Here is a 72,089-nt window from a genome sequence, read left to right as displayed (position 1 = left end):
ACATAGTTCTGGCGAAACCATCCCACATTTCTTTCTTTTTGACTCCCGTGCCCGCCTCTTCCTCTCGGAGTAGCCCTTGCACCTTACGTCCTCAGCTGTTTGTTGCTCATAATCCAACCAGAGAAGGGCAGCAAGAATGGTCAGACATTTGTTTTATCCGGAGCAGACTATAGCAGAGACGCTGAAGGAACCGAACTGGCAGACTGTTGAAGAGAGCCGTAAACTATACCAAGAAAGCCTGCTTGCGAAGTTTCAAGTACCAGTCTCAAATAGTGACTAGCTGTATACTACAACCCCCTACGTATCGCTAACGTAGGGATATTGAGAACAAGATTATTCGTAATTAATATTACAGCAGGCACAGATATATTCAAACAATTAATCTTCCCGCACACCATCCGTGAATTGAACGAGAAGAAACCGTAACAGCTGGAACGTACTCCCTGCCATGCACTTCACCGTGGTTTCGAGAGTGTAGACAACGATTATTGTCTACTCAAAGCGAGTTGTCATTTATGGCAGTGCACGAAGCTTGCAGTAGTTCGTGAAACGAAGATTTTTGTGAGGTAAGTGATTCACGAAAGGTATAGGTTATTGTTAGTCAGGGCCATTCTTTTGTAGGGATTATTGCAAGTGAGATTGCGTTGCGCTAAAAGTATTGTGTGTCAGTTTAAGCACAGTCATTTATAATTTTTCTAAGGGGACGTTTCATATGTCGACACTTAGCCGAAGATACCTCACTGGAATCTTCCGATTTTTTTTTTCTTTTAGTTTGTGTAATTAGTGTAGCTATTGCTTATTGCTAGAGCGTAATTGTAGAGAGAATTTCCTTTATAGTTTTTCATTGTTGTACAGTAAAACAGTTGTGCATGCATTTAGATTTTCACTAAGTATTTCGCAGCTGCCCTTGCAATTAACGAGATATTTTCAATGCTATGTTATGTGTTTTTTTTTATTTCCGTCTTCAAATTGTGCTTTTCTGTGTTATCGTGTGAAATATTGTGACAATAATGGCGTGTGAAAAACTTAATACTAGGCTCCAAAGTAAACTGAGAAATGACAGTGAAGACGAAAGCTGTGTGTTAGCGCCACCGTGTAATGAATTAACTAATGTTCAAAGCAGTAATTTGGTAATTGTGCACAGGGAAATGGAGCGGGTGGCAAATAATGGTGTAGACAGTGAAACAATTAGTGAACAGGGAAGCATTATCGGTCGATCGGTCGGCAACAGCTCTCCTCAGGAATCCGAAATGACAGGACACAATCTTGCAAATACTGTAGATTCAGGTTTTGCACTACCAAATAGCACTGGGGAACATGTTTCAGACACCAGTGCATTGTTATTACAGTTAATGCAACAAATGGGACAAAGGCTACAAAAGTTATACACAATGGAAGAACACAAGAGACACAGCAACAGTTACACACAATGGAACAAAATCGAGAACAGCCACAGCAACAGCTTCAAAGGCTAGACGCCTTGCTTGAACAAACACGTGAAGGTTTAACTGCTGAGTTATGTAACATCTAATCGAAATGTCAGAGAGTTTGTAACGACGTGAAAACAAATTTGTGAACATTTCCAACCTATTTTTTCGCGTAATGAAAATGCATAACAGAATCACGAAGCAGCCATAAAGAAACTGCAAACCATTGTTCATGAAAATCACGACACCTTGCAAGCTAAAATTGACTCAGTTGCATCTACAGATTCGGCTACGCAACTTGCAAAAACTTAAAGGACACAGTAGATACGATTTCAACACAAATGGACACTCTGAAACTTGGTTCAGAAAAACACGCTGAGGAAATAAGTTCACTATCGGAGAAAGTAGCCAAACTTTCGCATCAGTTCACTAACTTGTCAACAAAGGTAGATGATGATTGAATGACAAGACCCGTAGGCTTCACTGACACAGAAGAGTATGAACAAATTAGGAAATGCAATGAAAATCAAATCAATGCACAGTACAAAAGAGAAATCCTGGAAGTACAAGATCAGTTGATACAGGTAACACAAGAATTACGTATTTCAGAGGACACTCGCGCTCCAATGAGGGAAGAGGGACATAGAAATACGGAACATCCACAAAATAACAACACAGGGCACTTCGGAAATTATGAAAGAAATTGGCAAGGCGCACTGAATTTTGAGATGGAACCGCCGAAACTAAATAACAATGACCGATATGCGACTCGCCGACACGATGATTTTGACTATAAGCTGTTAATTACTACACCTAAATTCAAAACATTTAAGACTTCTGGCAACGACATTCATCCACAAGCATGGCTTCATCAATTGTCTCATTGTTTTCCTCCCAACTGATCATTGGAGCACAGGTTAGGATGTGTGTGTGGCTACTTAGAGAATGAATCAGCTCTAAGAATGCGATCAGTCATTCACAATTGTCACAGTGAAGGAGAATTATGTCATGCTTTCCTCTCAGCATATTGGTCTCAAGCTACACAAGACCGAGTAAAACATAGCATCATAATGATGAAACATCTCGCCCTAACCGCCGTCTGCTTCACGTCTGCTGTGCAGCGAGCTACCTTAATTTAAGTATTAACTGTATTTTTCTTACTTGTCACTTCTTCCGTGTGTTTTTGCTTTTAGGAAGCTTTAATTGTCGAGCGCTATTAATAGTGTTCCATAGATTTCGTGTTTGTTTTGAATACAGTCAGAGAGAGTCCCTGTAGTCAGCCATAGTGCTAGTAGTGCTAGTGTTTGTTTTGAATACAGTCCAGAGACAGGTAGTGCTATTTTCATTGTTTTCAACAAGAAGTGGTTAGGAATCACAGTTTAGTCAATAATCAGCCGCCTTTAGTGAATTAGCAGTCTAGTTAAAAGTTGATTAAGTCTCTTCAGTAAATTGATTCCTTAGGATGGATAGGATGTGTGACTGCTGTGTACGGACGCAGGAGGAGCTGGCCACTCTTCGCGAAGAGCTGAGCCTGTTGATGGCTGCGGTCAGCCGTCTTCAGGCTGCTGCCTCTGAGTGTAGCGGCAGTGGGGAGTCTGGTGCGTCGCAAGGTACACCCCATGTGTTACATGCTTCACGCACTGTCCCTGCTGTCGAGTCATCTTCGCGGGTACCGGGCGCGGTTGGGCCACCCTCTCCCCAAGGGGAGTGGCGGGTTCAGCGGCGTTCACGGCGCACGAGGCGGAGGGAAATGTGGAGGCTGGCCGTGTGGCATCGCCCGCTCTGCCTGTGTGTGGACATGTGGCTGCTCCTTCAGCAAGGTCCGAGCAGGCACACGGGGGGAGGGGTTTATTAGTTATTGGGAGCTCCAACGTTAGGCGGGTGATGGAGCCCCTCAGGGAGATGGCGGAAAGGTCGGGGAAGAAGGCCAGTGTTCACTCTGTCTGCTTGCCGGGGGGTCTCATCCGAGATGTGGAGGAGGCCCTACCGGCGGCGATAGAGAGCACTGGGTGCACCCGACTGCAAATTGTTGCTCATGTCGGCACCAATGACTCCTGCCGTCTGGGTTCAGAGGTCATCCTCAGTTAGTACAGGCGGTTGGCGGAGTTGGTGAAGGCGGAAAGCCTCGCTCGCGGGGTGGAATCAGAGCTAACTATTTGTAGTATCGTTCCCAGAACCGATCGCGGTCCTCTGGTTTGGATCCGAGTGGAAGGCTTAAACCAGAGGCTCAGACGATTCTGCGGAGAGCTGGGGTGCAAATTTCTCGACCTCCGCTATCGGGTGGAGAAATGTAGGGTCCCCCTGAATAGGTCAGGCGTGCACTACACGCCGGAAGCGGCTACGAGGGTAGCGGAGTACGTGTGGAGTGCACATGGGGTTTTTTTAGGTTAGAGAATTCCCTCCCTAGGCCCGACAAGACGCCTCCTGAGACGCGGCAAGGCAGGAGTAGGCAAAATGCAACAGGGAATAATATTAATGTGCTAATAGTAGACTGCAGGAGCGTCTAAAGAAAGGTCCCAGAACTGGTCTCATTAAGAAACGGTCACAACGCCCATAAATTCTAGGGACAGAAAGTTGGCTGAAACCACATGTAAACAGTAATGAAATCCTAAACTCAGATTTGAATGTATATCGCAGAGACAGGCTGGACAGTGAAGGGGGAGGCGTGTTTATAGCGATAAGAAGTGCAATAGTATCGAAGGAAATTGACGGAGATTCTAATTGTGAAATGATTTGGGTGAAGGTCACGGTTAAAGCAGGCTCAGACATGGTAATTGGATGTCTCTATAGGCCCCCGGGCTCAGCAGCTGTTGTGGCTCAGCACCTGAAGAATAATTTGGAAAATATTTCGAGTAGATTTCCCCACCATGTTATAGTACTGGGTGGAGATTTTAATTTGCCGGATATAGACTGGGAGACTCAAACGTTCATAACGGGTGGCAGGGACAAAGAATCTAGTGAAATATTTTTAAGTGCTTTATCTGAAAACTACCTTGAGCAGTTAAACAGAGAACCGACTCGTGGCGATAATATATTAGACCTTCTGGTGACAAACAGACCCGAACTATTTGAATTAGTTAATGCAGAACAGGGAATCAGCGATCATAAAGCGGTTACTGCATCGATGATTTCAGCCGTAAATAGAAATATTAAAAAAAATGGTACTGAAACAGAGGATGACAGACTAAAGGCCGAAATACTAAATGTTTTCTTCCAAAGCTGTTTCACAGAGGAAGACTGCACTGTGCTTCCTTCTCTAGATTGTCGCACAGTTGACAAAATGGTAGATATCGAAATAGACGACAGAGGGATAGAGAAACAATTGAAATCGCTCAAAAGAGGAAAGGCCGCTGGTCCTGATGGGATACCAGTTCGATTTTACACAGAGTACGCGAAGGAACTTGTCCCCTTCTTGCAGCGGTGTACCGTAGGTCTCTAGAAGAGCGAAGCGTTCCAAAGTATTGGAAAAGGTCACAGGTCATCCCCGTTTTCAAGAAGGGACGTCGAACAGATGTGCAGAACTATAGACCTATATCTCTAACGTCGATCAGTTGTAGAATTTTGGAACACGTGTTATGTTCGAGTATAATGTCTTTTCTGGAGACTAGAAATCTACTCTGTAGGAATCAGCATGGGTTTCGAAAAAGACGGTCGTGTGAAACCCAGCTCGCGGTATTCGTCCATGAGACTCAGAGGGCCTTAGACACGGGTTCACAGGTAGATGCCATGTTTCTTGACTTCCGCAAGGCGTTTGACACAGTTCCCCACAGTCGTTTAATGAAGAAAGTAAGAGCATACGGACTATCAGATCAGTTGTGTGCTTGGATTGAGGAGTTCCTAGGTAACAGAACGCAGCATGTCATTCTCAATGGAGAGAAGTCTTCCGAAGTAAGAGTGATTTCAGGTGTGCCGCAGGGGAGTGTCATAGGACCGTTGCTATTCACAATATACATAAATGACCTGGTGGATGACATCGGAAGTTCACTGAGGCTTTTTGCAGATGATGCTGTGGTGTATCGAGAGGTTGCAACAATGAAAAATTGTACTGAAATGCAGGAGGATCTGCAGCGAATTGACGCATGGTGCAGGGAACGGCAATTGAATCTCAATATAGACAAGTGGAATGTGTTGCGAATACATAGGAAGATAGATCCCTTATCATTTAGCTACAAAATAGCAGGTCAGCAACTGGAAGCAGTTACTTCCATAAATTACCTGGGAGTACGCATTAGGAGTGATTTAAAATTGAATGATCATATAAAGTTGATCGTCGGTAAAGCAGATGCCAGACTGAGGTTCATTGGAAGAATCCTAAGGAAATGCAATCCGACTACAAAGGAAGTAGGTTACAGTACGATTGTTCGCCCACTGCTTGAATACTGCTCAGCAGCGTGGGATCCGCACCAGATAGGGTTGATAGAAGAGATAGAGAAGATCCAACGGAGAGCAGCGCGCTTCGTTACAGGATCATTTAGTAATCGCGAAAGCGCTACGGAGATGATAGATGAACTCCAGTGGAAGGCTCTGCAGGAGAGACGCTCAGTAGCTCGGTACGGGCTTTTGTTAAAGTTTCGAGAACATACCTTCACCGAAGAGTCAAGCAGTATATTGCTCCCTCGTACGTATATCTCGCGAAGAGACCATGAGGATAAAATCAGAGAGATTAGAGCCCACACAGAAGCATAGCGACAATCCTCCTTTCCACGTACAATACGAGACTGGAATAGAAGGGAGAACCGATAGAGGTACTCAGGGTACCCTCCGCCACACACCGTCAGGCGGCTTGCGGAGTATGGATGTAGGTGTAGAACAATCTGAATTTTCCAGTGTTGTCAAATATTTCGAAGACATGTTACATAAGAATCAGTATCTTCCAAACCCATACAGCCCCTCAGACCTCATCCGCATTTGCTTAATCAAATTGCCTGAACATTTACGACATATTTTGGCAGGACGTTGCAAAGACGACATTGAAGCTTTTCAGGGACTGTTACAAGAACTGGAAATTGACACTGACAATCGCGGAGCGCGAAAACAGGAGCACAATAATTACAGGTCACATCCGTCACAATTCCGCGATGGCAGAAATAATAAATTTACACGACAAGGCTATTCTTATAACGTAAATCGTGACCAAAACAGACAGCGCCCGTTTGACAACCGTTGGCAGAGTAGTAATAATTACAGGGAAAGATCACCTCTCCGCGGTAATGACTATCACAGAGACAATAAGAGAAACAGACAATATGGGAACCAAAATAATTATTATCAAGGCAGACAGAATAACTTCAGACGCAACGGTCCAGCGCGCAGTTACGATTCCGGGAGAAATTCACCACATGACCGACAAAAAAACTATGTAAACTACCGTCAAAACGACAGACCTGAATTTCATCAGAACTGGCGGGATTCAAATAGGGCAGGGCCCTCTCGACAAGGTGAATTTGTCGAAGTTAGATCTCCAAATCCCAATGACGACGCGCGCCAACCAAGAGACAACAGGCAATGACACACACCGCTGGCAGCGACCAAACGTACTTGTGAAGCTGACGACGTAGCTAGTAATTACGTAAAAGTGGAAGACATTAGGGACATCTTATTCCAGGAACACGACGTAAAACAGGACATTGCATATCCTGTAATTTACATTACAGTAAATGACGTAAAATTTACGGCAATACGTGACTGGCAGTCCAATTTCAGTAATCAGTGAAACAGCCTTTAGAAAATGCCACAAATGTAAAGTTTGCCTCACACTTACGTTGCATAAGATTAAATTACAAGGTGCAATCGTTGGAAAAAGTGAAGTACGCCAACAAACCAACATAGAACTCTTGTCAAAGCCACAGCTTCTCTATGAACTTCCTTATCGTTCCATTATTGTCAACAGAAATTATATTGCGAGTAGATTTTTTTGAATGAATACAAAGCAATAGTAAACTTTCACGAAGCTGAAATTAGTTTAGAGAAAGAAGGTAAATCAATAGCTTTGAAATTTGAAGATCGGCTCTCAAAACATAACGAAGAAATCAATCGGCTTTCCGAACTGTTGTCTAACAGGAGGTAATTTTCGACGGAACTTGTCACTAACAATCTCCCTGCAAGTACTGACAGGGATGATATAGATAGCGTATTTGATGCTAATGAGATATTCAGAATAAAATTCAAACAAGTGAGAATTGTAATGACACTGATAGGCAGGATCTTTGAGATTTTACAAGCACATTCTACAGTTTCTACTCACAAAACAGGAACAATCAAGGGATTTCAATACCAATTTCGTGCTCGTGAGCATACTAAATTTTGTGTCAGACCATATGTAACTTCGTCACATTATAGGGACCGTGTTAGAACAGAAAAACAGTCTATACTTGACGAGGGCATTTTTGAGACTGCAGTAAGCTCATAACAATCCATTACATGTTGTTGAGAAGAAAAATGGATCTATCAGGCTTGTCTTAGATTCGAGACAAATCAATACTATCATTATTCCTGAAACAGACAGGCCGCAAACGTTGGAAGAACTTCAAAATTTTAATGGTGTAAAAGTGTTGTCTTCTATTGATCTCCTAGCCAGCTTTTATCACATCGAACTTCATCCAGAATGTATAAAATACACAGCTTTCCTTTGTTTCGGCGTTTGTTATCAGTTTCGGAAACTTCCTTTTGGTTTGAACATTTCTTCGGCAGCATTCATCCGCGGGCTAAATTCTATATTACCTGAGTTCTTAAAACGTCACATCACCTTATATGTGGACGATATTCTAGTAGCAGAAGCTTCATGGGAACAGCATAATCGCATCCTCAACAGTTTGTTGCAGAATCTCGAATTACAGTTAACTTGGTAAAGTCTGAATACGGTAGGTCAAAGGTGAGGTTTTTGGCACATTTCTTCTGAAGGCTTTCAGCTGGATCCTGAAAAGTTGGAATCAAAGCCATTCCGGTTCCATCCACAAAAAAACAAGTCCGCAGTTTTCTAGGTCTCGTAAATTTTTTACCGTCGTTTTCTGAATATGCAAATTCTAGTTACACCAAACCTTTGTTTTCTCACTGGAAAAAATACTATTTGGAACTGGGACGAACAGGCACAGCTGGAATTCTGTTCTTTTAAAGAAGCGCTACTTGACGCGCCAATACTAGCTCATCCAAATCTGTCATAAGATTTCTGCCTTAGCACGGATTCTTCTAAAGATGGTCTTGGTGCCCATTTATTTCAAGAAGCCATAGAAAATGACACTACTGATCAGAAAACCATTGCTTTTGCAAGCCGAGTACTAACAAAATCTGAAAAAATTATTCCGTTACTGAATTAGAATATTTAGCTATCATTTGGACATTTAACAAATTCCGTTTCTTTCTTTGTGGTAAGCACGTAAAAGTATACAGTGAGCATCGTGCATTCCACTTCACTATAGTCTACATTCCCGGCAAGAAGAACATTGTTGCGGATGCACTGTCACGCGCACCGGCTGGGCTTAAAAGTAACACAGAAGGCAACCTCAAGAAAAATTTCAGTTTTCTTTACATTCAGAAAGTCACCTTTGAAAACATCACGTCTTTATAGGACATTGCTCATGAACAAGATAAAGATCCGATTTGGAAATACATCAAAAGTAAATGGCATGAAAAGAGACAGATTCGACATTATCTGGTTAGAAACAACACTGTTCAAACGCTGTACTGTTGATGACAAGCTATGGGTACTTTGCATTCCAGACGATTTCGTTAATAAGCTCATTTGGTACATTCATTTCAGCTATGCACATTTTGGTCCACGAAAATGTTCTATTCTTCGAACGACTTGTTATTTTAACAATATGGAAAAGAGAATTCGAAGAGTCTTGTCTATTTGTAAACTTTGTCAAAAGGCGAAACCATCTACTGTCTCACATCGTGCTCCGTTGTTTCCTATCATTCCTTCTAAATTAAAAGAATTTGCTGCTGTTGATCTCTTGGGACCGCTTGTCAGAACATCTAATGGATTTTCGTACGTTCTAGTCGCTGCTGAACTTACTTCAAAATTTGTTTCTTTCACTCCGTTACGTAAAGCCACTGGACGGTCTGTATCCATCGCCTTTGTTAAATATTTCTTACGCGAAGTTGGACAAGTTAGTAAAGTCATTTCAGATAACGGACCGCAATTCAGATCTGGTGTTTGGTCACGCATGTTTCGTAATCATAAAATCAAACCTGTTTTTATTTCATTGTACTCACCACATTGTAACCCGCCTGAACGTATTATGAAAGAAATCAATAAGCTTTGCAGACTGTCACAAAAAGCATCAGCATTGCGACAGATACTTACATTCATTTCAAAACGTGCTGAATGAAATGCCTCATGACTCCACTGCTTTACCACCTATTCTTGTACTAAAGAATGAAGAACCCCGAACAGAATCAAAGAGCTTGTACCTTTTCCGAATACACGTAAACTTCGACACAGACAATTGATTTGGCTATTAAAAATATAAAGGAGAAAACTACACAGTAAAGCAAATGCAAAGAATATATATATTGGTCAGAAGGTTCTCATTAAAGGTCATTCATTGTCACGTAAGAAGAAACACTTAAGTCACAAATTCTTTGATTTACAATGGACCTTACAGAATACCACGTGATAATTGCGTTGAAGTTGAAACTCTGCGTACTAGGAAGAGTAAAGGATTGCAAAAAATGGTTCAAATGGCTCTGAGCACTATGCGACTTAACATCTGTGGTCATCAGTCGCCTAGAACTAATTAAACCTAACTAACCTAAGGACCTCACACACATCCATGCCCGAGGCAGGATTCGGACCTGCGACCGTAGCAGTCGCACGGTTCCGGACTGAGCGCCTAGAACCGCGAGACCACCGCGGCCAGCGTAAAGGATTGCACCACATTTCGCATGTAAAATCGTTTATCGAGAGAATCTGTTTTTAACATAGTCTTTGCCATAAAATTTTTCACTTGACGTTACTAGTACTCCTTCTCACACTTAGAATCTTAACCTGCAACTATGTTTTGAAGTTAACTATCCGGTCTAGAACCTAGGGAACTTAGTAATTAAAACACATTGTTATAGTGAACAGAGGACAGTGTTATTGTGTGTGTACATTCTTGCTTGTTAGCTGCACGATTACATAACGACTGTAAGGTTTACATCCTTAGAATATATACTGCTAATGAGATTTTAATGCAACATTTTGGTTTTCTTGGAAAGACATTCTTTATTTGAAGTACTGTGTGATATTAAAGATGACTTAGTATTTGGTTTGACAGCTACACGATTATATCACGACGCTACTAATGTGACAATTTATATTGTTGCTTTTGCGGTGTATCTTTTATATCTGCACAGTTTTTCTGAACTCTTCTGGAAAGAGAAACATGTTTTAGTAGTAACTTCTGTGGTATAGCTACGATGGGAGAGCCTTTTCCGTAGCACAACAATACGTTACAGTATAGTACTTTCTTGATCACGGTAAGGTACGTAGTAACTGCGACATCTATACGCATAGCAGCATGAGGAGGTAAGTACATTGACTTCTGCAGAACTTAGCTTTTTGAGGACGATAACTACGACACTTCCACAGAATTATCTTACAGCAAGACGCACATTTAGCGCTAAAGGACACGTATTTGAGTGATTTATTTTGTGCTTAAAATAGATATCTTTAAAGATGTTTGAAATATAAAGATGTTTGAAATATAAAGATGTTTGAAATATAAAGATACAAAGGTTTTCCGTAATACATTTCATTCCATTGCTGTAGTCGGTAAAACCTGAGGGTATAATTACATTAATCCTCGGGGGTACACGCTTACTTTGTGTACCGTGTGTTTGGCAAGCATAAGGAGTCCTACCTAATATGGTATTTGCTTATACAACTTTACTCTTCGGTACCATATTTCTATAACACAGAATTACACAGCTATCTGAATAACATTTTTTACTACTGTCACTGACATGTTTACGTAATTACACAGTTGGTTAACTTCACACTCATGAAATGTTATTTTGTCTGTACTTTGTGAACTGTTCATATTTTTCATATTTTTTGGAACCATTGTTATACTATGAGAGCTTTGAATGATTTATTTGGTATGGGATCATGATTTTTGAAGTACGTTTGAGGTAGATGACTACTGAAATGAGCAGAGAATTTTTTTTTAGGTTTTGAAATTATTGCAGAAAGCTACAATGTGAGATTTGGCTGAGGTTTTATGATATTACGACGACGATGTGTATTATGCTGTTGAGGTATGTTTATGATCAATAAGCTGATGCTATATAAGGAATTTGATTATTCTATGTATTTATTATGATTAAATATTGCAGAAGTGTCGACGAATATGTATATGTTTAATTTGGTAAGGAATAATGAGTAGTGGTTATGGACTCTAATTTGAGAAAAGCATGCTGGAAACCAGGAATTTTACTTTAAGTTATGAAACGTGTGTAAATGCGTGAATATATCAATGTAGGCGAAAATCTTTTGGACACAAGATTTTGTTTCTACACATTTGTAACACAAATTCTCGACTGAAATTTGATATCAGAATGTCACTGTAGCGGAAACTTTTGTTGTAAATTTCGGTAAGAAAGGTAAGTTAGATATTTTATGCCTACAGATCCAGTAAATATTAATTTTATGATCTGCCAAAAAAAAAAAAAGAGGGAGCACAAAGACATTTCCCTTAACAGGAATTGCATACATAATTTTTGTCATTGACTGAGTAACTTGTTTCGTAGTTTAAGTCAAGATGATGCATTACACTAGTGTTAAGATGACAGTATCAGACATTTCCTATATTTACTGTAATATTTTTTCTGCTTCAGCTTTGTCATGTTTAGGTGTAAGTTACAGCATTTGTTGCTGCTGTTTGCCAGGCATAGTGTTACTGAATTTGACTTTGTATTACTCTGTTAAGCCAGTTTTACTAATTTATTTTTCTTGTTGCTGCACATTGGCTCATTAGTTTTAATGATGCATTTGCTCTGCTGATGTAGAATTACTGCTGCTTGCTTTGCCAATTTGCATTTTTTGTCATTGCTGCTGCATTGCCTCATACCTTAGTTTATGCATCTGAGCTCAATAGATTTAAGTTACCGTAAGATGAGGTAGGCTATATAAGAGAAATAGTTGTGATGAATTGGATGAAATGCATTGAGAAGCTATAAGAAAATGGTTTGGCCAAAAAAGTAGTGTACAGTGGAGAAAAACTATTTTTGAAAGAGGATATTAATAGAATACAGAAATCATGCTTGGATAGGATTTTTTGGTGGAAACAAATGTTGAAATAAGAGGAAAGATCTAAGGAATGAAGTTTTGGGTTGGACTGCAGTACCAAATGTTACACTGAAAACAAACCCTGTCCTTTTGTTTTATTCCGCTATGTGTTTGTGCACTCTTGTGTATTTTTTCCTGTCTGTGTTTAGCTGATAAGTTATGCCGTAGAATTTTTTAAATAATATTCTATTTTCTTTGTAAAGGCGTTTAGACATTCTGTTCTGTTTTAATGCTCGTGTGAAATTAATGTTTCGAAAACTATTCTCATTGTTTTATATATTTACTTACGTCATAATTCCTGTAACAGTGATTTATATGTCTTTCTATGCTTTTGTAAAGCCTGTATTACTACAAGTATTATCTGTATTATGTTTTATGGTGTTTTCTGTATCTTTAATTGTATTCTCATGTTATAAAATTGTAATGGACACCAGTTCATCAAATTAACTTGTAAGCATTCATTTCACTGCACAGATTTCTGTTGGTCGTAGTATATGCACAATATGTGAAAAGTTGGGACTGTTAGTGTTTACATGTGTGTTAATAATTCAACAAGGGACTGGTTAACAGCATTGCTGGTTCTAAGGACAATTCCAAAAACTTTGTGAGTGCACAAGTGGTGGTTTATGGACATGATATATTGTAAGCAAGACTCTTCAATGGTGATTGTGCACCTGCACAGTCGCAACAATGGCTGCTGGCCGTCTCTACAAGGACTACAGTGGGTCTGCATCTTTGATGACCCATCAATACTATTATTTCTACAAGGACTGCAGTGGGTCTGCACCTCTGGTGGCCCATAAATACCATAATCTCTACCATGACTTCAGTGGGTCTGCTCTGTGATAACCTACCTACCAATATTAAACTTCGACTGACTCTACTGTGGGTTTGCTCTGTTGTGACCCATTACCTCTCTGCATTTTAAGAGTCAGCATTGTCTTTCTGTAGGAAGGACAACACTACTTCAAGACTGCATGGAAATCCACTACTTCTGTGGCATTTTCTTTTACTGCGCAGACTGAGAAAAAACATTGGAATTTTACTGTGATGAATGATCAGGACTGTCTTTATGGACTGTGAGAAAATTTTAGCTTCTGACCAACATTGTATAAATAGGTGTGTGCATTTGATATCTTCATTATTGTAATTAGGAAAAAATTTCAAATCTGTATTGGCCACTGCCCAAAACAATTTGTAAAATTTGTTGTGGGGAGCATGGGAGCTATGTAAGTAGGCTGTTTAGGTTTTTATATTGGTAACGCTCTGTATGAAAATCACTGACTGCTGTGTGCAGTCTGTGGCTGGGTGGCATTGTTGAAATAGTCGCTATTGTAGTGTTGGGCAGTTGGCTGTTAACACCGCGTAGCGTTGCATAGTTGGAGGTGAGCCGCCAGCAGTGTTGGATGTGGGGAGAGATGGAGTTTTGAGAGCGAATGATCTGGACGTGTGTCCAGAGACAGTAAATTTGTAAGAACTGATTATATTTGACTTTTGAACATTATTAAGGTAAATACATTGTTCTCCATCAAACTCATTTGCTAACTATGCCTATCGGTAGTTAGTGCCTTCAGTAGTCAGAATCTTTTATTCAGTTGGCAGTAATGGCGCACGCTGTATTGCAGTAGTTTGAGTAACAAAGATTTTTGTGAGGTAAGTGATTCATGAAAGGTATAGGTTATTGTTAGTCAGGGCCATTCTTTTGTAGGGATTACAGAAAGATTGCGTTGCGCTAAAAATATTTGTCACTAAGCACAGTCATTTATAATTTTTCTTAGGGGATGTTTCAAATGGCGCAGCATATCCCAGATTTGTAACTGGACTCTGCCGTTCTGCTTTGGCTACCGTGCTTCGGTACTGTAGGGCGAGGGTTTGTTTTATACCAGGGCTCCAGACTTCCACCTGTAAACAGATGAAAAGTATTAACCTAATTATTTTTTCTTTAGGCGTTAATTAAACCTCTATGACCAGCATTTATACGCCGCAAGCCACGCAACGGTGTGTGGCGGAGGCCACTTTACGTGCCACTGTCATTACCTCCCGTTTCTGTTCCAGTCGCGTATGGTTCGCGGCAAGAACGACTGCCGGAAAGCCTCCGTGCGCGCTCGAATCTCTAATTTTACATTCGTGATCTCCGCGGGAGGTATAAGTAGGTTGAAGCAATATATTCGACACCTCATCCAGAAACGCAACATCTCTAAACCTGTACAGCAAGCTATACCGCGATGCAGAGCGCCTCTCTTCCAGAGTCTGCCACTTCAGTTTGCTAAACATCTCCATAACGCTATCACCCTTACTAAATAACCCTGTGACGAAACGCGCCGCTGTTCCTTGGATCTTCTCTATCTCCTCTGTCAACCTGACCTGCTACGGATCCGACACTGATGAGCAATACTGAAGTATAGGTCGAACGAGTGTTTTGTAAGCCACCTCCTTTGTTGATGGACTACATTTTCTATGGACTCTCCCAATGAATCTCAATCTGTGACCCGTCTTACCAACAATTTTATGATTTCACTTGAAATCTTTCCGCACGCATACTCCAAGATATTTTACAGAAGTAACTGCTACCAGTGTGTTCCACTATCATATAATGATACAATGAAGGATCCTCCTTTATGTATTCGCAATACATTACATTTGTCTATGTTAAGGGTCAGTTGCCACTCCCTGCACCAAGTGTCTATCCACTGCAGATCTTCCTGCATTTCGCTGCAATTTCCTAATGCTGCAACTTCTCTTTATACTACAGCGACATCCGTGGAAAGCTGCATGGAACTTACGACACTATTTACTAGGTCATTTATATTTATATTAGTGAAAAGCAATGGCCCCATAACACTCCCCTGTGGCACGCCAGAGGTTACTTTAACGTCAGTAGACGTCTCTCCATCAAGAACAACATGCTGTGTTCTGTTTGCTAGAAACTCTTCAATCCAGCCACACAGCTGGTCTGATATTCCGTAGACTCTTACTTTGTTTATCAGGCGACAGTGCGGGACTATATCGAACGCCTTCCGGAAGTCAAGGTAAATGGCATCTACCTGGGACCCTGTAATATTTTCTTGGTCTCATGAACGAATAAAGCGAGTTTGGTATCTCACGATCGCTGTTTCCGGAATCCATGGTGATTCCTACAGAGTAGATTCTATATTTCCAGAAATGACACGATACGCGAGCAAAAAACATGTTCTGAAATTCTACAACAGATCGATGTCAGAGATATAGGCCTATAGTTTTGGTCATCTGCTCGATGACCCTTCTCAAAAACTGGGACTACCTGTGCTCTTTTCCGATCATTGGGAATCTTCCGTTCCTCTAGAGACTTGCTGTACACGGCTGTTAGAAGGGGCCAAGTTCTTTCGCCTACTCTGTGTAAGATGGAATTCGTATCTCGTCAAGTCCAGTGGACTTGACTCTTTAGTGATTTCCGTTGTCTTTTGATTCGTCTGACACTTATTTCGATGTCAGCAATTTTTTCGTTCGTGCTATCAAGTCAAGACTTGTCTCAAGTAGTGAGCGCCAGCTTTAAATGTTTGTTACTTTGTCAATCATCTTCACTCAGAGCTTGTCAACTTTACACGGACCCTTACGGTCGACTGGTCGTTGTGCTCAGGCCCTTTCTGGAACTCTACGCAGAGCTCTCGCAGCTCCGGACAGCGGTGCAGGCCGGCCAGTTTGCCCAGCAGGCCGCCGCCGACGCCCAGGTCCTCGAGCAGCGGCAGCGCGTCGGACAGCTTGTCGACGTACGCGTCGATGTCGACGGAGCGCAGCTGGAGCGTCAGGACGTCCCCCTTGAGCGAGACGTCCAGGTGGCGGCCGATGCGCAGCCACGGGTCCTCCGCCGCCAGCGAGGACGGGTCGGGCACCAGACCGGCGCGGTCCAGCTCCAGCCACTCCAGCCAGCTGCGGGCCGCCAGCGCCGCCCGCTGCTCGGGCCCCGGCGCCTGGCAGTCCTGCAGCCACAGCTTCCGCAGCCTCCCCAGCTGCTGCAGCTGCGCGTACTCTTCTGGCGGCAGGGCGGCGCAACCTGCCCGTTGAACGTCACTATTAGGCACCACACCTCGTCACAGTACGTTTTACCTTTGTTGTTTTTGTCGCTTAAGGTCGCAGAACATCTGACAAGTAACTCCTCGTGTCAACTTTAAACGGTCAATTACTAGATGAAGCTGAAGTCTATAACTGAGCCCAATCGTCTGTAGTAGAGGGATAGCTAGGAAAGATCAAACTTCCTGTCATTAATACAACGCATGAAATGTGAAACGCTATCTGCAGCTCGAGCTGTATTTGCTAAAATACACTGAAGTGCCAAAGAAACTGCTATACGCATGCGTATTCAAATACGGAGATATGCAAACATTCAGAATACGGGGCTGAGGTCGTCAACGCCTGTATAAGACAAGTGTGTGGCGCAGTGGTTAAACCGGGTACTGCTGCTGAAATGGCAGGTTATCCACACTTAACTGAGTCTGAACGTGGTGGTACAGTCTGCGCACGAGCGGTAGGACCCGGCATCTCCGAGGTGGTCATGAAGTGGGGATTTTTCCCATACGATCATTTCACGAGCGTACCGTGAATATCAGGAATCCGACTTCGCTGCGGCCCGACAGAGATACTCTAAGAATGGGACCGACGACGGCCGAAGAGAAATGTTCGACGTGACGGAAGTGCAACCCTTGCGCAAATTGCCGCAGATTTAAGTGCTGGGCCATCAACAAGTGTCAGCGCGCGAACCATTCTACGACGCATAATCGATGTAGACTTTCGGAGCAGAGGACCCACTCGTTTACCCTTGATGGCTGCACCACACAAAGCTTGACTCCTCGGCTGGGCAGGTCGACACCGACATTGGGATGTTGACTGGAAACATGTTGCCAGGTTGGATGAGTCGCTTCAAATTGTATCGAGCGGATGGAGGTGTACGGGTATGGAGACAACCTCATGAATACGTTGACTCAGCATGTCAGCAGGGTAATGTTCAAGGTGCAGGAGGCTCTGTACTGGTGTGGGGAGTCAGCAGTTGGAGTGATATGGGACACCTGATACGTCTAGATACGGCTCTCACAGCTGACATGTGTAAGCTGTCTGATCACCTGCATCCATTCGTGTCCACTGTGCATTCCGACGGCCTTGGACAATTCCAGCAGGACAGTGCGACACCCCACACGTCCACGACTGCTACAGTGGCCCAAGCAGCACTAATCTGAAATGAAACTTCCGCTGGCCACCAAACGCCCCAGACATGAACATTGAGCATACCTGGCATACCTTGCAATGTGCTCTTCAGAAGAAATCAACTCTTCGTCCTCTTACGGATTTATGGACAGCCCTGTAGGATTCATGGAGTCAGTTCCCTCCAGCACTACCTCAGACCTTATTCGAGTCCATACCACGTCGTGTTGCGGCTCATGGGGGCCCTACACGATATTAGGCAGATGTACGAGTTTCTTTGGCTCCACAGCGTATCTGATAATTGAGGCGGCAAACATACAACGTAAACGATTGTAAAACAGGCATTGAGTCAGAAAATAGCATACTGTTAATGGTTGGTTACAGTAAGCAGAGTGGTGTGGGGTCTCCACATAATAAATGAAGGTGACGAACGACAGTGCCTAACGTCCAGCCGAGCTAAAAGTATTTTCACACGACGAGACAGTCCAGAAGAAGTCGTCCAAGCCGTTTGGAAGTGTTTACTTTCTCGTTGTTTACATACGAAGGAGACCAGTGTTCACGGCAAAGGGACACAATGTTCCTGTGTGCAGCAACACGGAGTTCATCTGGAGGGACAGAAAGCTGAGATGCCTAGTTAGCCTAGCAGCCTCAGCATCAGCATTGGGAGCTTCATTCCCCAACACTCTGATCTGGCCACGGACCCACAAGAACATTATGTTGGGTCCATGAGTCAGCGAGTGCAGTCAGTCTTGGATTCGTTGTACTAAGGGGAAGTCTGTGTCCTCGTATAGTACACACAGGCTCTGCAGGGTACTTAGTGAATCGCAACATAATATACAATTTAGAAGCGTGTGCCCTTGGCTGTACTGGGTGGCCTGATAGAAGACGGAGAAGTCGAGCACTGGTCCACAAGCAGGTACTTTAATGTTTGTCGCCATCGTCAAAGACATCCTACACCACGGTGGGTCTTGGTGCCACCAGTGTAGATGAATGAGCCATCTCCTGGTTGTGTGCAAAGTTGGAGAAACACAGCGACAGGTCGAAACTAGGGTAGTGTCCTTGAGAAAGGAATTAAATCCAAGATGAACACTGACCCTCCAGACAAAGCCAAGGCAGTGAAGGACTCTCACCCATCGAGAACATGGCAGGTAACATGAGGTTTGGATTCCAAAGCAGTCCATCAGACAACTCCAGAAGGCAACAAACAAGTTCCGCTTATCCCTCATTGGCAGTCAAGGGAGGCATGAGAAAAGGATGACTAGGAGGGATGGTTGGGAATGAGGACATGTCACACGTATCTGCTGACGAGAACGTCGCACCTGTGTGGCAGGAATAGTTGGGCAGCTTCTGCATAGATGGGACAGTGTAGAAAGCTTCAGTGAGCAAACATGCCTTGACGGTGGACTTTATTCAGGCAGCCTTAAATAGATGGTCGTGTAGATGAGTAAGCAGAACAGTACATTATTGATCGGACAAGGGATTAATATAAGCGGAGGACTGATTGAGGTGGTTTTTGAGACCAAATGGTGAAGTTTATTAGTCCCACGATTCCGAAGTTACTCACAGAAGAAAGGGGGTCCGATAAAAGTGGATGGATCCAATCACGAGAGAAACTATAAAATAATGAAATTAAAACAGAGTAAAAGGCAAAAAGGTGATACCAAATCCAAAAACTGGAAAAAAGGGGCGATCTTTCCATGGGGGAGTTGCTATCGGATCCCAGCCCGAGAAGACACGGATAGAAGTCCCAACCACAACCATCCTGTCCCTGCTCCAGGAGTAAAGCAAAACCTTATATCTGGAAATAAAAACCACTTCCACAGAGGAAACTGAGGATCAGTTCAAACATCAGTGAATCGTTGCTAATGTACTAAGCACGAAGGGCTGAAAGAAGGATACATGCCCACAACTTGCGAGATGGTGTCAGTCTGGCCCCACAACATTTTGGGGGTGGGTCGTTACGCAGGAGGAAACAGTGGGCGAGCCTGGTATGACCAACGTGTAGACAGCATAAAACAGTGGACTCCTTCCAAGCAAACTGCAGGAGACTCCTTCACTGTGTGAAGTTTATTACTTTGAACAGTATTGCACGAGATGTCGTTCCACTTTTCGGCCAAGATGTAAGCGGAGGAGGATTTTCTGATCAGCTCCCCATGAATCTGCACAGCAACTTTTAGTGTTATTTTATTCTCTTTTGGTATGTTTTCAAACTCAGTAGTGACATTTGCCACCCTAGATCTATTTTATACACAGTACAGTATGGCTAAGGACTCTGCTCGTTGTGAGCAGACAAGCGGAGTTGGCTGCTGTCCATGAACAGCTGGAAGCTGCGTTGGCCGCCGTCGACAAGCTTCCAGCTGGTGCTCGAAGTTGCGGTAACGTCGGGGCGCCAGTGACGAGACCTGCGACACCTCTGATGCCACTGGAATCCCCTGGTGACCCGGACGTCACTGCGGCTTCCGGTAAGCAACATCTGACGGGTCCGTCCTCACTCCAGAGTGGGTGGCAGTGAGTTCGCGCGTCACTGGGTGGAAGGCGAAAGTGGGAGCAGGCCGTGGGCGCCCCTGACAGCTCGGCTAATCCCGCGCGGGCGCTGCGCCTTAGCTCCTGTTGGGCCAGCGGCCGCTTCTCCTACCCAGTCCGTGCGAGTACCGAGGTTGGCTATGCTTGTCATTGGGAGCTGCAACGTTAGGCGGGCGATGAAGCCCCTCAGGGAGATAGCAGGCAAGGCGGGAAATAATTCCTGTCTGCATTCGGTTCCTTTCGGTGGCTGGATGATTTGCTGAAGGCAACTAGCAACGCACGCAGAGTGCAGGCTAAGCTGTCCATTTGTAGTATCGTACCGATGGTATCAACACTAGGTATCTGGTTTGGAGCATAGCTGAAATTCTAAGCCAGAGACTCAGACGGCTCTGCTAGGGTATCTGACGCGAATTTCTGGACCTCCGCTGTAGGGTGCAGAAATTTAGGGTTCTCGTTAATAGGTCAGGCGTGCACTACATGCAGGAAACGGCTACTGGGAACGGGATGTGCGTGTGGAATGCACATGGGCCTTTTTTAGGTTAGAGAACCTCTCCCTTGGGAGCAAAGACGATTTTCCTGTTAACGTAGCCACAGCAACCTCAGGGAATCTTGGTCTTCGCAGGTCAGAGATAGAAAGTATTACTATGATTAAAGTAAACTGCAAGAACATCCAAAAAAGGTCCCAGAATTAGTAACGCTTACTGAAAGTTATAATGCACAAATAATATTGGGAACAGAAAGCTGGTTGAAAACATGTCAATGACAACTAAATCCTAAGTTCAAATTGGAATATTTATAGTAAGGATAGGTTAGTCGCCAATGGTGGCAGCGTGTCTATTGCACTAAAAAAAATTCTATAAGATCTTGTGAGGTTACCACGTATGCCGAATGTGAATTAATATGGGTGACATTAACAAAAAACGGTCAAAAATGGTGATAGGATGCTTTTATAGACCACCTGAGTCAGCATCTGTAGTTGAGTGACTCAGACAGAACTTGCAGCACATCACTAGAAATTTTCCGTCATACCGTTGTAATAGGGGGTGACTTCAACTTGCTAGGTATACACTAAGTGTTATGCCATCACAACTGGTGCCAGACACACGAAACCGTGTGGCATTGACTGGATGATGTCTTGCCCGAAAATTACATTGAGTTGATAGAGAACCAACTGATGAGGGTAACATCCTACACCTCCTGGCAAAACACCTGAACTTATCGAATAAGTCAACGTAGAGGAAGGTATCAGTGATTGTAAGGCTGTGATAGAATCTATGACGACGGGTCCTGCAACGGATGTTAAGAAAGGTAGGAAGATATATTTGCTCAGCAAGGGTGACAGGATACAAATTTTAGAATATCTCAGCAGTCAGCATCGAATATTTGGTGATAAGGACGAAGATGTGGAGAACAAACGGAAAAAGTTCAAAGGCGTTGTTCAATATGCCCTAGACAAGTATGTTCCGAGTAAGATTTTAAGGAATGGGAAAGATCCACCCTGGTTTAATAGCCGTGCCAGAAAAGCGTTACGTAAACAAAGACCACTTTATCTCAGTTAAAGAGAAAAAAGCTGAACGAAGTGAAAATGGGCGTAAGGAGAGCAATGACAGAAGTGTTCAATGATTTTGAAAGTAAGGCGTTGTCAACCGACCTGAGTAAAACCCCCTAAGAGATTTTGGTCGCAGGTAAAAATCAAGCAGTGAGTCAAAATCATCTATTGATTCTATCAGCGACCACACCGGCACCGAAATGAAAGATAACAGAAGGCCGAAATACTGAATTCGGTCTTCCAAAGTTGTTTCACCCCGGAAGATTGTAGCACTGTCCCTCCCTGCAATCGTCGTGCGAACATTGTAACGGCAGATATTGAAATTACCGATCACGAAACTGGAAAGCAGCAACTGACGCTTAGTAGCGGAAAGACTTCAGGACCAGATGAGATACCTGTAAGATACTATAAAGCTTATGCGGAAGAACTTGCTCCCCTGCCAGCAGTAGTTTATTGTAGATCGATCGAACAACGAAATGTAACTAACGACTGGAAAAAATCGCAGGTCGTTCCCGTTTTTAAGTAAGGTCGTAAGACAAATCCACACAATTAGAGACCTATATCATTGACAAGGCCCCGGAAGTAGACAACATTCCATTACAACTACTGATAGCCTTGGGAGAGCCACCCCGACGAAACTACCATCTGATGAGTAAGATGTATGAGCCAGGGCTTATCACTCTCAAACTTCAAGAAGAATATAATAACTCCAACCCCAAAGAAAGCAGGTGTTGATAGCTGTGAAAATTACCGAACAGTCAATTTAATAAGCAAATACTAACACGAATTCTTTACAGACGAATGGAAAAACTGGCAGAAGCCGACCTCGGGGAAGATCAGTTTGGATTCCGTAGAGATGTTTGAACACGCGAGGAAATACTGACCCTATGACTTATCTTAGAAGAAAGATTAAGAAAAGGCAAACCTATGTTTCTAGCATTTTCAGACTTACAGAAAACTTTTAACAATGTTCACTGGAATACTCTCTTTCAAATTCTAAAGTTGGCAGGGGTAAAATACTGGGAGCGAAAGGCTATTTACAATTTGTACAGAAACCAGATGGCAGTTATTAGAGTTGAGGGGCATGAAAGGGAAGCAGTGGTTGGGAAAAGAGTGAGACAGGGTTGTAGCCTCTCCCCGATGTTATTCAATCTGTATATTGAGCAAGCAGTAAAGGAAACAAAAGCAAAAATTTGGAGTAGGTATTAAAATTCATGGAGAAGAAATAAAAACTTTGAGGTTCGCCGATGACATTGTAATTCTGTCAGAGACAGCAAAGGACTTTCAAGAGCAGTCGAACGGAATGGACAGTGTCTTGAAAAGAGGATATAAGATGGACATCAACAAAAGCAAAACGAGGATAATGGAATGTAGTCAAATTAAATCGGGTGATGCTGAGAGAAATAGATTAGGAAATGAGACACTTAAAGTAGTAAAGGAGTTTTGCTATTTAGGAAGTAAAATAACTGATGATGGTCGAAGTAGAGAGGATATAAAATGTAGACTGGCAATGGCAAGGAAAGCGTTTTTGAAGAAGAGAAATTTGTTAACATCGAATATAGATTTATGTATCAGGAAGTCGTTTCTGAAAGTATTTGTTTGGAGTGTAGCCATGTATGGAAGTGAAACATGGACGATAACTAGTTTGGACAAGAAGAGAATAGAAGCTTTCGAAATGTGGTGCTACAGAAGAATGCTGAAGATTAGCTGGGTAGATCACGTAACTAATGAGGAGGTATTGAATAGAATTGGGGAGAAGAGTTTGTGGCACAACTTGACAAGCAGAAGGGACCGGTTGGTAGGACATGTTCTGAGGCATCAAGTAATCACCAATTTAGAATTTGAGGTAGCGTGGAGGGTAAAAATCGTAGAGGGATTCAGAAGGATGTAGGTTGCAGTAGGTACTGCGAGATGAAGCTTGCACAGAATAGGGTAGCATGGAGAGCTGCATCAAACCAGTCTCAGGACTGAAGACAATAATAACAAAAACATCATTGACGTGAATCTGTTTTAGAATTATGGAACGTCGTTCATTACCAAGAATTACGACGTTTTTGGGCAGTGAAGGTCTCTTCTATAAATGTCAACATGGATTTCGCAAACAGAGATCCTGCGAAAGTCAGCTCGCCCTATTGCTCCAGGAGATCCATAGCGAAGTGGACAACGGCGCTTAGGTTGATGCCGTGTTCCTTGGTTTCAGTAAAACATTTGTCACCGCCCGCATTGCCGTTTAATGAGTTAACTACGAGCTCACTGAGTATCAGAGCAGACTTGAGATTGGTCTCAAGACTTTTCAGATAGAACTCATCACGTCGCTCTTAACGAAAGTAAATCGACAGACGTAAAGGACCGTTGCTGTTCACAATCTATATAAATGAGCTACTAGAAAGAGAGTAATGCTCTTGCAGGCAGGCAGGAAGGAAGGAAGGAAGGAAGGAAGGAAGAAAGGAAAGATAATGACGGGCAGAGCTTTATATCTCAACTATCAATCCAAGGTTTTTGAAATATCGATAATGTCAACAATGACGTCACCAGTCAGGCCAGCAACTGGAAGATGTACCCTGTTTCCAAATATCTGATGTAGGTTACCTGAAACTGAAGAGGGAGTAAAACAGTAAAAGAATCTCTGATAATGCTACTACACTATACCCGGAAATGTTTATGGCGAGTACAGTTCTCTTTTTGGGACAGCGTTCGAAGTGACTGAGGGCACGCCTTCGCGCGTGAACTGCCTCGCAGCATTCCTCAGCCCACGTCACACATGGTAGGTAAGAGACTCGGGGAATTTGACACTGCGGCGGTAAGAATACTATTCGCAATGGACTCTACTGGACCATCACTGCTGTGGAAACGTTGATCGTCTAAGGGGTTAGCGGAGCTTCCAGTCAGCTTAAGTAATTTTCTAGTTGGTCGTGCACACAGATCAGACGTGACGAATTGCGCACTGGAAATGGTCGCTCGAGTATGTGCCTGAGGGGACGGACCACTCTGGAGTGTGGGCAAGCTGTGCCGCACAGAACAGAGGATGCAGGTGCGGGAAAGTGTGGTTGGAATCTGGAAAAGGGTGGAGCCACCTGTGTGGAGAGTAATGAGAGGAAACTGGTTGACAGCCGGGGTGGCCGAGCGGTTCTAGGTGCTACAGTTTGGAACCGCGTGACCGCTACGGTCGCAGGTTCGAATCTTGCCTCGGGAATGGGTGTGTATAATATCCTTAGGTTAGTTAGGTTTAAGTAGTTCTACGTTCTAGGAGACTGATGACCTCAGAAGTTAAGTCCTATAGTGCTCAGAGCCATTTGAACCATAAACTGGTTGAGAATATCTACCAGGAGAGAGCCTCTCTAACAGTTTCCCAGAGAGCCCCAAACGGGATGGTGGGTGTTCAAGTCGCCACCTAGCAGAAAGTGTTGAGGGAGCTGAGAGGTAAGCTGCAGTATGTCTGTCTTGGTGAGGTCAGAGGATGGTGGTATGTAGATTTTACATAGGGAAAAGGTATAACTGGAGAAAGACGGACAGCAACAACTTGTACCTGGGTATTCAATGAAATAATTTGACTAAGGATGTCGTCCCAAATGAGCGTCGTGACGCCCCTCTCAGATGGAGTTCCTTTCTCAGAAGGGAAGGTCGAAATCTGCTGCTGTGAAGTGTAACAGGCTGAAGCAGTCTTTAGGGAGTAATTTCGTTTCTTGGAGACTGGCAATTCGCAATGGCAGCTTTGAGTCTGCCCTAGTGATCTGGTGCCACGAATTTTCCACTGGAGATCAGCCATATTGTACTATAAGAGATCTTTCTGCTAGAAGGAGAATTAGACCAGTGGCTGCGGAGCGTCAGATTTCGGTCGCACACTACTGCAGTGCTGTGAAGCTGGAGGACCTTGTTCCATTTTGTCTACAGAGGCACTAGTAACCTACCTGGATGTGTCAGCTGACTCCAGGGTGGAGAATCAGTTGGTAATCCCCACTGGTGAAATGGATGTCGAACCGACAGAGGTGCTGCACGGTGTTACTTTTGTAGAGGATCTCCGATGTGGGGAAGAGGAGTAACGTTCGACCCCTCGATACCTTTTAGTCTACCCGACGTGAACCCATACGTTCGCTGACGAGCACAAAAAGGCATTCTGGGAATATTCCGTTTTAAATTTCCGTGCTTATGGTTGCATCACAATGACTTCACCAGTGTGCGAAGGTTTTTTGGTGTGTTTAACTGCAGTGGACAGAGGTGAGAATGTCACCTTAGAACTAGGCGATTTCAAAACCGTATAACTGAACTGGAGGTAGCGGGTGTGCATGGCTACATCTCTTGTGGGCTGTGATTTACCAACAATGGTACTGTAGCTGCTGGACAGTGGCTTTTGGGTAGACGACATTTTGCGAGCGACATGGGGTGGTACCTTTCCCTTCACCCAGTCTGCTGAATGGCTTGCTCACTGAGGTACACTAGACATTTGTGGGATGAAGTGGCACGGTTGCTAGTGCAATTAACGCAGTGGGGAGGAGAAGATGGATAATCCCCTTATTAACATCCGAGTCACAAGTTACACATTTGGCAGAGTCTTTACATGGCACGCAGGTACGGTTATAACGCTGACACTGGTAGCAACACATTAGGTTCAATGTGTAGGATCTCTCGATGGCTTCATAGACCACCTTGATCTACAATGCGAGCTCCAGTCGATTAAATATTAAGAGGGTGAGGGTAGGCACTAATCCTGCATCAACCGTCTTCATAACCTGATGGACTGGTTACACCTTGATCAAAAAGAAAATAATGTATATCTACCTCAGTGATTCCGTCAACCAGCCCAACTACATGAATTCGGTGTTTTACGAGCCTCTACACGAACGGGGTATCTGTGGAGAAGCATAGCTTTAAGCTTTTGGGCTTAAAAGGCACTTTGTCTCAAGAAGAAAAGCTATTGCTTAAGCGAGTGGAGGGCTTCAGTGTGCCTGCAGATGTGTCACACCTTGCTGAATGATTAATGGGTTCAATGTAAAGTACTGACAACCACCATCAGTGCATGATGCCGCGGCGAAACGGGATGCAACTGGAAGATTTTTAGTGTGTGGTTGGTTAGTTGATTGAAAGAGGGGGCGGGAAGGGATCAAACTGCTAGGTCATCGTTCCCATGTTCCCGGTAAAATAATTACAACGGAAAAAAGAGGAGACGTACAACACAATAACAGGAGAAAGGAAGAACCAGAAGAGTAACAGAAGGGCAACCAATACTACAGTGGACAAAACAGGAAGAGAAAACTACAAATAAGCAAGAAACAGAAGGGGTAAAAAGAACAGATGACCGTGGCTGGCCGACCATGAGGATAAAAAGGGAAATCCAGCCACCCTGCGACACATTAAAAGATTCACCCTAAAAGCATTAGTGTTCAAACACAAAGGGACAAAGGGCATGCGCTAAAACTTATTTAAAATGATACAACCCACCTTCACGTATAAAACGTAAAACTAAATTAGCTGATGAAGCGTTGTCAGCTAAAATTAATGGCTGTGAGTCCGGTAACTGAAGGGTCTGTCACAGGGCAACCACAGAAGGACGGCTCACTAAGATATGGGCCACCCTCAGCCGGGCGCCGCAGGAGGCAGCCGTGGCTCACCAAAGCGAGGCCAATGCGGAGCCGGCAGAGAACCACTGAGTCCCTGCGAGAGGCCCGCATGGAGGACTGCCACACATTTGTAGTCTCCTTAACAGCATGCAGTTTGTTGTGCGTGCTGAAGTTATACCATTTCGCCTCCCGAAGCCGCAAATCCTTGGGGTGTAGTACTGAATGCAGGTCAGTTGCAGAGAAGCCGATCTCCATAAGCGGTTTCTGCGTAGCCTTTTTGGCCAGCCCGTCAGCAAGTTAATTGCCCGAGATTCCGACGTGACCTGAGGTGCCGACAAAGACCACTGAACGACTGGACCGTTCCAGGGCACAGATGGACTCCTGCATGGTCGCTACCAAAAGATGGCGAGGGTAGCACTGGTCGTTAGCTTGTAGGCGGCTCAAGGAGTCCGTACACAGAACAAACGCCTCTCCAGAACATGAACAGATGTGCTCAAGAGCACGAGATATACCCACCAGCTCCGCCGTGAAAACACTGCAGCAATCGGGCAAGGAATACTTTTCAATACCTCTTCCATGGACATACGCGAATCCGACATGAGCATCAGCCATCGAGCCGTCGGTGTAAACCACTTCGTGGCCTCGGTACATGTCAAGAATCTAGAGGAAGTGGCAGCGGAGAGCCGTGGTGTTAGCAGACTTCTTTGGGCCACGTGAAAGGACCGGGCGAAGCCGCGGCCTAGGCGTACACCATGGAGGTGTACGTGAATGGACCGCAAGTATAGGACTCCAGTTCGGACAGAACGGATCGGACACGAACTGCAATTTGAAGCCCTGAACGGGGCCGTCGATGCGGGAGATCCGCCGTGGGTGGGAAAAGGAGGCTGATTCGGATGAGCAGGAGAACATGTGCCACGTAATTGGCCAGCAGTCGTGCACGCCTAACCTGCAATTGGGGGGACTCAAGCCTCCACAGACGCTGTCACCAGACTGCTCCTAAAAGCTCTTGTCGCTAGGTGAATGCCGCAGTGGTGCACTGGGTCGAATAAACGCAATTCTGAAGGTGCCGCCGAACCATAAACCAGACTCCCTTAGTCAAAGTGGGACTGAACAAAGGCTCAGTAGGGCTGCAGCAGCGTAGAGCGACCTGCACCCCAGTTGGTGTTGCTCAGGCAGCAGAGAGCACTGACATGTTGCCAGCACTTACGCTTAAGCTGACATAGATGAAGCCAAGTCAATTGAGCATCGAAAACCAGTCCTAGGAATTGGTATGTCTCCACTAAAGTGAGTGGATCGTGATTAAGGTAAAGTTCTGTTTCTGGATGAACGGTACGACGCCGACAGAAACCCGTGACATACGACTTTGCTGCTGAAAACTGGAAGCCGTGGGCTAGAGCCCATGACTGCACCTTGTGAATGGCTCCCTGTAGGCGCCGCTCAGCATCACCAGTCCTGGTGGAGCAGTACGGAATGTTGAAATCGTCTGCATACAGTGAAGGTGAGAGATGGCCCTACATCATCTGCTAGACCATTAATGGCCACTAAAAATAGAGACACTCAATTCAAAGCCCTGCAGGAGCCCCTGGATATGGGGGGGGGGGGTGGAGGGGGGACTATGGGAGGCACCAACTTGGACACAAAGTACGAAGCGAGAGAAAATTTTGGATAACAATCTGAGACCCCAGTCATATAATGCGTCAAAGATATGATATCGCCTGATAGTGTTTCATGCATTTCGTAAATCACAAACCACGGCAACCAGGTGTTGGTGTCTGGAAAAGGCTGTTTGAATGGCAGACGCGAGGGACAGGATTATCAGTGTTAGAGTGACCTGGGCAGAAACCACCCTGACATGGAGCCAGTAGGCCATGTCACTCCAGAACCTAACCCAACCTTCGACCCACCATACCCTCTAGCAGCTTACCAAAAACGTTGGTGAGGCTGATGGGCCGATAGCTATCCACATCAAGCGGGGTTTTACCGGGTTTGAGCTCCGAAAGGATGGTGCTCTCCTGGCACTGCATTGAAAGACACCATCACACCACATCCGGTTGAGGATGATATGTCGTAGTCAGGCTAGATATGTTTAATCTGACTGTGGATCTGATCTGGCCCAGCAGTTGTGTCAGGGCAATGTGCAAGGCACTTATAAGCTCCCACTCTGTAAAGGGGGCATTACAGGGTTCACTCCATCGTGTAGTGCATGGAAAGACGTTCCCTTCCAGCCGGCGTTTGAGTGTGCGAAAGGCTGGGAGGTAATTCTCCGACGCAGAGGCTCGAGCACAGTGCTTGGCAATCGCGTTTTCGTCGGTACATAACTCGCTATTTATAACACCAGGGACAGCTGTTGGGGCCTCGTACCCGAAAAGACGTTTGATCTTTGCCCAGACTTGGGAAGGTGACGTGTGGCACCCAATGGTGGAGACGTATCTCTCCCAACACTCCTCCCGTTGTTTGATAAGGTAGTGAACACGGGCACGGAGCCATTTGAAGGCTATGAAGTGCTCTAGGCAAGGATGCCACTTATGCCACTGTAGAGATCGCCGACGCTCCTTAATTGCTTCAGCGACTGCCGGCGACCACCAAAGGACTGCCTTACGACTCAGGCGCCCTAAAGAGCGAGGGATCCTGTTTTCTGCCACAAACGATTGTTGTAGTCACCTGCTCAACCGTCACATCGATGTTACTGTGTGGGGGAGATTCAACAGTGACAGCAGAGGTGAAAGTTTCCCAGTCCGCCTTGTTTAAAGCCAATTGGGCAGTCTTCTGTGGGCCTGACGCCACTGCAGAGATAGGAAGATGGGGAAGTGGTCACTACAACACAGGTAGTCTTGCGCTCTCCAGCGGGCTGCAAATTAATAAATCAATGGCCGTGTAACTACCATGAGCCACACTGAAATGTGTTGCGGCCCCAGTGTTTAGGAGGCAGAGGTCGAACAGAGACAGTGAAGTTCCGACATCTCTGCCTCGGCCAGTAAGCACGGTGCCTTCCCACAAGGGGTCATGGGCGTTAAAATCTCTTAGAAGTAAGAAAGGTTTAGGGAGTTGTTCAATCAGTGCATTTAATACATTCAGCGATACTGCACCATCTGAAGATACACATTGCAGACAGTTATTTCGTGTGTCGTCGTCGTTCTGACAGCCACAGCTTCAAGAGGAGTTTGAAGGGGCACAGGTTCACTACAGACTGACACTATTATAGTCGCTACAGTTCCTGTAGTATTCCTTATAGCCGTTCAGGGCTAGGGTCCGCATTGCCAGGAATCAGGTTTCCTGGAGGGAAAAGCGTAACAGTTGCCGCAGCTCAGCCAGGTAGAGAAAAACTCGTAGCATTTCCACTGAAGGATGACGTCATTGTGAGACTGGGAAGGCATGGAACATTGAATGAGGCAGTTTACGCGTCAGGGTTACCTGCTGCCACCGACTTTTTTGCCTGAGCCGTCTATATCAATTGTGTTTGAGGGTCCAGTGAGATCTAGGTCCTCAGCGGATGCCAGAATCTCCACATCTGAAGACGCAGAGCTTGTAGGTAGCAGTGGTATGGGTGCCACCGCAATTCCCTTTGTCTTGGGGACCCTTTTTGGATTTCTCTCGCTGCTCCTTGGGTTTCGCTGGATGGGTTGACAGGACTGAAGATGAGCGTGAAGCCCTATGACCGGCTGCTTTTGGGCTCTTCAGCCACTGGCAGATGTCTTTCCCACTAGCAGAAACCTGGGAAGGGAGTGGCCCAAGAGACGCCTTCCTAGTGGGATGAGCCAAGAAAGACGTTTCTCCAGCTCAGAAGTGGGGACTGATATCCCCGATGGTTGGTGGGGTGTTTCCGAAGTATCAACAGGGAGGGAAGTGCCCCCATCATCGAGAGTCCAGGTGTAGTCTTCAGTTTGTGAGAGGCGACAGGAAAGCAAGGAACTGACGGGGGCGGCAACTGTTCTCGCAGCGGCGGCGTAAGAGGTCATAGCCATAGGACGTAGGTGCTCAAATTTCGTCTTAACCTCAATGTAGGTCTGTCAGTCCACCAAGCGGATCTTGTTTGCTTACTGAACACTGGAAAACTTTATCTGCCTACATGTCAACCTACTCTTATTTGTACCTAACGGTCGGTACCATTCAGCTAGCTAGGTGCTTTGAATGGTTTGCTCTTGCTGATGCACACTTGAGTGAGGCCAGACAGTATCATTTAATTGGCATCGTTGCGGTTGTTTGTGTTGTTCTCGTGTTGCATGTCTGCTAGTGGCAGCAGCGGTCGGTCCTATCTTTAGGGCGTCGACATCGTTTTTCCGGGTCGTGAGAGCCAGTTCTGTTGGGGACTGAGGAGCAGACAGGTCGGAGCAGTGCCGAAACACTGAACCACTGACGGCACGCAAGGACTGCCGGATGGAAGGGCTGTGGTCACCGACCTCGTCGTAAGCTGGATCCAGCACGCTTTAAGAAGAGTACATTTTAATCCAAGTAGAGGAACCCCTGCCATTGTGGTATCTCGCGATTCTCCAGTGACTTGGGTTCCTGTTGCTGCTCAGTGTCGCCGACGCGAAGAGCAGCGAATGGAGTGCTTGGGGAAGACGTATTAGCTTTCCTCGACTTATTACTGTTTACTGCGTTTAAATTGTTACAATTTGTTAAGTTCAACCAGTGGAAATTTTTCTTGCTGGTGATTGCTGACACCCCAGTTACCTGCCCTGGGGCTAAGTGCATGTAACGGCAGTGTACGTTTCCTAACCTTGCCGCTACTGTCCGGTAAGGCGTGTAGTTTTGGCAGCTTTCTTGATTGTAGGCCGGTTGATGATTCTTCTGCTGTGGTGGTAGTGATTCCTCTCTCGTTCCAGGCTCTCTATGCACAGTATTCTGGGGACGCAGCGCAGACCGCCGGCTCCGGCTTTGGCGAGTTGTTCCATTGTTGCATCTGGTTTATCGGACGTCAGTTAACTCCAGCAAGATCATTAGTCATTCGTTAGACTGCCACTAGTCTGAGTTACCATCTTGTGAAGTGAATGCAACTCCTGGCTGCCTGTCTCATCGCTCGTTAAACTGTTTGTTGCTGGACCTTTCCAGAGGTCGATGCCTGGAGCACCGTCTGTGGCCCCCTTGGTTCTTGTAAGACGTGTGGTCTAAAAGGATGTCTGATGGGCAGTAGTTCAGTGTAACGCTCCTTCAGTCCACGCCTTCTGCGGGTATAATATCCCTCAGTACCCTTTAACGAACTTATGTACTGGTGTTTGTGTTTTATTATTTTATTTACTACAATACCCTGTAATGTCTACATTAGAGGTTATATATGTCTAGTTAATAGTTCTGATCGCCCTCTGGAATAAATCTATCAGAGTAGTGTTCAGTGGATGTTAATGGTTATCTTACAAAGTTTACTATCTTATTTCACCCATTTGGTGATCAGTTGCTTGTTTTAATTAACCTTTGCTATTGTGTTTGCTGTTTTACAGCAGGTTTCTAAATTTTATTATATTATTGCCGTTCCTGGCGTGTAAGGGCGTCTGCCTAGATCATAGTGACTTGCTTTTAAAACATCTGTTGTATATTTTATGATCATTTGCTAAATTTTAACTCACTGAAAACTAAGAACACTTACAGTTTTTTATTGCTTCATTAATAAACTTAGTATTTTTATTTATTGTTGAGTCTGGAATTTCTGGTTTAAAATAAATTGTGTGTAACTGTAAAAGGCAACCAATAGTAACTGATTACGGCCCCGTCCACAATCTTAACCGAATCGTGCCTTCCCTTGACTACCAGGTTTCAGGTCTTATACAGCGGAAGACATATGGCCGAACGTCCAGTGCTTAAAGCACCGGATCGAGGGAGGGACATATGGCTTGACGTCACAGCGGTAGACCATCACCTTGACCTTGTCAAGGTGTCAACCTCAAGGGCCAAAATGAAGGCACTGGTGGCACCCTGGTTTTCCCTCGGACCCCGATGGACGCGCTGAATGAAATGAACACCTCGACGCTCTAAACTGGCGCGCAGTTCGTCGTCAGACTGAAAAAGAAGGTCTATGTGGACTATAGTACCCTGGACCATATTTAAACTCTCATGGGGCGTGATGGTAAACATTCCCCAGCTTGTCACAAGCGAATAATGCCCATGACTGGGCAGAGGATGCTGTTTTTATCAAGACTGACCCACAGCGCATTTTGGACAAGCCCTCAACCTCCTCAAGCTTGTCCTATAAATGCTCCACAAAAAACTGAGGCTTCATGGACATGAATTATTCCCCTTCAACTCTCGTACGTAGGAAGTACTGGGGCGAATAAGCTTCGCTGCCAGCCTGGTATTCCTCCCATTGTGTGGCCAGGGAGGGTAATGATTTGGGGTCGTGGTTCAAATGGCTCTGAGCACTATGGGACTTAACATTTGAGGTCATCAGCCACCTAGAACTACTTAAACGTAACTAACCTAAGGACAACACACATCCATGCCCAAGGCAGGATTCGGACCTGCGACCATGGTAGTCGCGCGGTTCCGCACTGAAGCACCTAGAACCACTCTACCACTGCGGCTGGCTTTGGGGTCATATTTCGTAGCATTGAAGTTAGACTTTGCCCACTTAGAGACTGCTGGCGGTGCACCACCAGCAAGCGATGACGTACTACCGCCGCGCGGGATTAGCCGAGCGGGCTGAGGCACTGCCGTCATGGACTGTGCGGTTGGTCCCGGAGGAGGTTAGGTTGGTTGGTTTGTGGGGGTTGAAGGGACCAGACTGCTACGGTCATCGGTCCTTTTTTCCAAATACTAAGAACACCCACAGAGAATAAAAACGATCAACAGGCGATAAGACAGACGACACAGAACAAGAGAGACGTAGACAAACACCACACAAGACGAACTGAAATCTCACAGAGTGTGACGGTGGTTGGCCGACCATACAAACAAAAAGGGAAAAGCCAACCACCGAGAAACACATGAAAAATCAGACAAATCTTAGGCCAGAGGCCAGAATCAACACAAAAAACACACACATTAAGCGATAAAATCCCTCTGCCCGAATAAAACGCAGAACTATGTCCGCTATGGAAGAGTCGTCAGATAAAAGCGCAGAGAGCGTATCAGGCAGCGCAAAAGTCTGCCTGAGAACAGTTAAAAGTTCGCACTCCAATAGAATAAGGACGCCCCACAACGACAAAGACGGGGATCCTCACGACACAGTAAATAACTGTGCGTGAGTCGGGTGTGGCCAATGCGGAGCCGACAAAGGACGACTGAGTCCCTGCGGTTGGCTCGCATGGATGACCGCCACACAGTAATCGTCTCCTTGATACGGCGGAGTTAGTTTGGCACGGGCAGGTTGCGCCAATCAGTGTCCCATAAATAGAAAACTTTGCGGCGTAATAGTGCCCGCAAATCAGTCGCCGGGAGGCCAATCTCCAGAGATGGTGCACTGGTGGCCTCTTTCGCCAGGCGGTCAACAGTTTCATTTCCGGGTATCCCAACATGGCCCGAGGTCCACATAATGGCCACAGATCGGCCGCAACGGGCAAGAGTATGCAGGGACTCCTGGATAGCCATCACCAGACGAGAACGAGGGAAAACACTGGTCGAGAGCTCGTAAACCGTTCAGGGAATCGCTACAGATAACGAAGGACTCACCTGAGCAGGAGCGGATATACTCTAGGGCACGAAAGATGGCGACCAGCTCAGCAGTGTAAACACTGCAGCCAGCCGGCAACGAACGTTGTTCAGAATGGTCCGCTAGAGTTAGTGCATAACCGACACGACCAGCAACCATTGAAACGACGGTATAGACAACGCCAGAGCCCTGATACGTGGCCAGGTTGGAATAAAAGCGGCGTCGGAAGGCCACTGGAGGGACTGAGTCCTTCGGGCCCTGTGCCAAGTCCAGCCGAAGGCAAGGGCGAGGCACCCATCATGGGGGTGTACGCAGAGGGGCACGGAAAGGAGGTCGTACAGGGAAACACCCAAGCCCGCAGAGTAGCTGTTTGACGCGTACGGCGATCAAAACCCGACCGGGGCCGACGTTCTGGCAAACGGATGACTGACTGCGGGAACAGGACACGATAATTTGGATGCCCGGGCAAGCTAAAAACATGGGCAGAATAAGAAGCCAGTAATTGTTGGCGTCGTAACCGCAGTGGAGGGACACCTGCCTCCACAAGTATGCTGTCCACAGGGCTGGTCCGGAAGGCACCAGCGGCAAGGCGTATCCCGCTGTGGAGGATTGGGTCCAGCAGCCGTAACGCAGATGGGGACGCTGAGCCATAAGCCAGACTCCCACAGTCCAGACGGGACTGGATTAACGCCTGGTAAAGCCGTAGGAGAATAGGTCGGTCGGCGCCCCACCTGGTGTGGCTCAGGCATCGCATAGCATTTAGATGCCACCAACACGCATGTTTAAGCTGCCGAATATGAGGCAGCCAAGTCAACCGGGCATCAAAAACCACCCCCAAAAACCTATGTGACTCCACCATTTTAAGAAGCTCACCGTGAAGATAAAGCCGCGGCTCCGGGTGAACAGTGCGTCGCCGGCAGAAATGCATAACGCAGGTCTTGGCTGCCAAAAACTGAAAACCATGCGCTACAGCCCAAGACTGCGCCTTACGGATTGCGCCCTGTAGCTGACGTTCACCAGCTGCAATGCCATTAGAGCTGTAGTAAAGGCAGAAGTCGTCAGCATCCAGGGAAGCGGAGACAGAATTTCCCACGGCAACAGCGAGCCCGTTAATGGCTAATAAAAACAGACTCTTAGAACAGAACCCTGTGGCACACCGTTCTCCTGGACTTGGGAGAAACTATACGAGGCCGCGACGTGCGCGCGGAAGGTACGATACGACAGAAAATTGCGGATGTAGATCGGCAGAGGGCCCCGAAGGCCCCATCCATTAAGCGTAGAAACGATGTGATGACGTCATGTCGTATCATACGCCATCCGCATGTCGAAAAAGACAGCGACCAGATGCTGACGGCGGGCAAAGGCAATACGGATGGCCGACTCCAGGCTCACCAGATTGTCGGCGGCGGAGCGGCCTTTACGGAACCCACCCTGAGACGGAGCCAGAAGGCCCCGAGACTCCAGGACCCAATTCAAGCGCCGGCTCGCCATCCGTTCAAGCAACTTGCAAAGAACGTTGGTGAGGCTAATGGGACGGTAGCTGTCCACCTCCAAAGGGTTCTTCCCCGGTTTCAGAATGGGGACAAGACTTTCCCGCCATTGCGACGGAAACTCACCCTCGACCCAAATGCGGTTGTAAAGGTCGAGGAGGCGTCGCTGGCAGTCCACTGAAAGGTGTTTGAGCATCTGAGAGTGGCTGCTATCTGGGCCAGGAGCGGTATCAGGACAAGCGGCGAAGGCACTGCGGAATTCACACTCACTGAATGGAACATTCAGGATGGTGGGTGCGAAAAGAAAGACTCCGACGTTCTATCCGCTCTTTAGTGGAGCGGAAGCCCAAGGGGTAGTTGGCAGAAGCGGAATTCAGAGCGAAGTGCTCTGCCAAGCGGTTTTCAATGACATCGGAGTCAGTACAAACTGCTCCATTCAGTGAGAACGCAGGGACGCTGACAGGGGTCCGATAGCCATAGAGGCGGCGCATCTTGGCCCAGACCTGCGATGGAGTGACATGGAGGCCAATGGTGGACACATACCGCTCCCAGCACTCCTGCTTGCGTTGGCGGATAATGCGGCGGGCTCGCGCACGCAGCCGTTTGAAGGCGATAAGGTGTTCGATTGAGGGATGTCGCTTGTAACGCTGGAGCGCCCGCCGACGAGCTTTAATCGCTTCAGCGATCTCAGGCGAACACCAAGGCACAGTCCGCCGCCGAGGGGACCCAGAAGAACGGGGAATGGCAGATTCGGCTGCAATATCGATGCCGGCGGTGACAGATTGAACGACTGCATCAATGTCATCGCTAGAGAGGCTCAATAGCGGCAGTGGAGGAGAACAAGTCCCAGTCAGCCTTATTCAGAGCCCATCTGCTAGGGCGCCCAGAAGACTGACGCTGTGGTAGTGACAGAAAGATCGGAAAGTGGTCACTACCACACAGGTCGTCATGCACTCTCCATTGGACAGACGGTAAGAGGCTAGGGCTACAGATCGAAAGGTCAATGGCGGAGTATGTGCCATGTGCCACACTGAAGTGTGTGAAGGCACCATCATTTAAGATCGAGAGATCGAGCTGCGCCAAATGCTCAACGATGGCGCCTCGGCCTGTTTCCACTGACCCACCCCACAGAGGATTATGGGCGTTAAAGTCGCCCAGTAACAGGAAAGGTGGCGGCAATTGAGCTATCAGAGCAGCCAGGACATGCTGCGCGATATCACCATCTGGTGGAAGGTAAAGACTGCAGATGGTAACAGCCTGTGGCGTCCACACCCGAACAGCGACAGCCTCTAAAGGTGTTTGGAGAGGTACAGACTCGCTGTGAAAATAGTTCAGGACATAGATGCAGACGCCACCAGACACCCTTTCATAAGCTGCCCGGTTCTTATAATAACCCCGGTAGCCACGGAGGGCGGGGGTTCGCATTGCCGGAAACCAAGTTTACTGCAGAGCAATGCAGACGAAAGGGTGAAGGCTGATAAGTTGGCGGAGCTCAGCTAGATCGTGGAGAAACTGCTGCAGTTCCACTGGAGGATGGTGTTGTCCATGGCTGAGAAAAGCGTGACGGGACTGGGAAGGGAGATTACGCCGCTGGGTCACCTGCTGCCTCCGATTTAGCACCTGTGATAGTGCTTTCCATGGCTTCTGATGGACCGGCGAGATCAAGGTCCTCAGCGGACGCCATAATCTCCACCGCATCCTCAGACGCAGAGCCGGTTCCTTGGGCTGAGAGCTCTTCTTGGGTTTCTCACGCCGTTCCTTGGGTCGCACCGACTGGGAGGGCTTTACCGATTCAGTCTCCGGGATGGAGGAGGATCGTGAAGCCCTACGACCAGCTGATTGCGGGCACTTACGCCACTGTCGGTCGTCAGGCTTCTCGCTGGCGGAAACCTGGGAAGGGAGTGACCCAAGGGACCCCTAGCGAGCGTGAGAAGCCGAAAAAGTTGACACTTCTCCGGCTTAGAAGTGGGGACGGACGTCCCCGATGGATGGGATGGTGTTGCTCCTGAGGTAGGTGGCGCAGGAGCAACCCAGTGGGTAGAGCCCCGCACTGGCGAGGGGGCAGGAGGAGTTGTACTACTCGTCGATCCGGCCACAATTGGAGAAACAGACGGGGCTAGCAAAGGTGTTGTAGCAGCAGCGTAGGAAGATATTCTCACAGGATGGAGTCGGTCGTATTTCCTCTTGGCCTCAGTATAGGTTAGTCGGTCCAGGGTCTTTTATTCCATGATTTTACGCTCTTTCTGGAAAATTCGGCAGTCTGGCGAGCAAGGTGAATAGTGCTCCCCGCAGTTGACACAGATGGGAGGCGGGGCACATGGAGTATTGGGATGTGATGGGCGTCCGCAATCTCGACATGTGAGGCTGGAAGTGCAGCGAGAAGACATATGGCCCAACTTCCAGCACTTAAAGCACCGCATAGGGGGAGGGATATAGGGCTTAACGTCACATTGGTACACCATCACCTTGACCTTTTCCGGTAAGGTATCCCCTTCGAAGGCGAAGATGAAGGCACCGGTAGCAATCTGATTTTCCTTCGGACCTCGATGAACGCGCCGGACGAAATGTACACCTCGGCGCTCTAAATTGGCGCGCAGCTCTTCATCAGACTGCAAAAGAAGATCCCTATGGTAAATAACTCCCTGGACCATATTTAAACTCTTATGGGGTGTGATCGTAACGGCAACATCCCCCAACTTGTCACAAGGGAGTAACCGTCATGACTGGGCAGAGGATGCCGTTTGTATCAGGACTGACCCAGAGCGCATTTTTGACAAGCCCTCCACCTCCCCAAACTTGTCCTCTAAATGCTCGACGAAGAACTGAGGCTTTGTGGAGAGAAAAGACTCCCCATCAGCCCTCGTACAAACTAAGAAGCGGGGCGAATAACTGCTACTGCCATCCTGAGACTTGCGTTCCTCCCACGGTGTGGCCAGGAGGGGAACGTTTTCGGATCGTACTTCCGAGCGTTAAACTGAGCCCGAGAACGCTTAGAGACTGCTGGCGGCTGACCACCAGCGAGAGACGATGTACCACGCTTCATTGTGGGTCATCCGCCCTGATGCCACCTACTCCGACCAAGGGCCCTCCCCACGGGCGCCACCCAGCCACGGCAAGAGCCACCTGGCAGGATGGCCGTTGCCGGGAGTCCCGATACCCCAGGAGGATAGGCATCTACTCCTTGGCATACGTGGGGAGTTAACGGCGCAGGCATCAGTAGAGCGATCCCTGTGTTGTCAGGGGGCTACAACCAACAGGGTACATGGCGGCCCCACCACAACGGCTGGCTACCGTGCTGGATGTTAGGTAACACGTGGTCCATGGTCGCCGTCAGTGCAGAAAGAGGCACTGCACAGTGCAAGGTGTTATCTGCACGCAGGAAAAGAGTCATGCCCAAGAGATGGAGAGCGGACAGGACTGCAGTTCAACGGTGTATAAGCTGGCGAAAGGTCTGATCGCAAGATGGACACAATGCACCAAGTAAGGCGCCCTTCCCCAATCGGCTCGCTCTTCGGAAAATTTTGAGAGATGGAGGTCAAACCCAACAGGGGACCATCATATAAGGCCGAAAAGTTTGAGACTCCTTTTAGTCGCCTCTTACGACAGGCAGGAATACCGCGGGCCTATTCTAACCCCGAACCCGCAGAGGGACGTGTGCGTGGCGTAATTCCATTTCCGTTCTCTAGACGTAAGTTGCGTCGCTCGAATCGATGCACTCATTGCAGATTTATCCCCAGCATTGCCAGTGTCTCCTATGGCATGCTCCTTTCGTCTGCTATGCGCCTTCAGAGGGGATCTCACTCGCCTTCAATGATTATTCACACCTCAGATGACCCCTCCCATAACCCAGAAAGAGGGACTTAGCAGCAATTGCTAAGGTAGCAGCTCAGGTTCTCCCCCTCCCTGGATGTGACCTTTACAGTGGGTACATCAAAGCCCTACCAGTCGACCCGAGTCATGGGAGTTATTGATTAGCTGTACCCCGTCACCCTTTACACATCAAGCACGTGAGCTGGCATTCGAGCATGCACAGGAAGGATTAAGTACAAAAAGGGGGACAAACCGAATTGGAGGATGGGCAGGAAAGAATACCTCCAAAACTTTCAGTTGCCCGATTTTACGCACATCTGGTCCCAAGGGAAGAGAGAAAGAATTGGAGGATAGACATGCAGCATGGAGGAAGAAGGGAGGAATACTTCACGGACAGCAGCCCCACGTGTGCCAAGCACGTTTAGAATCCTGTAGGAGGATTACATTTCTAGTATTATAATACTCGTTTTACCAGTAACGTCCAGACATTGCACCAGGCACATACTGATACGAGTTTCTTCGCAAATTATTTGCTGGCAGGGAGACCACGTGGCAACCGGATTTTTGTAGTTTATCAACCCCCCGAAGCAGCTCGCTACAAACCTTCAATTCTCGAGGAACTTTAACTCATTAAATGTAAGGCGATTTGTATGGCAGGCTGTGTGACTCAGTAGCATTGGAGAATGGTAATTGGATAATCAGTGTCTCACTTCTCAACTTATCTTTTTCTTTTATTTACTTAGTTCACTTATGTGCACTACTTCGAACATAGTTTAACACACCTGATCTTTTATCAATATGCATGTCCTGTTCTTTCTAATTATGTATTGGTTCACTGCAAATAAATTTTCAACCATCGATATTTTATAGGAAAATGTTAATATAGGTTCTTATAGTTATTCAGTTTTTCTTAATTTAAACCGTCTTTCATGAAATATTTGTAATTAATAATTTAAACACGGGATACATTCGTGATATTTAAAAAAAGACTTGCATTTTTCGTAATACAATGATGTTCCAGTTAGCAAATACTTGATTAATTTTACTCGTGTATTAAAATGATGTAGATAATCTAACTGGACGAGAAATTTGAAACAAGAAAGGTTATAAGTTGAAGAGGTACTTTCAAGATCATAACGTTCTGATGTCTATTCTCTGATGGAGAGCCATGTTGATGAGCACACGCTACTAGCACATGGGATCAGGTAAGACTGGTACAATTTATATTCAGTGTTAAGGAAAAGTTTTCCGTTTGCTGTAAGCTGGCTTCGTTTACTAGTGTCACTCCGCACACAAGTATTTGGGTCAGGTGTGCGTCCGAGAAGCAACATTGTTTACCAATTCGTAAATGCTTGGAAGCTGGTAATTGTATCAAGTGGATTTTATTTCTTTCTGTATTATCTTATATTCTTCAACATTTAATGTTCGTAGGATGTAAGATTACTTTTGTTCTGGTCGTTCTGGATTACGTATCCAACGAGGCTGCCTCGCTTTATGTGCTGAAGTGTAGATTAGATTATCCCTACAAGATTGTAAACTATATCATTTGTCTTTAAAGGTCAATATACCCATCACTGAAACCGAATGTTACAAGCTATTTTCCAACGGCGTATTACCCTGTATTTATTTCTTTTATTTGCACCAGACCAGTGAGCCATTAGCTTTTCATGCTACGCAGGTCGAATATGCTACTCACAGACAACTGCAGAGTAGGCGGTCAGAATTATAGAACAGTAGAAGCTCTACGCACGCGTGTTGGCTTTCAGGGAAGAAGCAAAGCTATGTATTTTCTGATCGACACTGGCATGATGTATGTGGGTGCACTACCTCACTAAATTGCTACGATTAAATATCCTATAGGAATTCAGCATTACTAAATCTTTCAGCTAATGAACTACACACACGTACACACACGTACACACACGTACACACACGTACACACACGTACACACACGTACACACACGTACACACACGTACACACACGTACACACACGTACACACACGTACACACACGTACACACACGTACACACACGTACACACACGTACACACACGTACACACACGTACACACACGTACACACACGTACACACACGTACACACACGTACACACACGTACACACACGTACACACACGTACACACACGTACACACACGTACACACACGTACACACACGTACACACACGTACACACACGTACACACACGTACACACACGTACACACACGTACACACACGTACACACACGTACACACACGTACACACACGTACACACACGTACACACACGTACACACACGTACACACACGTACACACACGTACACACACGTACACACACGTACACACACGTACACACACGTACACACACGTACACACACGTACACACACGTACACACACGTACACACACGTACACACACGTACACACACGTACACACACGTACTCTACTTACATAGACGCAGTACCTCCAGCGAATCTGAGAAGTGACGCAAGAATCCCAGTTTCTGCAGTCTAGGACACACAATTTCAAGAGTTGTCAGCTGCCCAATTTCCTCCATTGCGTCAAGGTGTTCCGCTGACAGAAACTCCGTGTAGATGCACAGCTGTGTGAGATTTGCACACAGCCGCAGGGTGGCCATAACAACGTGGTGCCCGGTGTGGAACGGATCGGTCCAGATGTTGAGTCTCGGTGCCCTGAGCACGCGGAGCCTCCGGAGCGCTGTCAAGTCTACAGTCGACCGGAAGGACAGGACGTACCTCACGATGTCTACTCCAGTCAACAGATACTCGCACGTCAGTCTGGGATACAGCCGCATGGCTCCTACGTCGGGCACAGACAGCATCAGGTGTGGGTAGGAGATGTCCACTTCACACCTCGCAGCCAGCTCTACTGTCATTACCTGCAACGGCGGCAGGGTGCACAGGACGGCACGGGTAGCAGCACACTGGGCCGGTGTTCTGCTGCTGACGTACCTCTTGCCCTTCCACAGGTGTGTGAACCCGGTCACAATCCCGTGCCACTGCTTGCACACTGCGGCGCTCTGTGCCAGGTCTGGGACTGGCAGGTAGGAGAAGATGGAGACCAGGATCTCGTTTGGTAAGTTGTCCATCCCGGCCAACGAAGTGGAGATTTCTGCAAACATAAGCAAATTTACTAGTCACATCAAACTTCGCTACATATTTTAACTATGTGTATTCAAGGTATGTGTGTGAATTTCAACCAATCTCACATTAAAACTAGGCTGTTTAGCTTTTCAGTCTCAAGACTGGTTTCCGAGCAAATCTCTGCGTCTCTGGGGTGCCCAAAACGATCCCACACCTTAACTTTTTAAAAATGGGGGAAAACATCCTTGTTCTATTGATATATTCAAGCTGGGGGAAGTTTTGATGCCAACTGTGGTCTGCTTAAGTCTTATTTCGATAACGAGGCCACAGCAGAGGTGAGTAGACATAGTTACAAAGTGGAGAAGTGATTTGTGTACGCTTCCTTGAGGGTGTAGAGACGTTCACAGGTAGGGCAGGCAGTAACAGGGACAAAGACCTCTCAGGTCACTTTGGCAGAGGCGTACGTGGCAGAGCAGCCTGACTTCCTGTGGGTGGTGACAGATCGCACAGTGGTGAAGAAACGCCAGAGGCTCAAATGGCTCAAAGCACTATGAGACTTAACATCTGAGGTCATCAGTCCCCGAGACATAGAACTACTTAAACCTAATTAACCTAAGGACATCACACAAAGCCATTCCCGAGGCAGGATTCGAACCTGCGACAGTAGCAGCAGCGCGGTTCCGGACTGCAGCGCCTAGAACCGGTCCTCCACGCCGGCCGGCAACGTCAAAGGAATTGTGAGATGTCTCCACTCAGTCGCCTGTGCTGTCCTAGGCCATCGGCACGCAGACCGTGACGAGTTTCTGACGTCAGAGCGTGGAACAGCACGTTGGGAAGTCATGACGTGCAGAGTACTATATAGCATGTATCATATTCTGAACGTGCGTCTGAACGTTGTCCAATGAGACGGCAGAACGCCACTACGTCACAAGTACATCAACTCCTTTCAGTGGAGAGACTGCATATTGGCTCTCAGTTGGAGCTCTTTATATATGCCGTTTCTGAGCACCAGCAAACTGAGGAAGTCTCTAAAATAGGAGTTAACTGCATGATTCGCAGTATTGAAACGTTATATTCTTAGTAAAAGAATTATTGCAACTTGGGTATTTCGAGAGTAGCCATTTGAGGACAACGGCATGTTGAGGATCCATTAAAAACACACTGTTCTTGGTGCAGTTTGTTATAGTTAAAAATCAATTAATAATATAGCTACGATTGAAGCTTGTAGGACAGTAATGAGGTAGGTATGCTACAGCTTTACAAAGTGATGCTAACACGTTTGTGGGTGATCACTTTAGCGCAATGGAAACGGTAACGGATTGGTAACGATCACACGTTGTACTTTTCTATTTCGCGTCCCACTACGTCCGGAAGTTTTTCTGGCCTTCGCGTTTTTATTTATTTTAATGTAAGTCTATAGTATAATATTCGATATTATGTAAGTATAAGTGCACTCCTTTTCAGGAGAGAGAGTATTGGCTTGATATACAGGACATTTTACACTATCTGCCCTTTCTTTCTTTGAAGTTTTGTGATTCAAATATTGTAGAGATTGGTGAAGTAAGAATGATCTAAAAAGTGGGAATGAGGATATAATTTTTATCCGATGTGTAGAACTATTTTAAATTTGTATCGCACTACCTGTAATGGAACTGTTATAAGCCGTTGTCATTGACTGGACGTGCTGCTTTCCATTCTCCTTTAAGCCATCTTCATGGGTACCCTACTATTTGTACACACAACAGAATAGCATGACAAACATCTGGACAGGGGAGAAAATACACGTTTTAATGATTTACGAACCAGACAGACAGACGCTGGAGCGCCTTGCAATCGCTGTATACCACGTATACCGTGTGCACACATCGCATCGTTGCTGAGCGTTCAGCAGCACGTTGAACTCGGCACGTGCAACGTTGACGTTCGACAGCTCGGTCCGTGTGCCAGCGGCTGTACCGTGAAATCCAATTGCAAAGGCAGTAGGTCTTAACTCGTGGCACTGCTATCGATAACACATGGCCGTATTACGAGAGATTTGAAAATTTAAAATATGGACCACTTTGAATAACTTTAGTGAAGAATTAGTTGACAACATGGAGCAGCGAGTTGCAGCTTGCCGTGCTTTGTTGTCACAACTACCTAACACTGTATCCGTCTCGCGATTATTATTTTCTGTCTTACTTGTAAGTACTGGAGAAAGGAGCGAATGAGTCTAGTCCAACGTCACTGATTATCCTGATGTACATTCACTTTCAGACGACTGTCCTAACAGTCCTGGGTAATATCTAAGCATTACCAACTACCCCTGCAATAACAATCAGATTTCCTAGTGCAATCCAAGGCCATATCCTTCACAACATCATCCAGTTTTTCACAGCTTCCAGATTCTAGTTTCACATCCTGTGATGCCCTATTTCCTTAAGGTTAATGAGGTTTAGTGTAATTTGACAGTAACATTAGTGCTAATAGTGTAAGCAGGTATTGGCAGCAATTACACCAAGTGCAACCCCCACTCGTCCCAACACCGCTGCCCTGCCCTGCCCACCACTACATCGACCTCAGGCAGCCACCCCATCACCGCCACCCCCACAGACAGCAGCAACTACTCCAAATACCGCTATTCCCAGTAATCGCACGCTCTTACAAGTGGGATGTGTGGAAGTTATCCTTGCACTTGCGACTGCACTGTGATGAAATAACCTTCTCAAAGCTTCAGTTAAGCCAAACAGGTAGGCTCCAAATGCAAACTGGGCATAGGAAGTAGCAATATGTCTACATAACTGACATAGGTAGAATACATTGTAGTATGGTAGATTATTAACTAAAGCCAGAAAGAGAGCTTATCAGTGTGAGAGGATGTCCTGAGCCATCAGTTTGAGTATACGAGTTGGACTTGTGCTGTGTGTGCTCAGCAACCTGCAGGCACTGCAGTTATATACTCTCAACCAATGCTTTATATTCATGTGAAGTAGCAACTCTGACATTGTATTTTCCTTAAACAGCCACTGGTGAAGTGTTCTGTTCCACAACTAGCCACAGCACTGCCATTTGCACCCATATGCAGTTCCAACAATAGTTACTGCAGTAATGTGTTCTGAACAGAGTTTTCATTCAGCGGTTGTGCCTGAGAACCTACAATAAGCGTAGCTACTTCCAGCCATCAGTGGAGCCAGCTGTGTCAAAATTAAGTGCAAACATCAGCTCTGTGTAGTCGAAATTCCTACTTTGAAATTACAATATTTTATCTTGTGTTTAGGCAACTCTGCAGTCTGCAAAATTTTATGACAATGATGAAAGCTGAAATATGTAGAGGAAATACAGTATTTATGTACTCCAGTTACGCCATCCACAGAGCTATGGCCCAAATCAGCAGCTAACAGCCATGCGGAAAGCGTTTATGAAAATTTCACAACCAATGTGGCCGAAACTGCCCGAGCTGAACTGCAACAGGCAGAAGAATCTACAACCAGACCATGAACCTTGCCGTTGGTGGGGAGGCTAGGGTTCCTCAGCGATACAGGTAGCCGTAGCGTAGGTGCAACCACAACGGAGGGGTATCAGTTGAAAGGCCAGACAAACGTGCGGTTCCTGAAGAGGGGCAGCAGCCTTTTCAGTAATTGCAGGGGCAACCGTCTGGATGATTGATCTGGTCTTTTAACACTAAACAAAATGGCCTTGCTGTGCTGGTACTGCGAACGGCTGAAAGCAAAGGGAAACTACAGCCGCAATTTTTCCCGAGAGCATGCAGCTTTACTGTATGGTTAAATGATGGCGTCCTCTTGGGTATAATATTCCGGAGGTAAAATAGTCCCCCATTCGGATCTCCGGGAGGGGACTACTCAGGAGGACGTTGTTATCAGGAGAAAGAACGGGCATTCTTCGGGTCGGAGCGTGGAATGTCAGATCCCTTAATCGGGCAGGTAGGTTAGGAAACTTAAAAAGGGAAACTTACAGGTTAAAATTAGATATAGTGGGAATTAACGAAGTTCGGTGGCAGGAGGAACAAGACTTTTGGTCAGGTGAATACAGGGTTATAAATACAAAATCAATTAGGGGTAATGCATGAGTAGGTTTAATAATGAATAAAAAATAGGAGTGCAGGTAAGCTACTACAAACAGCATAGTGAACGCATTATTGTGGCCAAGATAGACACAAAGCCCACACCTACCACAGTAGTACAAGTTTATATGCCAACTAGTCTGCTGATGAGATGGATGAAATGTTTGATGAGATGTAAAATTATTCAGGTAGTGAAGGGAGACGAAAATTTAATAGCCAACGGTGACGAATATAATAGGAAAAGGAAGAAGAAAACGTAGGTGAATATGGAATGGGGGTAAGGAATGAAATAGGAAGCCACCTGGTAGAATTTTGCACAGAGCAAACATTATCGTCGCTAACACTTTGTTCAAGAATCATAAACGAAGGTTGTGTACATGGAAAAACCTGGAGATACTAAAAGTTTTCAGATAGATTATATAATGGTATGACAGATTTAGGAACCAGATTTTAAATTTTAAGCCATTTCCAGGGGCAGATGTGGACTGACTACATTATAAATGTCACATCGTATGTGAGACTAGTTGGAGAAGTGACATCGGCTCAAAACTCGGTGTTACGGGTGTCCCTGGGTGATGCAGTGGCCAGGTCTGCTAGGTTACAGGGCGCGGGACCCGCGCAAGCAGTGCAGGCCGCTAATACGAGGTGTATGCGCTGACGTTTTACTGTGGCAGGGCGGTCAACGCCGTTTGTACAACTCACTCGACAATTGTGCGAATTAGGCCATGCAGTCACAATATATGTTTCTGTAGCTGTGTTTGTTCGTAAATGGTGCTCTGACGCATCTGCTACAGTGAAGTCACGACGTTTAAACCCCCGCTCACCTCTTTCTCAACGAAGCAGGATTTGAAGTCAAGCTGGTATAGTTAACTTCAAAAACAGTTTTAAAGTGTTGTATGCACTGATCTGAAGAATTCCTGCTCAGAATTACTTAACAGTCCCACCTCGAGTAAGGGAGGTAAATCTGGTTTGTACGAAGTCGGCAGTTTACACGAAACACACCACCACCACTGTTCCCGGAACTGAGCGACGTCCACTCGTTCTGAATCGAGTGTAAGGATCGGACTGGAGACTTGGTACGTTCTGTGACAAACTAGGCTGCGACTTCGTAGGCTTACGTCATAGGACTGGGAACAGTAGGGTCTCCTTAAACGGGTGAGGTATGTACTAAACATCAGAGGCTGCTTCCGAGGTAGCTGACTGTGTGTTGGGATGGACATAAGCGCGTCGTACGTAAGGTGACCATCCATCCCGCCTAGTTAACAGTAGCGCTAGAGGACCCAGAAGTATCAACTTAAGACGCAAAGAAGCGCACCCCACAAATGAGATAAGAGGCCATTAAAACGTTTCCGTTCGAAGTATGCACGCGTACGCTCCAGAATCGGTATGCCAATGAGGCAAAACCGCCGTGGACATTGAGACAATCACTCCACCGCTGCACCAGGTCGGCGATGTCCGTTCCGTAAGACATGGCGTACTGCTGCGTGAAGCGTTCCGTAACTGCGTGCCCGGTAAACTAGACATAAGAATCGGCGACCCTCCAAGGGCTTTTTAAGGGCCTAAAGGCGTGATTGCGTCGCCTGTAGCAGTGCGCTCAAAGGACGTGTTCCCTCCAAGATTGAAACTTATGAGGTACACTTCAGGAAGCCATCTTGTTTCCTTTTTGTATCCATCGGCTGCAGAGATCACGATACTTAACTCCCGCTGAAGATGTTGCACGTTACCTCGGCTGATGTCGAGATCCTCTGCTAGCAAACGAATGACTGCGTGACAGTCCACAGTCCGCCCTGATATTATCCAACACGGGCTTCTTGTCCGCAGTGGATGGGGTTTACCTGACAGATCGACCGTCGTCTTGTGGAGAATCACGCACCATTCCACAAAGGAGGCATTCGACATACATACTGCCTCACACACGTTCCTCCTCGTGCAGTGTGTCCTTCAGCAGCCAGGAAAAGAGAAACGGCAAGTTGATCCCGTTTGGACGCATTTGTCAGTGACGCTCCTGCATTTCCCGAACGGAAGTTAGAAAGACACCGAGTCCCCACTGTTCCCCCGTCCTACACGTCGGTGCTTGTACACGCGCGTCGGACTCCGCTACTATGCGCACACGCTGCAGCAGCGATGTCAGACGGTTACTTTTTAATCGCCCCTTGTAAACTCGTACGTAGTCGTCAACTGCCGCAGCATTCTCAACGAAGTGGCCAAGTTTGAAGTGCTGCTGAAACTCAGTGGCGCTCACATTGTACAAAAAGCTGGCTAAAACCGGAAACTGACAGCATTTTTGGGAAACATTTAACGAGAACGGAAAAGGGATATGAAGGTGTATTTTTTGCAGTAGACAGGAAACGCTGTTCCGCCAACACAAATTTAAGCTGCATGCGAGATTGTTTTGACAAGACTGTGTCAAGAGTGGGCATGATCTGTTAACTGAACCTTACGACCTCAAACACGTCCAGATGTAACAAAATTTCAGAGAAAACCCAAGATCTCTAGTATCTAAGTACTTCTGTCAGTGTTATCACTGAAGACTGATATTCCTCCACACAATCCGTTTGGAAAATTACAGTTCAAGTAGTGGGGTCGACTAAAGAGTACTAAATGAGTTCTGTGAGGACTACCTTGACCGGACTGTTTGGAAGACCACTTATGAATGCAACAAACCGACCTGTTCTCTCTGAGGATGCCCACGCAAACTACCTGTGACCATGAAGCAATTGTAGGGACAATTGTCAAAGCACAAACGCTAACTAAAGTAAGTAGAATGATTTGGACGATCGCTAAAGACTACATGAGGCAGTAACGAATTCAAAATATTTAGGTATGAGGAGGAACAGTGGCTAATGTTTAGAGGATTAACCAGTCACGCAGTTAGTAGGTATGTATATCAGAACAGGTCATGATGGGATGGATCCTCCGCGGTAAACAGTCATTGTAGAGAAAGTTCTAAGCAAACAGTGACATAATGGGTGTCAAAGGAACGTCCCTGTAGATATCGAGATGCTGAAAAACTCGATCGGCTGTCAAGAAGGCACTGCTTGACGCCTTCAAGGAGCAGCACGTTATTGACAGATCTCTCAAAATCGGAGAAGTTCAGTTTATACGTAAAGGCTGTTAGTGGCACCAAAAAGAGTGTCCATATACTTATGTATGAGATACTGAGCGTAGCAAAGCGAGAACAGAAGCTGACCTATGTCAAACGCTGCTTTACAACTGAAACTCCAGCTGTGTTGCCCCATTTAATCGTCGCACTATTGCGAAGACGAATGACGTAGGCCTTAGCGTCACTATTCACAGGCTGCGACACGGAAGCGAATTCAACACTGGCCCGAACATAGAATAAGTTTCCTTTAGTTAACGTCTGTCAAGTTGTGTGACATCAAACTACCGGTTTCGGTCTATAACGACCATCTTCAGATTTGTTTTAGGACATGTTTTTATGAAAACCATCTGAAGATAGTCACTATAGACCGAAACCGATACTCTGATAAAACTTTGTGACGGCAGACATGAACTAAATGAAAGTGTCGCTATTCTTGAAAAAAGCTGAAATTGCTAAAATAAAATAGTTCCAGAACCTGATGATATCCCTACCAGATTCTATACCGAAGATATTTCTAACAAAAAACTGTGCCCAATAGCTGGATGAAAGTACAGGTCACATTCGTCTACAAGAAGGATGGCGCAAGTGACCCACTAAACTGCCCTCCCGTATCTTTACCCTCCATCCTATGCAGAATTTTAACTTACTCTCAGCTCAAGCGTAACGAGATATCTGCAATAGAATGATCTTGCCAGGCAGCATGTTTTCCGGAAACACAACCCGCGCTTCCATCACATGACATCCCGATATTCAAGGACCAGGACAATCAGAGATGCACTGTTTCAGTACCACCGAAAAGCATTTGACTCCGTGTAAGCAAGCTATCAGAAGTACGGTCGTTTTGGGTGCCGCACAGACTTTCTGACTCGACTGCGGATGGTATGGAGGGCGCGGCGCGTTGCAGCATATCGGGCGGGGATCCTCGTCAGGCTAAGAGGAAGTGTGGCCGTGGCCAAGGGGGTGCTTGTCGGCAGCCTTGCTGTTCTGGTTGTAAATTAATAAGCTCAGACATCTCGTGGATGTCTTTATAATGAGCTGTTTACAAAGAAACTACAAATGTTCAGTCGAATCTGGATAAGTTTTCAAAGTAATATAGTGATTGGCTGCTTGCTTTAGATGTTCAGAAATTTAAAGCAGTGCACGTCTCAAAAAACTTAGTATCCTATGACTACAATATCAGTACAGCAGAAACAAAAAATTTACGTTTAATATTTCGTATGCTAGTAATTCGTGACTGACTCAAAATTCATAATGCTTTCATAACCCTAAGTTAAAGGCTTAACACTTAAGTTCCGGTATTGGAGTTGGAAACTGTGACGCACACCATACACCATACATTTAACACATTAACTCACTGTTGTTCATAGGAGTTCGACTATTTAAAGTATGTGATTTTACTGGTTATGTGGCAGAAAGTCACATATTCAATAAAAAATAGAGGTTTTGTTATCTGATTAATTCGTCATGAGACGCTGGAAGTGTTAAAGTGCGATGTGTGTAGTGCAACGAACATTAACATTTAGAACAAAAAATTTTGAGAATTAAGGGTGATATCTAACCTTTATCTGTGTGTCAATGAAAAGAAACCAGAGACATTGTACCATATGGCTCACTCTTTTCTTCGATTCTTGCATGGATGATAGGCGCTATTGTACGCTGTATATAATTGTGTGTAAGTTCCGTGTAACTATTCAGAATATTTATATTTCCACTTAACTTTTTGTACAGCTCGCACCTCTCATATGAGTGAATATTTTGTGTAAATTTGTTGCATAGGTCGGCCATTACGCCGACAAAACGATTATTCTTATTAAATCATTTATTAAATGTAAACGCAGGACAGTTCTGCTTTTCTCATTCAATATTCTAAAGCCAGTAAAATTAAAGCTTCAATCAATATTTTCGTTGCATTGATTTAAGTACATTTTCGATTGTCCGTTAACGGTAGATGAGAATCTCAGCTTTGCCTTGCTAATGAAAAAATCAAAGCAATTTATTACTTTTAACGAAAACTGAAATCTCAGGTATTAATTGTTTTAAAATTGGTACATAATTAAACCAGTTGCGTCAGGCCCCCTGAGAACTAATTTTTACTACAACACTCCGCGTAATATACGTAGATTTTTATTTATATTTTATTTTTGTTTCATTTATATTTTCTTATATTTTAGCCACTCACGCAAACATAACAGTAGAAGGCATTCAGTTGCGTGCTGTGTTTCAAAAATTGTTACGTACGCACAGCGGAAAATCCAGGGTCTACGTAAATGCTTATGGTGGTACTGAGTTGGCTTAAGTCTCATGCTAGCCACAATCAGAACCCAATGCTAAAATAGTATAAAGTAATTTACTTGTGTTTTCGAAGCTACAACGTTTTCCCATTTTTCGGTTAGCAAATGAACCCCGCATAAAAATCAGATTCTTTTGAAGTTATCCTCCCATAGACCAAGTTTCCCAGAGGCCATGGTGCATTGCCGAAACATTCGGAAGGGGGGCAATCGTGGACTAAGATTGTGTCCAGGTCCTTTCATGGTTTCCTTCAGTCGGTTTGCGCCATGTGGTTTGTCATTGTCGTGCACAAGAATGACTGCCTTTAAATGCGCTATTCAAATTGATTAATTTTATTTAGTAGTTTTCAACATTCACAATCTGCAGCAACTCTTGCTACACCAGGACGACGACGCACTGAGTCACCCCATAACCGAAACCAACCTCTGCACGTTGTTTCCTACATACCACGTTCTGCGTACGCTCCTACTTCCGAACTACCATTTTCCACAGAAGATTTACACAGATGAAAGGAGAGCACTTCCAGCAAATTCTGTTCAGCAGGTACAAAACCAACGTGTGCAGTCCACTAAACTCCCGTCGAGAGACACAGCGCTCTAATATAGGCCTCTATTATAGCGCCTAATGCTAATTTCACATTTGAAAATTTTAACACGATGTGAAAGCAACATCTCGAAAACAAACCTGCCACTCTTTGAATAGGATATGAAATTCTTAGACCTGTTTAAGTTTTTGCGTTCAGTCATGTTTTGGGATTACTGGACACTAGGATGCCACGCGTCGTCTTTGACCAATGACAATGCTGAAAACCCCTATTCCGAGTGCATCAAACATCGATAACAGCAGCGAAAATACAGATGTCACACGAACCAATACACTGACTAAACCGGATGAAATTTATGGGATAACCACGGGAAAAGTGGGTCTTTTGCTGGGACAAATTAAAAAAACCGTACAAGTCGCAATACACAAAGAACATCAGAAAACGCCGACATACGTCAAAGCCATACCAAAAAACACCATAAGATCATTGTATCCTAAACGCCAGTTAACTTTTATAGCTCAACCATAGACAAAGATAACAACAACCCTACAAAAAAGCGCACTGACGGTGCCGGCTGATTTTCTGTTCCATTTTGCAGTTGGTAACTATGCATAGCGAACAATGGGAAGTGACCATCATAAATGAGTGATAGCACAAGACTGCGGAACGCATGAGGAAATAGTTTTCGATAAACGTCGAACTGGATCATTTTTCCAATTAAATCATAGAGTTATGCGGATCGATAATAATAGACATCGATACATCAATAAACATTGATCCATCTACCTTCTAACGCAATTTTAATTAAAACACTAATTCAATTATTCAGTGGCTACACACGCAGCTAAGAACAGTTAAAATTTTACGACGTATTCTATTTTACATGACTACAGTCTGCACAAGATAGACCTTTGTTTCACCATGTAATTTTGTACACTCCACAACAAGACATCTGAAGCACACTAAATGATCCAGTGACACCTCACAAACACGAACCACGAGGGCACAGCACTCTTCATGCACTGCTCCTCCTACAAAATTTCACTTCCACTACAAAACAAATACCGCGACTCGATGACTTCACAACACATTGCACCATCGCTCAGCTACGTCACGGGTTTTAACAACAGAAGTGATGGGAAACTGTTTCACGGTTCTTACCTACAATTATTATCACAGATAGTAAAAGGCAATTCTCTAATTAGTCGCATGTAACAGGTAGAGTCATGTACAATATATATCTAAGACTATCACATTACTTAAAGAAGAGAAGTAAGACATCGAGTATCTAGCAGCCAGTTTTAACGAAGGAAAATTAACTGCACAGTTGAACATTAAGAAAATGAAGCTATGAACACTTCTAAAAATAATGTGCAGCAGTGTAATACTTCAGCCGCCCCGTGATGTATTTAGTGCGGTGCGTGACTAACCTGTAACGTAGTTCCAGGCCTATGTTAGGTGCGAGGATGGCACTCTGGTTTACACTTTAAGCCAGTTACTGTTAATGATAACGGGTTTCTCGCAGCGTAGCCTAATTTTTAGGTTTGCAGTGTATTCAAACTGCATTTAAAAGTAATAAAAAGGTAAACTGAGGAAACGTTGAACAGATAATCAACATGTCTCCGACGAGTACTTTGAGACACGCTGTGTACAAATAAAACGAAATAAACGAAAAATATAAATATGGAGGGTTGCACTAAACATTTACAAAATAATGTACGACAGGAATAAAACAGTAAACCGACGCGTTCGGATAGCATGACCAAGAATTCCTGCCTCAACCACCTTAGTAGCAAGACAACTTTCAAAACTGCCCTTAATCCAGCTCCGAAAGCAGCGTGAGTCACACATCCTCGAAGTACCGTTAGAGGCAAATGGCTGTACAGTACATAATTTAACCGAAATACGTAAAAGTATTTAAAGTAAAATGCAACGACTTCCCGATACTAAACCGTACACACGGCTTACAATTAGAGGATACTTATCAGAAAAAGATGGCTAGATGTTCAGCTAATGCTGTCAGCCAAGGTATTTTATGCACAAGGTGCTATTGCAAGCAGACTACGAAGGGAGTTCACTGGACCAGGAGCACCGGTATGTAAGATAAAATGTGCAGAGTATACGGTAACTTGTACAAAGCACGGACAGGGTGGAATTCCCATTCTCGATGCAAGGAACACGCAGGCAGAAATAGTACAACTGCCTTCGGTACGTACTCGACCCGAGCGAGGGATAAGAGAAAATACGAAACGACCCCATACAGTCTTTTCCGTAATCCAGCAGAGGACGTCGAAATTTTCGCGCGTCAATAGAATCAGCCGGACAAACTGTTCACTGAACAAAAAGTTTTCAGATGGCTAGCTTTTTTTCCCCTCTTCTTTGAGTAAAACAAGTTATTGACACATACCGACGCACCACCGCGATGTTCACACAGAGTGCCGCTGTAGCCGCCTGCCAGAACACTGCGTTCCCCAGCCGCGGAAAACAACGGCCTTCGGCAACAACGCCCTCTGCTGGGATACTCGCAAAAGAAGCCCGCCAAGGGCTCTACTACACTGTTAGATATCTCTGTCAAATGCCGTTTATAAAAGATGCTTTATAAAATCATTGGCTGCGTGCTGGGGTACTTTCATGGCCTTTATGAAAGTTACCTTTTGCAACAGTTTCCTCGAAGAAATTGGAGAAACTAATGTGGGTGTAATATGCAACTACATCTACATTTATACTCCGCAAGCCACCCAACGGTGTGTGGTGCAGAAGCTCTTCCATTATAGGTTCAGTGTTCGACACTGACAATAATTTCATGTTATTTCTTCATCATTGTAACTATTTTTACTGTCGTATTTTGCTCACAGCATTTAGAGTTTTTATTTAAAATGTGTAGTTATTATCGTATTTTAGAAATAAGGTTGTACTCGGGTTGAATTATGATATCAGGCTCTCTGGTGATTGCCCTCAGACCGCATCTCGTGGTCGTGCGGTAGCGTTCTCGCTTCCCACGCCCGGGTTCCCGGGTTCGGTTTCCGCCGGGGTCAGGGATTTTCTCTGCCTCGTGATGGCTGGGTGTTGTGTGATGTCATTAGGTTAGTTAGGTTTAAGTAGCTCGAGGGGACTGATGACCATAGTTGTTAAGTCCCATAGTGCTCAGAGCCATTTGAACCATTTTTGATTGCCCTCAATTGTAATGGGGAGAGTACAAATCGTAAATTTAAGTGTGGGTTCAGAATCGGTTCCCAGATATGTCGGTGGCTGGAATACGTGTTAGGCAAAAGAACGGAGTGCGTGGTTTTCGACGAAAGGAGTCCATCAGGGGCAAGGGACTGTCATGTCTGCTGTTTGCTGATTGAGCTGTAGAGCGTGGGTAAATATCGTCGTTGAGTTACTGCAGGAGGCTACGGGATGACTTAGACGGAATTTCTATTCGAAGTGACGAATGGCAGTTTGCTGCGGGTGTAGAATAATGTAAGTTAATGAAGATCAGTGGGAAAAGTGATGGTGTAATGTTGAAATTCAGTTTCAGTGGTGAGCCACATTTACAGTCACGTCGGTTAAGTTCCTGGGCGTGGCGTTGCAAATCGATTTGAAATGCATAGAGGCAATGATTTTAAATTGATATACTGTGAATTCCACAATAAAGTGTACGTCGTTATCTCTGTGAAATGAAAGACACTATTATAAATACATGTTTACATGAAAATACATGTTATTAATAATTGCACAGTTACCTAATAGTTAATACAGTCGGTGCCATTATCGATTATAGCTTGGCACATCTGTGGCGTGTTTTCCACGAGATTTTCTGCTATTTCCTCGGTAACATTTACATTTACGATGGGATTTCCATCCGGAGGACATTCGAGGCAGTCCATCGTGGCACCCCGTTGTCTTGTTTCCACGCAGTACACAGACAGCTGCGATGTTTCGGATCATTATCCTCTGGAAGCTCCTAATTTGCCTCGTTCGAACCAAATAGCTTCTGAACGGAAATACTGCACATTTGTTCAGCGTTCAAATTGGCTGTAAGTAAGTGCAAATAGCCAAAACTGCAACCGACAAAACAAAACTCTCACACCGTTCATTTCTACTCTGTGAAAAAGCGCATTGACTGCTGATTGTAGACCGCTGCTAGCGATGTCGATGTGGACTTTGCATTTAACACTATGGCGTACACTTCCTTGTCGAACTCACTGTGTAATATAATTTATTCATTAATTGCATTCAAGAACATAACTGCATAAAATGTTACTAAGTACTCAGATGGAGCGGAATAAGGGTCGGGACGCCTAATACGCACTCTGACCTTAAATTAGTGGCTCCTGATATGCAGTCTAACATTGAAAAGGTAAAAATTCTCGAAGTGCAGACTGACGTCAAAGTAAATCGACAGCTCATACACACCATCTTATTACAAAGTTAAATGGGCACCTGTGACCGGCTGTGTAGACAGTGGAGAGTGACTCATTGAATCTGTTGCGCAACTCGGACACGAATCTGATGAAAATGCATCTAACAAATTGAGGCCGAAATCAGGTCATTAGCAAATGTAAGCCTGAATCTGGGTTCTAAACTGGGATAAGTGAAGCTAGTAAGTAGGCTGTTTAGTTTTTTATATTGGTAACGCCATGTAGCGCTCTGTATGAAAATCACTGGCTGTGCTGTGTGCAGTCTGTGGCTGATTGGCATTGTTGTAATATTCGCTATTTGCTATCTATGCCTATCAGTAGTTAGTGCCTTCAGTAGTTAGAATCTTTTATTCAGCTGGCAGTATTGGGGCTCGCTGTTTTGCAGTAGTTCGAGTAACGAAGATTTTTGTGAGGTAAGTGATTCATGAAAGGTATAGGTTATCGTTAGTCAGGGCCATTCTTTTGTAGAGATTATTGAAAGTCAGATTGCGTTGCGCTAAAAATATTGTGTGTCAGTTTAAGCACAGTCATGTATAATTTTTCTGAGGGGACGTTTCAAGCCTACTGAGCGCTGCCCCTCCAGTGGGACGGCCTACACTCTAACTGCTGCCGGCTCGGTCTCATCGTGTCGTCTGCTGAGATGGGGGTGCAAGTTGTCGAGTATTAGGCGCCCTGGTGTGAACTTTTAGCCTCGCGAGGGCTGCCCTGGACCACGGCGGCAGGCAGCTCTGCAGCAGGCGCTTCTCGGACGACGTCAGGAACCGCTGTCTTTCTCGAAGGTAGAAACAACAGTGTCCTTTCTTCAAGTTGTGAAATTTACCTTTCCGGTTCGGTTTATGGGGGCGAGCTGCCTCTCTCTCAAGTTAGGTGGGGTGCACTTTTTGTGACTTTGATAAATGTCTCATTGCTGTACTTTTGTTTACTGTACTCAACCTCCAGTATTTTTTCAGGGAGTGGGAATGTCCTCTCGAATCCTATTTCGCTTTCTCCAGCCAGTGGTGGGGTTGATTTCAAGTTCTAACACTTACTTTCCTCCCAATCACCAGTCATCTTGGTTACAACAGTTTTGCCTCTCTCTCTCTCTCTCTCTCCCTCTCTCTCTCTCTCTCTCTCTCTCTCTCTCTCTCTCTCTCTGTGGCTCACTACAAGACAGATTGTTGCCGTTAACGAATAGGAAGCCTGCATTTAAAGTGGAAAAAGTCCACGGATTCTGGTTCCTTTGCTAGACTAATCGATATTATTTTCATACTTATCCATTAAGGATATTTTACATTATGGTTTCAGGAAGTTACATCATTACTGCTAGCACAACGCTGGGTGCTGGCTCTATGACAAAAAGACGGGTCACCCTTTAATGTACCGCCATGACTATAGCTTATCTGTCGATATGGATGTAAATTTAGTTTTTTACTTACTGCGAGAGTATAGGCGGCTTTTTTCGGTTAGCGTCCATCTGTCTGCCTCCATTTTGATCTCCGGTTGTTGTATCACTACACACACTTCCACACAAACTATATTAATTTACACTCTGACAGCGAGACTTTTCCAGCATCCAGCATGCGCTTTACAACTGTTGCTTGCAACAAACATCTTGACAGAAAGATGTGCCATAGGCCTACTTTGCACAGATATGTAATTTGTTGTTCTTTTCGTCATACAGCCGGCACTCAGCAATATGCTAGCAATAATGATGTAACTTCTTGATATCATCTGAAGATGAACCTCAAAAGGTTCGAAAACCGGTTCACGGAATAAAACATAATTATTCAAAAAAGTGACTGGTTGCAATTCTGTATAACTTATTTACATGCAATATTATTTTGGTTCAAAAATGGTTCAAATGACTCTGAGCACTATGTGACTTAACATCTGAGGTCATCAGTCCCCTAGAACTTAGAACTACTTAACCCTAACTAGCCTAAGGACATCACACACATCCATGCCCGAGGCAGGATTCGAACCTCCAACCGTAGTGGTCTCGCGGTTCCAGACTGAAGCGCCTAGAACCGCTCGGCCACTCTGGTCGGCCTTTTGTGTTCGTAATTGTAATTTATCTAAGAACAATTTGTCAGATAAACATGACTGAGTCAGAAGTCCGCACAGAAAGTGCCAACAGTTTTGTAATATTTTTTGGTACGTGTTGCTCCTGGTTCAGTGTAAGGCAGGCCTTCTAGGACCCTAATGTGCTAAACGAATAGTAAAATAGCAAACATGAAATTTGCGGTATTCGCCACACTCACGGGAGGCTGTGCCGGGTATGAGTTATGGGGCAGAGCGGCCGATGATCACGTCGTAGGAGAGTGTCCGTTTTGTACTGCAGTACGGGAGAGGAAGCCGGCGAGTTGGGCAGACTGCGTGTGCTTTGTGAGGAGTGCGTGTTGTGTACATTTTGCCTGTGGGCTGCAAAGCGGATGGTGTCTCCGGCCGTCGAGTGAAGTGAGACGTCTGGTTGTAGCGAGATGTGAACACGTCGCTCTGTGTGTGAGTCAGTTCCGGCCATTTGCTTTCTCTCTCGCGCGCCGCTGCCGGCCATCGCGAGCTGTTCTCTGTTCTCAGCTGTTCTCCCCAAGGCGGCAGTGTACGGCATGTTGGGTCGCGCCCGAAGACTCTGCCACCGTGGTATCGGTCTCTATCCACACCCACGTTTCCATTTTTGATGGTTTCGCCGAAGCAGTGCAAATTACAGGAAAACAGCTTTTTCCACCAAAATGTTCAGTTTTGAGAGCTGTTTTCAAATGTGCTAATGTTTCCGCACGTTTCTGTTTGGAAGTCAGAAGTTGATCCGATTCCTCCATTTTGCAGCACCTCACGGGCGATGCAACGTTAACCTTTCTATCCGCCATCATCAGTTTGCTTAAAACGCAATGTACCCCAAAGAAAAAGTCAGACGCACCGTTTCCGGAAAAAGGTATCGGCACAGAAATACTAAAACACCATCTAGATATAGAGGCAGATGACAACACGAAAACTGTGGCACAAAGGTCTACTTGTTCCAAAGATATGCCGTGCAAAAAGTGGTGTTGTCTCACAGCTGCGCAGTACAAAGGTTTCCTGAGAAAAGAACAGCACACACACACACACACATACACACACACACAAACACACACACGCACACAGAGGAAGCATGAGCTGTGTTTACGCCGAGCTGTGTTTACACCGTAATCATGACTTGACACTCCGAGACACTCAACTCAAAAGCTCGGTCTCTAGCAGTTAATGAGTTGGTATCTTTCCACTCGCCGTGATAGCTCCCTCAGATACAAGCGCGAAATTAATTCACGATTGTTCACCACGCGTAACTGCTTCGTTTATCAGACCTTGGGAAAGTGACGTCACATTACGGCTTTTCACCGGGAAATTTAGAAGGATGCTTTCCTTTATGCAACCCGTTTTAACAGTCGCCCACCGCGACAGCAGTGGCAACGTTCGCTGACTTGTCGTATGTCAGTGAGTGACATACGGTACTGCATTCCTTACGTGGACCTCGTTAGTAAATAATGATTGTCGTTCGAATTAGAAAGTATCACACAAAACCTAGCATGACGTAAGGAAAAGAACATTTTTCAGTTTTTCCCTACCTATGTTCCTGTAACATGCACTTTCATTAATGGATGCCTATCTGTTATGAATTATCCATTCCACGGGTATCTGAGCAGAATTGAAACGCGTGTCCACTTTGAGAAATTGTGAATTACCTCATTCTTTTGTTCGCCTCCTTGCGTCTTTTTCATCATGACTTTTTACCTGTACGATAAAATTTACTATTTCCACAGGGAGACTCTAAGTACGAACTGATAGCTCCCGTGTACTTCCAAAACATTGTTGTAGAGCTAAATGTAATCATACATGGTGACTGACAATCACTGAACTACATTGAAAGTAAACGTAAACTAGTTACACTTTATTTAACATGTAAATGTCACTACAGATATTATGATTTAGGTTATGACACTTTCGATATGCCTGCAATCATTGACGAGGATGTGCCGAAATTCTGCATGACGCTCTGAAGTGTCGGCATATCGATCCTGTTGATGACCTCCTGAACGGCTGTTTTGAGCTGAGCGATGTTTCTGAGGTTATTGGTGTACGTACACCTTGTGTTCAAGATACCCAACAAAAATGAGTCGCATAGTGTTTAGATCTAAAGAGCATGGCGGCCAATGGAGGAGCATGCCAGTCACCACGTACCCCAGAGCCAGAATGCGCTCCCCAAAGTTCTCCTCCAGGACATCAAACACTCTCCTGGTTCGATGGAGTCGTCCTCCGTCCGGCACGAACCACATCTTGCCCAAAACATGGTCACTTTGCATAATGGGGATGAAATCATCTTCCAAAACCTTCACGTACCGTTCGGTAGTCACCGTGCCATCAAAGAATATCGCACCGATTATTCCGTGACTGGACACTGCACACCACACAGTCACCTGTTGAGGCCGAAGAGATTTCTCGATCCCGAAATGCGGATTCTCAGTGACCCAGATGTGACAGTTTTACACATTGACGAACGCATCCAAGTGGTCTTCGTCGCTAAAGCAAGCCGTGCATGTGTGGACGAGTTCCCTCATGCCCAGCAGCCAACGATGCAGATTGAACGTCCTAACGCAGACTGTTGACAAGTTAAATATTTGTCACCCCTGTCTCTTAATTTCGACTGCCATCCAAGACTCTATGTATTTCACTTGCAACAACTCAAATAGTCCTTCTTTCACAACTGAAACATAGCTTCTTCCCACAACAACTAACACGTGGCTGCCATGTCTCTTCTCACCTAAATGAGAGGAATAACAGCAGAGACATTAATCTAGGTCCTACATGTAGACATGAAAGGAGGTTGTATACATGGAAGAACCCTGGAAATACTAAAAGGTATCAGATAGATTATATAATGGTAAGACAGAGATTTAGGAACCAAGTTTTAAATTGTAAGACATTTCCAGGGGCAGATCTGGACTCTGACCACAATCTATTGGTTATGAACTGTAGATTAAAACTGAAGATTAAAACTGTAGATTAAAACTGAAGAAACTGCAAAAAGGTGGGAATTTAAGGAGATTGGACCTGGATAAACTGAAAGAACCAGAGGTTGTGCACAGTTTCAGGGAGAGCATAAGGGAACAATTGACAGAAATGGGGGAAAGAAATACAGTAGAAGAAGAATGGGTAGCTTTGAGGGATGAAGTTTTGAAGGCAGCAGAGGATCAAGTACGTAAAAAGATGAGGGCTAGTATAAATCCTTGGGTAACAGAAAAAATATTGAATTTAATTGATGAAAGGAGAAAATATAAAAATGCAGTAAATGAAGCAGGGAAAAGGGAATACAAACGTCTCAAAAATGAGATCGACAGGAAGTGCAAAATGGCTAAGCAGCGATGGCTAGAGGACAAATGTAAGGATGTAAAAGCTTATCTCACTAGGGGTAAGATAGATACAGCCTACAGGAAAGTTAAAGAGACCTTTGGAGAAAAGAAAATGGTTCACATGGCTCTGAGCACTGTGGGACTCAACTACTGTGGTCATCAGTCCCCTAGAACTTAGAACTACTTAAACCTAACTAACCTAAGGACATCACACACATCCATGCCCGAGACAGGATTCGAAACTGCGACCGTAGCAGTCGCATTGGAGTAAAGAGAACCACTGGTATGAATATCAAGAGCTCAGATGGAAACCCAGTTCTAAGCAAAGAAGGGAAAGCAGAAAGGTGGAAGGAGTATATAGAGGGTCTATACAAGGGCGATGTACTTGAGGATAATATTATGGAAGTGGAAGAGGATGTAGATGAAGATGAAATGGTAGATACGATACTGCGTGAAGAGTTTGACAGAGCACTGAAAGACCTTAGTCGAAACAAGGCACACGGAGTAGACAACATTCCATTGGAACTACTGACGGCCTTGGGAGAGCCAGTTCTGACAAAACTGTACCATCTGGTGAGCAAGATGTATGAAACAGGCGAAATACTCTCCAACTTCAAGAAGAATAATGTCAGAAAGTCATTTCTGAAAGTATTTGTATGGAGTGTAGCCATTTATGGAAGTGAAACATGGACGGTAAATAGTTTGGACAAGGAGAGAATAGAAGCTTTCGAAATGTGGTGCTACAGAAGAATGCTGAAGATTAGATGGGTAGATCACATAACTAATGAGGAAGTATTGAATAGGATTGGGGAGAAGTTTGTAGCACAACTTGACCAGAAGAAGGGATCGGTTGGTAGGACATGTTCTGAGGCATCAGGGGATCACCAATTTAGTATTGGACGGCAGCGTGGAGGGTAAAAATCGTAGAGGGAGACCAAGAGATGAATACACTAAGCAGATTCAGAAGGATGTAGGTTACAGTAGGTACTGGGAGATGAAGCAGCTTGCACAGGATAGGGTAGCATGGAGAGCTGCAGCAAACCAGTCTCAGGACTGAAGACAACAACAATACAACAACAACATGTAGACCAAAGAGTTTAATCATTTAGGGAGTGTTTAAAAGACCCTCTATAAACTGGTATGGAAATTTCATAATTATGCAGAGGACTTTATAACTTTGGCGTATTGACTATTTTTTAATTTAACCACATAAATATTAAATTTGAGTCCATCAAAATGGCAGTTGACAAACCTTACGAAGTGATCGATAGCCACCCACCTGTACCGCAAATTTCATATTGTGCATTACGTTTGATTACGTCACAAACTTCGTCGTCATCAGTTTCCTGCAACTTACTGTGAAGTGCGTGGCGGTTGGCACTTCATCTGTACCACATATTACAGTTTGCTTCCGTTAGGTTGGCGTGTGGACCGCGGGGAGAATTACTGCGTTAATGGCGTCGTGTGTGCGTACCGAGATGACAGCCAATCCTGCTCTGTGTTCGTTGGTCGCCACGGGAGCGATGGGAACAGGCCTCAAGCGTAGCACTAGGTTCCACATTAAAACTGTGCTGTGCGCAGCTTTGTAGGTTGGGACAGTCGGCGTCTGTGTGCGAGCGTCTGCCAGCCAGCACCCGCCCTGGCCGGCACCACAGCAGACCTATCACCGTTCGTGCTGCCCTTCTCTGTATACCCTGTAAGTCCTACACGGCACTGGCCCCACACGCTTCAGCGTCGCACCAGTGTCTTGTATGCTGTCTCCGTAGTAGATCGATTGCGTTTCCTCTCCCAACGAACCAAAGTCTGCCACTCGCCTTACCTGCGGCTCAGACCCCACGGTCGTTCCAGCTCAGTTCCCTGCAACTGTGTTCGCTAAGGACAGTTTGATCCATTCGGTTTAATGACAAAGTCCCACTTCCAACTAGCGGAACGACTCAGCGATAACCATACATCCTTTCTGGCTACCAGTCCCGTCCGCTCAGACTTTTTTTTTAAGTCGTCAGACGTTCTGCTGGTCTAACGCCGTCCTCCTTGTGTTTCTGTCTTGTGCTATCGTTTCGTGTCTCACTGACTTCTACTGCCAACGTGCTCTATTACTGTTCTGCATATTCCAGGGCTTCACTGCCCTTACCACATTTTCCCCCTCTACTGCTGCTTCCAGCTGCAGACCAACTGATGCTGAATTCCGCACCACGTGACACGCTAAGCTGTCTCCGATAAACTTATTTGCCTTTACTTGTGGTAGTCCTTCATTTCATGCTCTATCTTAATTAGAAAGTTTTTCATTTCCTACTGTACCTGTTATAATAATTCCAATCCCAAAGAAAGCAGGTGTTGACAGATGTGAAAATTACCGAACTATCAGTTTAATAAGTCACAGCTGCAAAATACTAACCTGACTCCTTTACAGACGAATGGAAAAACTGGTAGAAGCCGACCTCGGGGTAGATCAGCTTTGATTCCGTAGAAATACTGGAACACGTAAGGCAATACTGACCTTACGACTTATCTCAGAAGAAAGATTAAGGAAAGGCAAACCTACGTTTTTAGCATTTCTAGACTTAGATAAAGCTTTTGATAATGTTGACTGGAATACTCTCTTTCAAATTCTGAAGGTGGCAGGGGTAAAATACAGGAAGCGAAAGGCAATTTACAATTTGTACAGAAACCAGATGGCAGTTACAAGAGTCGAGGGGTATGGAAGGGAAGCAGTGGTTGGAAAGGGAGTGAGACAGGCTTGTTGCCTCTCCCAGATGTTATTCAATCTGTATATTGAGCAAGCAGTAAAGGAAACAAAAGAAAAATTTGGAGTAGGTATTAAAATCCACGGAGAAGAAATAAAAACTTTGAGGTTCGCCGATGACATCGTAATTCTGTCAGAGACAGCAAAGGACTTGGAAGAGCAGTTGAACGGAATGGACAGTGTCTTGAAAGGAGGATATAAGATGAACATCAACAAAAGCAAAACGAGGATAATGGAATGTAGTCCAATTAAATCGGGTGATGCTGAGGGAATTAGATTAGGAAATGAGACGCTTAAAGTAGTAAATTAGTTTTGCTATTTGGGGAGCAAAATAACTGATGATGGTCGAAGTAGAGAGGATATAAAATGTAGACTGGCAATGGCAAGGAAAGCGTTTCTGAAGAAGAGAAATTTGTTAACATCGAATATAGATTTAAATGTCAGGAAGACATTTCTGAAAGTATTTGTATGGAGTGTAGCCATGTATGGAAGTGAAACGTGGACGTTAAATAGTTTGGACAAGAAGAGAGTAGAAACTTTCGAAATGTGGTGCTACAGAAGAATGCTGAAGATTAGATGGGTAAATCACATAACTAATGAAGAGGTATTGAATAGGATTGGGGAGAAGAGAAGTTTGTGGCACAACTTGACTAGAAGAAGGAATCGGTTGAGAGGACATGTCCTGAAGCATCAAGGGATCACAAATTTAGCATTGGAGGGCAGTGTGGAGGGTAAAAATCGTAGAGGGAGACCAAGAGATGAATACACTACGCAGATTCAGAAGGATGTAGGTTGCAGTAGGTACTGGGAGATGAAGGAGGTTGCACAGGATACAGCAGCATGGAGAGCTGCATCAAACCAGTCTCAGGACTGGAGGCCACAACAACAACAACTGTACCTGTTCACTTAATATGCAGAGTGGTATCGTTTAGTGCCCTTTCCGTCCGCTTAATTTATAATCTTCTTCATTTCGTATGTTGTCTGCCCTCTTCCTTTACAAAATTCTTTATTTCGTGTTTTACATCTCCTCTCAATTCTTAAGTTCTTCCGTTCGTAATCTGTCCAGTTATTTATAAAATTCTTCGTCACTGCCACATCTCCAATCGTCTGCAGCTAATGGGCGAGGTGGCTGGGGCAGTGGTGAGCACACTGGACTCGCATTCGACCATCAACATTTAGGTTTTCCGTGACTTCCCTAAATCACTCCGGGAAAATGGCGGGATATTTCCTTTGAAAAGAGAACGGCCGATTTCTTTCTTCATCCTTTCGGAACCAGAGCTCTTGTCCACCCCGTCTCTAATGACCACGCTGCCGATGGGACGTTAAATCTTTACCTCCCTTCCTTCCTTCTCTGCACTCCCGGCGCTCCACGTCTCCTTTTCTTAAATTACTGTGTTCCAGATACTAACAGCGGGCTATTGTTTATCGAAGACAGCGTTCATTCACGTTTGCGTGCTGCTTCCTTCCGCCACGCTGCATAGTCTTCTGCCACTACTGGTCGCCCCAGTCATCGCTCTCCTCGCTAGCACTCGTCAGCGGCACCGTGTCTGCTTCTCTTAACGAACGAAAAGCACCGTCTGGGTAGCTGCTGTTTCTATTAGTGATGATCTGTGTCGATCTGAGTGGCAGGTAAGGTTCACATTGTAGGTGGGGAAAGGAAGGACGAGGCGCGACAGTAAAAAAGTGACACAAGTGTAACACTATAAATAACACCGACGTACCGCCGTGCTCGAGCACTTTCCTAGCGAATCCGTACGGAGTAACAGGTACGTTTTTGTTCTTTTTCTGAAATATTTCGCCGGCCGCGGTGGTCTCGCGGTTCTAGGCGCGCAGTCTGGAACCGTGCGACTGCTACGGTCGCAGGTTCGAATCCTGCCTCGGGCATGGATATGTGTGATGTCCTTAGGTTAGTTAGGTTTAAGTAGTTCTAAGTTCTAGGGGACTGATGACCACAGCAGTTGAGTCCCATAGTACTCAGAGACATTTGAACCATTTTTTTGAAATATTTCCACATAGCCAAGAAGTGAAAGGTTAGAAAAGTTTAATCCGTTTGCGTAAGGAAGATAATTACGGATGCAGCACGCACCGTCATTTTCTGTGTAAGAAGAGCATACAACTGGTCACTTCAGGCAATATGGCGGCACTTTTGTTTCCCATCACTTTTGGTAATTATATGTGTGTTCCAACATAAAATCCTTTATTTGTATTCACATTAAAGCAAAGTTTCAAAATTTCTTTTAGCATCGAACTGGAACCGCAAACTTGGAAAGTTTCCAGATTTTCTAACAATTAGAAGGTAACATTCGTTAAATACCATTCATTGATGTCATCAAACAGCGATGGAGAGACGCTGCCGCTCTTTACGTACAGGCTGTCCATACTTAATGTCTCAGTAGCAAGACCCTGCAGAAAGAGGACCACTGCTCAGAATGACGTCACATTTGAATGGCGTATCAGCGATGCAGGAGGTAACGTCGCGGACAAAAAAATTAACGAAAATTTTAGCAGTGGATAGCTCTGTAAACGTCTTAACGTAAATGGGTTCATGTGAATGATCTCACAGTTTTGACTAATTACATTGAATAGGTACTTTGTCCACCTTACACATATGTTTTCTAAATCATTTTGTAATTTTGTTTTGATATTGTGATAGTTTTACTAAACGGTAAATTACAGCGTCATCTGGAAACAATCTAAGAGGGCTGCTCACAGTGTTTCCTAAATCCTTTATGTGAATTAGGAACAGCAGAGAGATTCTAACGGTTCCTTGGGAGACGCCAGGTATCATTTCTGTTTTACTCGATGGCTTTCCGTCAGTTGGTGCGAACTGTGACATTCCCGACAGGAAATCACGAATCGTACAGCTGAGACGATACTCCATGGGCGCCGGCCGGAGTGGCCGAGCGGTTCTAGTCGTTACAGTCTGGAACCGCCGCGATCGCTGCGGTCGCAGGTTCGAATCCTGCCTCGGGCATGGATGTGTGTGATGTCCTTAGGTTAGTTAGGTTTAAGTAGTTCTAAGTTTTAGGGGACTGATGACCTCAGATATTAAGTCCCATAGTGCTCAGAGCCATTTGAACCATTTTGAACTCCATGGGCACACAGTTTCATGTGAGATCGCTCTTGAGTGAACGGTGGCAAAAGCCGTGTGCAAATCTAGAAACATGGAATCAATTTGACATCCGTTGCCGGTAGCACACTTAACGTCGTGAGTATAAAGAGCTAGTTATGTTTCAAAAGAACGATATATCCGTGCAGACTATGTGTCAACTGACCGTTACCTTGGAGGAAATTCATAAAGCTCGAACACAGTACCTGTTGCAGAATACTACTGCAAATCGACCTCAGTGATACGGGTCTGTAATTCAGCGGATTACTCCCATTTCTTTTCTTGGGTATTGGTGTGACCCACACATTTCTGTCTTGAGCTATGGATCTTAGTCGAGCGAAAGGTTGTATATGCATAGTAAGTATGGGGCTATTGTATCAGCATATTCTGAAATTAACCGAATTGGTATACAATCTGGGTAGGAAGACTTGCATGTATTAATTGAATGAAGATGAACGCTACAACGTTGATATCTGCACTCTAACACAGAAAAAGACTACCACGAAGGAGTTACCCGAATTGAACGTAAGTCGGTAGATGTGCTATACATGTACAGACAAACAAATGGTTACAGTGCAAAAAAATTGGATGATATGTACGTACTGCAGGGGATCTTAGTGACTGGAACACAGTTGCCTCAGCGATTAGTCCCACTTGGAGCTGAGGTCCAATGGCCTGTGAAGACGTGTCTGGGGACGTCCCAGACAGCGGTGGGATACCAACGCCACTGTTGCCCACCATGAGGCCTTACAGAGCAGCGGTACATCGACAAGGCGAGAGCTTCTACTACTTGTCACCGTGCGTGCTGAGCTCTACCTTGGCCAGCATGGTCCCCGGATCCATCCCGAGTTGAGAATGTTCGCAGCATTATGGGCAGGACCGTGCTACCAACTCGTGATTTTGGTAAGCTAACAGGCCAACTGGACAGAAATTGGGACGATATGTCTCAGAAGGACATCTATTAACTTTGGCAATCAATGGCAAGCCAAATAACTTATTGCATAAGGGCCAAGGGCGGATCAACTCGTTATTGCCTTGCTGAAGTTGTGAAGCTGTTTTCTTGAATAAATCATTCAATTTTTCTGAAATTATAATAGTTTGTTTGTGTGTAGATGTGCATCACATCAACCTGTTCCCGCCCCATTCGGATAATTCCTTCGTTGCGCATCCCTTTTTTTTTTCGATGTGTACTTGTGAATTACAAATGTTGGCAGCTGTTAGCACCTGGAATTCTGGAGTATCTACTTCCTAACTGTAGGGATACAGGTCAGATATCTTAAGGAAAATTACGTTTCTGAGACGTACACAGTAGTAAGCATCCTTGGCAACACTCTGGTCTCCCACAAAATTGGTAGTACACTCCTAGAGAACCGCTTCCTCTCGAGCTACAGGCAGGAGACTAGCAGATAAGGGGGTAAACAAGAAACTGGTGTGTCCCTCGACGTTTGCGCAGGGCAAGCGCACCCTCTGGTGGCTTCCACGTACACTGACACATGTGGGATGTCAAAGAGAGACGTGTTAACTTGCTGAAACGGCTTACCACGACTTTTACAAAAGACACATCTACTGAAGAGGCTGTCGGTGTTTTGTAAACGGTACATGGATGAGAAAACGGGAATACGTCCACGTTTCAGAATGTAGCTGTAGATGCAGAAGCCAGAGAGCACCAGGTTGAGGTGCTGTTTCGACCTGGCGGGCAGGTCGCTACAGGGAGGCAGTGGTCGACCTTGCAGACAGAACGGCGACGTCCCCCAGTGTTGTTCTTACCGCCGTGTATGTCGCGCGTGGCTACAGAGGCGGCAGTCCAGATTTACACCGGCACTCACGAGACAGTGAACGGGACAAATCTCCGTTACACAAGAGCCCGGAGTTCTCAATGGAATTTACCGCTGGCAGTGGTTTCTCAATGAGAGGAGGAGGTGGAGGCGCGTCTGCGATGCGCGCCGAGGCGACAGCTGAGCGAGGCGCTGCCTCCCTCCATTCACGCTGCTCGCATCGGTTCCGCTGCACCGTTCCCGCCACTGCGTCTGGTAACACTGCAGTCTATTGTAAGGGACACTTTATTCAGTCAACAAACACGCGACCGGTGACCGGTTCGTACTGGTCGGCATAAACGACGAGGTCGACAAATCGACCCCTATTAAATTAACACAAGTTCTTATTTAAATCTTTCAAGATAGGTAGGTACTGTATTGTTTATGTTGTGTTACGTGTACTAAGAATAATTAACATTTTTGTAGGAAATAGCATTGTTGTAGTAATGTAAAGTCTCAAGTTCGTACAAGATGAAAAACTCGGCAAGATTTTCAACCATTTTTGAATCTGTGTTGTAGTTTTTACGAGAAAAAGATTCGAATTTAAAAGAAAATCTGAACAATTGTAAAACAGATATTTATTACTTGACTAATATCTTTGGAATGTTCAACAAAGTTAATTTCCAACTGCAGGGTGACGATCTTAATTTGATTAAAACAAAATCAAAAATATCGGCCTTGATGGGTGAACTAATCCTTTATAAACAAAATTTAGGCAGAAAAAAATATTCTCAGTTTCCTCATTTGTCAAAATTACAAAAATGCTTATGACATTTTATTATATGTCACTCACGTGGACGCATTACACAAGGATTTTACGGAGAGGTTTGAGGATATTTTAAATTTACAAATTCCTCAATGAATAATAAATCCGTAAACTACCACAGCCATAGAAGAAGCTAATGTGATAATGCAAGATGAGTTGATTACCATCAGCAGGGATGAAGAGCTTCAGAAGAAGTTCAAGCAAGGCTATCAGAAGATCTGGTTGCAACGCAAAATTGAAACACAGTATCCTACATTGTGGAACATTGCTGAAAAATACCTTATCGCTTTTCCATCATCATACCTAGTTGAAAAAAGCTTCAGTGTGGCAACAAACACTTTGACGAAACAAAGAAACCGTTTGAAAATCAACGAACGTGGAGATTTAAGGCTGCAGCTCACCAATATTGAGCCGGATGTAG

At 45.2% G+C, this 72,089-nt stretch overlaps 1 protein-coding gene across 1 annotated transcript; it reads right to left on the bottom strand.

Annotated features, from left to right (window-relative positions):
- Positions 1–16,169: 16,169 nt before the first annotated feature.
- On the bottom strand, positions 16,170–56,013 carry LOC126291874 (uncharacterized). Its single transcript, XM_049985599.1, has 4 exons — positions 55,881–56,013; positions 43,273–43,505; positions 42,825–43,193; positions 16,170–16,729 (listed from the first exon to the last, which is right to left on the bottom strand). Exons 3-4 carry the CDS (start codon positions 43,186–43,188, stop codon positions 16,257–16,259), a joined length of 837 nt encoding a protein of 278 aa, XP_049841556.1. The 5' UTR covers positions 43,189–43,193; positions 43,273–43,505; positions 55,881–56,013; the 3' UTR covers positions 16,170–16,256.
- Between the last annotated feature and the right edge of the window lie 16,076 nt (positions 56,014–72,089).

Source organism: Schistocerca gregaria, chromosome 9 (assembly GCF_023897955.1).
Source record: "Schistocerca gregaria isolate iqSchGreg1 chromosome 9, iqSchGreg1.2, whole genome shotgun sequence".
Classification (NCBI taxonomy): domain Eukaryota; kingdom Metazoa; phylum Arthropoda; class Insecta; order Orthoptera; family Acrididae; genus Schistocerca; species Schistocerca gregaria.
This window is presented reverse-complemented; position numbering and strand designations above follow the sequence as displayed.

Excerpts from the sequence above, each read along its gene's own strand:
- LOC126291874 (XM_049985599.1), bottom strand. The coding sequence starts at position 43,188 with ATGCGGCTGTATCCCAGACTGACGTGCGAGTATCTGTTGACTGGAGTA. Across the intron at positions 16,730-42,824 it reads GCTGGAGGTACTGCGTCTAT|GTTGCGCCGCCCTGCCGCCA; the intron begins GTAAGTAGAGTA and ends TTCAACGGGCAG.